At 38.0% G+C, this 60,948-nt stretch overlaps 1 protein-coding gene across 1 annotated transcript; it reads right to left on the bottom strand.

Moving 5' to 3' along the window:
* Nucleotides 1–51,898: 51,898 nt before the first annotated feature.
* LOC139120557 (calcium-activated chloride channel regulator 1-like) lies at nt 51,899–60,528 on the bottom strand. Its single transcript, XM_070685035.1, has 11 exons — nt 60,361–60,528; nt 59,529–59,709; nt 58,930–59,051; nt 57,875–58,046; nt 57,313–57,569; nt 56,838–57,015; nt 56,099–56,271; nt 53,920–54,106; nt 53,233–53,361; nt 52,749–52,913; nt 51,899–52,207 (listed from the first exon to the last, which is right to left on the bottom strand). Exons 1-11 carry the CDS (start codon nt 60,418–60,420, stop codon nt 52,035–52,037), a joined length of 1,797 nt encoding a protein of 598 aa, XP_070541136.1. The 5' UTR covers nt 60,421–60,528; the 3' UTR covers nt 51,899–52,034.
* Between the last annotated feature and the right edge of the window lie 420 nt (nt 60,529–60,948).

Below are 60,948 nucleotides of genomic sequence, written 5' to 3' on the forward strand. Positions count from 1 at the left end.
TTCAGGTCACATGCCTGGCTCTAATACATGAAATTCTAAATACTGGTTTTTACATGGTGTGATGACGGCTTTTCAGGTCACATGCCTGGCTCTAGTACATTAAATTCTAATACTGGTTTTTACATGGCGTGATGACGGCTTTTCAGGTCACATGCCCAGCTCTAATACATGAAATTCCAAATACTGCTTTTTACATTGTGTGATGACGGCTTTTTAGGTCACATGCCTGGCTCTAATACATGAAATTGTAAATACTGGTTTTTACATGGCGTGATGATGGCTTTTCAGGTGACACATGCCTGGCTGTAATACACGAAATTCTAAATACTGGTTTTTACATGGCGTGATTACGGCTTTTCAGGTCACATGCCTGGCTCTAATACATGAATTCTAAATACGGGGTTTTTTTTACATGGCATGATGACAGCTTTTCAGGTCACATGCCTGGCTCTAATACATGAAATTTTAAATACTGGTTTTTACATGGTGTGATGACGGCTTTCAGGTCACATGCCTGGCTCTAGTACATTAAATTCTAAATACTGGTTTTTACATGGTGTGATGACAGCTTTTTAGGTCACATGCCTGGCTGTAATACATGAAATTCTAAATACTGGTTTTTACATGGCGTGATGACAGCTTTTCAGGTGACATGCCTGGCTCTAATACATGAAATTCTAAATACTGGTTTTTACATGGCGTGATGACAGCTTTTCAGGTCACATGCCTGGCTGTAATACATGAAATTCTAAATACTGGTTTTTACATGGCGTGATGACGGCTTTTCAGGTAACATGCCTGGCTCTAATACATGAAATTCTAAATACTGGTTTTTACATTGCGTGATGACAGCTTTTCAGGTCACATGCCTGGCTCTAATACATGAAATTCTAAATACTGGTTTTTACATTGCGTGATGACAGCTTTTCAGGTCACATGCCTGGCTGTAATACATGAAATTCTAAATACTGGTTTTTACATGGCGTGATGATGGCTTTTCAGGTCACATGCCTGGCTCTAATACATGAAATTCTAAATACTGGTTTTTACATGGTGTGATGACGGCTTTTCAGGTCACATGCCTGGCTCTAGTACATTAAATTCTAAATACTGTTTTTACATGGTGTGATGACGGCTTTTCAGGTCACATGCCCAGCTCTAATACATGAAATTCCAAATACTGCTTTTTACATTGTGTGATGACGGCTTTTTAGGTCACATGCCTGGCTCTAATACATGAAATTGTAAATACTGGTTTTTACATGGCGTGATGATGGCTTTTCAGGTGACATGCCTGGCTGTAATACACGAAATTCTAAATACTGGTTTTTACATGGCGTGATTACGGCTTTTCAGGTCACATGCCTGGCTCTAATACATGAAATTCTAAATACTGGGTTTTTTTACATGGCATGATGACAGCTTTTCAGGTCACATGCCTGGCTCTAATACATGAAATTTTAAATACTGGTTTTTACATGGTGTGATGACGGCTTTTCAGGTCACATGCCTGGCTCTAGTACTTAAATTCTAAATACTGGTTTTTACATGGTGTGATGACAGCTTTTTAGGTCACATGCCTGGCTGTAATACATGAAATTCTAAATACTGGTTTTTACATGGCGTGATGACAGCTTTTCAGGTGACATGCCTGGCTCTAATACATGAAATTCTAATACTGGTTTTTACATTGCGTGATGACAGCTTTCAGGTCACATGCCTGGCTGTAATACATGAAATTCTAAAAACTGGTTTTTACATGGCGTGATGACGGCTTTTCAGGTAACATGCCTGGCTCTAATACATGAAATTCTAAATACTGGTTTTTACATTGCGTGATGACAGCTTTTCAGGTCACATGCCTGGCTCTAATACATGAAATTCTAAATACTGGTTTTTACATTGCGTGATGACAGCTTTTCAGGTCACATGCCTGGCTGTAATACATGAAATTCTAAATACTGGTTTTTACATGGCGTGATGATGGCTTTTCAGGTCACATGCCTGGCTCTAATACATGAAATTCTAAATACTTGTTAGCTCACATTTGGTATACCAATGTAGGTTATCATTAAGCTGAATCAGTTCATTTGCATCTGATTTGCATGTCTGTATATGTCTGTATATTTGTGGGTATGTGCGGATGTATGTCTGTCACACACAAAGGCTCCCATACCGCCAAAGCTACCATCTCAGTATTTGGTGTACAGGTAGATGCAGGGGTTGAGATGTGAATTTGTTCAAATGAACACATCAGTGTCAAAAAATGTGCAAATGAGGTAAGAAAAAGTGAAATCCTGCAAATGTGCAGGAGGCATGCCAGTGAGAACAGGCCAACTCCACTGATCTTGACTCATTACTGTCATTGTTATGAACTGTTACATATTAACAGACCAGCTGAAACCATAGACAGAAGATGGGGGAAGACCGTCTATACTAAACTAAGAGGGGCTTGTTTCTGCTATGCATGTTGCTAAAGTTGACCTCAAGTACCTTAAGTTAGACCTTAATTACTTTGTCATTCTTGTTTTTCTGGTTTAAATATTTCTTGTTTTTTGGTTGTACTGTGCAGAAATCATTGTCATAACATCAACGTAGAATTTTCCTCCACTGAACAGATAGAAACAATATTTATTGTTGATCATTGGTAACCAATACTGGTATATACCAATTCTGATCAAATTTGAGCGACACCGTATAATTGCGGTATTTTTTTTTACATGGCGTGCTGACAGCTTTTTAAGTCACATGCCTTGACTGCAATACATGAAATTCTAAATACTGGTTTTACATGGCGTGATGACAGCTTTTCAGGTCACATGCCTGGCTGTAATACATGAAATTCTAAATACTGGTTTTTATATGGTGTGTGATGACAGCTTTTTAGGTAACATGCCTGGCTCTAATACATGAAATTTTAAATACTGGTTTTTACATGGCATGATGACTGCTTTTTAGGTCACATTCCTTGACTGCAATACATGAAATTGTAAATACTGGTTTTTACATGGCGTGATGACAGCTTTTTAGGTCACATGCCTGGCTGTAATACATGAAATTCTAAATACTGTTTTTTACATGGCGTGATGACAGCTTTTCAGGTCACATGCCTGGCTGTGACTAGGTACAGTCACCCAGTTGTATGTGCATGACAAGCCTATGTCAACTTTGCGGAGATTGCACCCAGAACGTAAATGTTCGGGCGATAAACAGCCAAGTATCAAGTAATTCTCTGATAAACAGATCAAAAAAACTCTCAGTGAAAAATCTGCCGATGAACCTGCCAGTGTGTCAGTGCAAGTCCTACTCCGGAAATCGCAACCAAAACAACCGAGTCGAATTCCCACATGGCTGTGCAATGCCAGCCGTGTTCCAGTATTATCAAACAACTGAATGTGAACCATGTTCAAGTGAAACTGGTGAAACAAGTGAAAGTTTCGCTACTAGAGATGTCAATTCATCAGGTTGTGAATCAAACAACAATGTACAGTACGTGTTATCTCAGAGCGACGGTGAGAAAGAAATTCTAGCTGTGTTTAGCAATGTATTCGATGGCAACAATGAGCGAAAAATCAGACTCCATAATTTCTGATTGTGCAGCAAAAGCTGCTGTTCTTCAATTCCGATGTACGACAAATATGGGGACAATTCTACAAGTAAATTTAAAGTTTTTCACCCGTGTCTATTGAACAGAAAATTGACTTTGACGAAGTTACCAGTTTATGGTGGCCAGTGTACATCGAAAAAAAGAGAATATACAAATCATAAATGTTAAATGTTCACAAATAAAATACCTGAAGAGAGATCACCTGAATGTCCATACCTTGTAACATCGTACATAATGTAAAAGTGTGCAAGATTTGACAAAAATTTATAAATGGGTCCAGGAGAGCCATTCTGGAGACTTCAGAATAAAAAAAAATCCCAACCATGGGAGGGGGACACCCCTCCCACACCCAGGACCTCTTCAGGGTCACATTATGGACATTTCCAGCTATCAACCATAATTTTCCTGCTGTGACAAAAATTTCTACATCCCTGAAATACCAAGCCATGTTGATGAAATACTTCATGTTTTGGCTGAGCAATGCCACTTTTTCACTGACTTTGCTGATGGGAATTGATACTGTCTGGCAGGAAAAGGGATACAGGACTAAATGTTAATGTGAATAACGAAATTAAATTTGCATATTCCCCACGAATCTAATGACAATAATTTTTAGGTATGAGAAAGAGAAAAAAAGAAGCAGTGAAAGACGCAGTAAGCTTAGGAGACAAAGAAAGAGAAGACTTTGAAAGTCACCAGGAAATTGCAGTCTACTTCAACATTGGAACCACCCCAGTTTGATTGAACATCGAACCACCCCAGTTTATCTCAACATCGCAACCACCCCAGTTGATTCTTCATCAGAACCACCCCAGTTTGATTCATCAGAAGAACAATCTCAGAGTGATTCTCCGAACTTGTAAACAAGGAAATTTGCACAAAGGACTTTAATTACATCATTGACAGAGACCCACTTCATACCAATTTTCTTAAGTGGAGAAATTGAAGCGCCAACTTTCATATATAGAGAAAACTTGTCAGAATTGTTTCTAGGTAAGCATGCAAACACAAGTGTTTTCTAGTTATCAAATTATTGAAATTGTTACGTCATTGCACTGTGAGTGCATCATCAGGTTGTCAGTGTTGTATTATTGATATAATTCATCTTGACTCATTCAAACCCTCGCTGTCTTACGGATGTTTTGTGCGTTATAACCTTGCTGCATAAATGGATTCTCATGGGCATTGTAACATCTATAACAGTTCATCATTGGATTCAGTTTTTAGCTGATGTCACTGTGGCGTTCGTGGCTTGTCAATGTGCAACTACATTTGCAAGGCAGATGTAGGAACACATGGAAAGCAAATGACACTATTATACAAAGTGGAAATATAGATTTTGGAAAATTCAAGTGGTGACTGTTCAACACATCTATTACACAATCAACAAAGTTTCAATGTTTGGCTGTAAAAATCTTGATTTGCATGGTTTTAGTCAGCATGAATATAATTCATCAAAGTCGGCAAGCTTTACAGGTTTGTTTGGCATACACAATCACCCATGGCTTATCCATGAGTGATTGTGTAAACCAGACTGCTAACAACTTATGCAGTCACACTCATAAAAAACATAAACATGTTCATTTCCCATGATATCTTGAATTGAGAGAAATACACCATAATTAAGCCCACTGACTAAGGGTTAGTCAATATGCCTCAACTAGTTTAAGATTAAACATGGCACAATGACGTTTTCATTCTCTGGTAGACTGATTTTGCTGCAAGCTGTCATTCACATAAATTTGTTCTACAGTAGGATCCAAAAGGTCAATATGACAGCTTAGTAGTGTTTTTTTCATGTCGAGAGCCGTTACTTTGGCAAAAAGAAAAATAAAGCAATAATTTGTCGGTATTTGAGAATGCCTGATGAAATCAATAATATAGCAGCACATTATTGCTAATATCAAATAGCACTGCACTACCACTCATTTGTTTGACACTTGTCTCTGATCTCCATGTATTTCAAAGTACAAATTAACAAGTGGCGACTGCGTCATCTTTGGTGACTTGTGCTTGCCAAATTTGAGATTTTGATGAAATACAGTCATATATTGAGTGAAAACACAATGCGCATGAATAGTATTACATGATATCCTTATTGTTTTATCACTTTTCCAGACAATGGCAGCTTACAGATCCAACCTGAGAAGTTGAGCAGGCAATGAAAAAGAGACTGCTGAACAAGTTGCAAGATCTTTTATTAGGAAACAAATGTATCGATCTGGATGGTTTTGTGTGAAGCAAACAGAAACTAAAGGTTTGTGCTGGTGTATTAAGTCCCCTATATACAGGTTATCCACAGGGTCTGTGGTGTACTTGTTTCTTTCATTGTATCTTGTAATTCACATGGTGAAATTAACCGTGAAAAAGGTAATGTAATAATTTCAGAGTATAACTGACAAAGTAAGTACATTATTGTACATCATTCATTGATGAAGGTGATTCATGATAGTATGTAAAATGATAGGGGGTGCTTATAAACAGATATACCCTGAAATAGAAACATTGACACTCACTTAAAGCAAATTATGTAAACTATTCAAGTAAGAATTGTTCCATTTCAAACAACACCTAACACAATTTTGACTGCCTTGTCAGATAGAATAGTTAAGTCACAAAAATAAAGGTGGATAACATCACTAATCTTGTCTTAATATTGTATTTAAATTTTAACAAAGGTGATAAGGAAAAGGTCAAACAGTAAATTTTGTTTCAAATGTAATATTCATTCACTACATGTACAGTACACTTGCCCGCATATACAACAAGAAATTATATCATTTCTGAAATCAATAAAATAATTCAGGGGAGGGAGAGGCGGTTGTATCTTATACATGAGCAGGGTCTTATTGGATGAGTGACATTCACTTGTACAAGTGTGGTATTTGAATATGTAAATCATTAATATCACTCTGCTGATAAGTATGACATCATGATCTACAAATCAAATACATCATTACAGATTTTTTAATTGACACATAACATAGGGTGCACAGAATGGAACTCTGCCTCGACAAACACACCCATGCAAGAAGAGGATGATTTGTGATGGCAGATGTAAACAGTGGGGGGGGTCAGTCCAAGGGGATGGTGAGGTTCTTTATACATCTGTTTATTTTGTTCTATTTTATTTGTTAACTGTTTTATCTATTTCAACTGACTGTGGTGTTGACTTGATCAATATTAAAGGTGAGTAGCAAGTTTGCAGAGCAATCGAAGAGATTGGAACCGGTAGATAATAAAGAAAACAGTCAGTTTGGAGTCAAAATTTGTATTGAAATATCACTGAAAAAATAATAAATATTATGAAATTATAAAGAATAAAATAAATAGTTTCGTGAAGACCCCACCCCTTCCACTCCACCCAGGAACTGACCTGTCTCCTGTAATGTGTCATGTGAACTTGTTTATGTTCCAAAGTGAAGTCATTAAATCATGCACTCAGTTTGTTGTAAGTAAACTGGTTTTCATAGCAAAGTGAAGGTTTCAACGATAACACAGCTGGTTTTCTTTAGAAAACTGGTTTACATATCAAAGTGAAGACATTAACTGGTTGACATTGTGTTAGTGTCTTTGTGTAAACTGGTTTATGCTACAAAGTGAAGGCATAAAATTTGTACATTTATGTGCTCAGTATTGCAAATGGATTGATGTACAAAGAAGATTTAAGGCAGCAAGGCATATTAGTTTGGCTGTAGCATACTATTATTTTGTACCTCTGCCAGATGATAGGTAGATCGACCGGAATTCAACCCATGTGTATTCATTGAATCTTAATCAAAGGATTTTTCAAGAAAATTATCACTAGGTATATTCCCTCTTATTTCATGAAATGATTTTAGTTGAAAATGAAAATTATAGTGTGATTCTACAGGTATTTTACAGTGCTTAGTGCAGTAGACAGAAATGGCGGTTCGCGGGTCCCTTGAAACTATCCACGGTGAATGTGCAGAGGCTTTACAGAAACATGCATGTTGGGATACCTCGAACCTGCCGGATAACGATGCCGGCCATTACATGTTTTCAGCAACAGCAAATTTCTGTTTTTCTCAATGGCAGATGTATAAGAAGTACCAATAATCGCAATCATACCAATCCATAATCCAATAATACCAGGTCAAAATTTGTAAGACAATAGTTGTAAACATAGACACAAAACAGCACAGAACAGACAGTAAATAGACAGTACACAAAAAAGTCAAAATTCATGAAAGAAAGATATATGGACCTCAGGCCAAAAGACCAAGAAGTGATGTCAGGTATTTCCAAAATAGTAAGCGCATCCTGTCCCACATGTGGCACCCGCCATATATCAATCTGTAAGTCAGATAGGTAGTGGTCACCAACTAAGGCCCCATGTCACTGATGCCATCAGTGATCATTTGTCGAAGAGAGATATTGTATTTATCTACCAGCTTGCGATACCTGCCAAAAAAGCATTTGAATGTAGAGACAAGTCTTGCTCTGGTGTAACCTTGATTTAACAGTTTGTAAGAGAGATGGCCATGTCTCTCTACAAAATCACCATATGAACTGCATGCTCTTGCATATCGAATAAGCTGGGAAATGTATATCCCATAAGCAGGTGAGAGTGGAATATTACTGATGAGGTGTGGAAAATTGATTATACTAAAGTTGAAATCATCTCTCTTGTCATATAGCCTAGTAGAAAGGTGACCATTAGAGTCAAATTCAAGTAAAATGTCCAGATATGAAGCAGAAGAGGCCGTTTCTGTAGTGTCTTTAATCTCCAATTCTGGAGGATAAATCATAGCGAGATATTTACTGAATTCAGGGTTATTCAATGAATAACATCGTCTATGTATCTAAATGTAAGGTTGAAAGTACGAGCTACAGAGACCTTTTTCTGCTTGATAAGGTTCTGGATAAATTCTGCCTCGTATGAGAACGGAAATATTCATTTTAAAAATGTTAAATTCTTATACAATTTCTTAAGTTAGCAGTCTTTATGAGAAATCCAATTATAAGAAAAACAAAAATCTGACAAAAAATCAATGTCCAAGATTACATTCTACATATAGCCAATCATTTCCGTGTTCAAATCCCTGAGGAATGATGAAGTGTCAAGTATTTTACTTGTCAAAACAGCCTATGGATGTGTAATGATCATTGCTATTGTTTACAAACAAATTCTTGTCAATTAGCCTTGAATTCAATTTTCAACAACAACAATGCTGACTACCGGTATGTAGGCTGTGTTGATAAGCTGAACATTGAGCATTTCACCATGATTCAGGGATTTGAAATTGAAACTGTACTTTGATACAAAGACAACTAAACAGTTGACTTATGTTTAAATGTCAAGTCTTGCCAGCCTGATTCACCAAAATATGGCCTACCTGTGCTTTGAGAGGGCGTTCAATCCAACGCCGTCTCAAGCAGGGTCAGCCAAGGGTCAGTCAGAATTACCCATTGTACCTTGCCTACATGTGCTTTGAGATGAACGCCATCTCAAACAGGGTAAGGCTTATTCATCCACACATTTCCTAGTATCTAAGGTTTGAGATGGCGTTCAATTGAACGCCCTCTCAAGCAGGGTCAGCCAGGGGTCAGCCAGAATTACCCATTGTACCTTGCCTACATGTGCTTTGAGATGGCGTTCAATTGAACGCCGTCTCAAGCAGGGTCAGGTTGAATCGCCAACATGTGGCCCTGTATCTTGAGGTTTGAGATGGCGTTCAATTGTACGCCGTCTCAAGCAGGGTCAGCCAGGGGTCAGCCAGAATTATCCAACATACCTGGCCTACATGTGCTTTGAGATGGCGTTCAATTGAACGCCGTCTCAAGCAGGGTCAGGTTGAATCGCCAACATGTGGCCCTGTATCTTGAGGTTTGAGATGGCGTTCAATTGTACGCAGTCTCAAGCAGGGTCAGCCAGGGGTCAGCCAGAATTACCCAACATACCTGGCCTACATGTGCTTTGAGATGGCGTTCTATTGAACGCCGTCTCAAGCAGGGTCAAGTTGATTTGCCAACATATGGCCTTGTATCTGAGGTTTGAGATGGCGTTCAAATGAACGCCATCTCAAGCAGGGTCAGGCTTATTGGCCCACACATACCCGAGTATCTAAGGTTTGAGATGGCGTTCAGTTGAACGCCGTCTCAAACTCAGTCAGCCAGAATTACCCAAAACATAGCCTACCTGTGCTTTGAGATGGCGTTCAATTGTACGCCGTCTCAAAGCAAGGCCAGTCTGATTCACATACAAATGGGCTATTGTAGCCATGGTTTGCCAGCAAGGTTCATCTGTACATTTTATCCTTCTAAAAATTGTTAATATTTTTATGACATAGTTAATGGTTCCAGATTGATCTCAATGTGCTGTGCAAAATCCAACAATGACCTAATTTTGAGAAAGCTCGTACAAAGTTACTGATTTGCCTGTAAAATATCTGAGTTTAAGTTTCTTATTGTAAATCTGTAATATTTTATTCATTAATTGTTGAATAAAAATTTCAGTCAATAAAAATGCGTTTTTGTACAGTCATTTATCAAGTTTCACTTCAGCAAATATGTATTACTTCTGAATTTATTGTATGAAAATAGTAGTAAAGAAATATTGGATATGATGTCGAATAACAAATTTTTAACCATTTTATTCGAAAATAACTACAGGGAATCCCCTCTTACACGCATGCGTGGAAGAGGGGAATTCCCACTGAGTCAGATGGGCGCGTTTGCGCATGCTAGGGTGGAGGGAATTTCCCCTGAGTCACTACTAATTACATATGCACAACATGTATAAACACGTTCCGAAATTCCATGTGCAGTCTATATAAAGAAGCGATGGCCCCGTTCCGGCAGAAAACTCATGTTGTCATTCCGGCCGGCCGATGGAGTCCAGCTGATGTGACTGCATGACTGAGGTCTGAACGACTCTCGTTCCTATCGGTACGAACTAAAATTCTAAAGAATTTAATCTACTATTCACAATGGAGACATGAGCATCACTGATAACATAAACATGAGCAAATATATTATCATCGCGAGCGTCGTCGACACCTTTAACTGAAGTATCTTTCTTCAAGATTTCAAGCTGTATTCCGTCCTTTGTGTTCATTACTTTTAAACCATTTCCATGAAATTCAATATCTTTAAAGCTACGCAGATCGATAAACAGACAGAATTTATTCTTCAAATAATCGACTTCATCTATATCAATTTCACACCAATCTTTATCTTCAGCAAAATACCGTCGTGCCTCTCGCCAAAATTGTCTTGGCAACATCTTCTGAGCGTATATTTTGTTTGCAATACCCTCAATCATTACAGACACAGATTCAATCGACGGATTAAAGAAAAGTTCACTGTTCAGTTCTGTCTGATTCTGTTTTTTAGTGAATAGTAATAAGATACCTCTAATGCTACGTCGTGGTACATTTATATTTTCATTGATAACCGTGGTTGATTCTTTCATCGGGATTGTTCTAAAATAATGTATATGCTCGTAAAGGTAACTTTTTCCACCGTTGTAATAACCAGCAGTATCTCTCGCGAGTACGGGATCAGAAATTGTTTCGTATTCCATTTGAATGTTTTTTAATTTATAATTGGGTGTAACAGCACTAGGATTACTAACAAGCAATTGGGAGGCGGGTGCCAACGTAATTTCCCATTCAATATGACTCCCTAACTCTTTTGGATATGCAACCCCATGACCTGTTATGAGGGGATGAGTCAAACGAATAGCATATTTTGTTTTATACGTGTCGAAAAGTAAAAGATCGTCCCATTTTGAAAGCCTGTCATATTTTGCATCGGCCGCGCCACTTCTCAATTTTCTTAGATTTTCATTCTGATTCCGTACAGTGTCATGTTCGTTCTCTCCTTTTTATGTTTGAAGAGATCACGATAACATTCAATAAGGTTATATTTATTCAAATTGAGAAGTTCCTGCCCCTCAAATTTTAGAACCATACGCTCCACCAAATTTTTTGCAACATTTTGCACTACTCGGTTATCTTCGTGACCCGTTACTTCGAGCTCAAAAACCAGGTCGAAAGTATCTGGAACTAGTACTACTCCGCTTTCTAACTTTGGACATCGTATGATAAGTGTCTGGCCTGGATCTGCCTCACTTGGATTATGAGCAATCACATGATGAGTTCTTTCTGACTTCATTCCCTTCGGTATTCGGTTGGTGAAATTCGGCATTAATGAACTATCGTACCCCATTTTCGTGTAATGTATATAGTAGAAGAAAAAGAAAATAAATCACATCTTCACATAAATATTTCCGTCTGCCTGAAATATAAATCGATTACCTGTGTCGCGAATCAATCGAAGGACCCAATATTCTTGGAGATGATGAGCCTCTTGGTCATCCTAACATCCTGGAATACAGCTATGAATTCTAGGCGCTTAAAGAAGTTAGTCTTTTGACATTCCTTGATGAAAGCTAAAATGTTATGATACAGATTATCATCCTTTAGTCTCACACCTGGATTTGCCCGAAGGATATGTCGATTTACCCGCCGAAGTTTGCACCATTCCAATTCGACAGAGAAACCAAACAGGTCTTTATTTATAGAAAGAAACTTTGTAATATTCTTTTCACCAAACATGCCGACTCCGTAAGACCATATATTAATACATAATTTTATTTATAATGACTAATGTTAATCCAGTTAAAAATATCCATAGCTGTTCTCCAACAAATCCAACCACCGATCCCGCTGTTTTTAATAGAAAACTGACAAGTGAACCGATTAAACCTGGTATTGCAGCAGCACTTTTTGCGGCCAAGGTTTTTAACCATTCGCCAAATTGCTTTACAATTTCTTTCGCTTTTGTGTATACTTTGGGCGGACCTGAACCCCCTGTGTTTGCTCCAGTTCCTCCTCCTCCTTTAGTCACAGCCAGGGCAATTGTTGATATTGTCATTCCAAGGGCAGTCAGTATTGCAGCTATTGTAATACCATTCCGTTTAAATAACTCAGTCAGCTTCAGCCTGAGTGATAATTCTGGATCGGAAATTACATCACGAAGAGACCTAGTAGTAGCGAGACTTTCACGTGCCTCACTAATCTTATCATGTTCATATTCAATTCGATCAACAATTTTAGCTTCTCTTGTTATGAGTTCAGCTAGTAGTTTCTCGGCTTTTTCTTTTCCTTGGGTGCTCGTTTCAGGATCCTTTAACTGTTTTTCAACTTCTTTTTTCTCTAGCGTTATTTTCTTTTTTTCATTGTTAAGATCGTCAAGACGCATATTCGCAATCCTTAATTCATCATTAATAGCTCTATATTCGGGGTTTAGATTGTTCCATTCATCGATTTTATTTTCAAAAGCTTGTATTTTGTGTGCATTACCGGAAGCATCTTGTCGTAAGAATGTCAGTTCATCTTTGTATATACCCATGTCTTCTGGTGTCATCTTCTCAGCCGGTATTTTATCGTTTTTCACATCTTCAGAATACAATGTTGAACTAACAAATTCGGGCTCTGCGCTAGAGTGATATTCGACTCCACTCCAACTGTATACTTTACTTACAAATTCATATCCTCCTTCTTCTCTTTTTACTGTCTCGAGCGATCTAAATCCACGTCCTGTAGTTTTTGATAGCCTGAGGTTTTTATAATACAGCTTTCCACTCCTAATCTCAGCATTTAAAAATAATTCGTTTCGTGCTGCCTGATTTTTAATTTTATTCTCGTTTAAGAATTGTTCAACCATACCTTTTGTAAGTGATACTCTCTGTTTAATTAAATTATCCACCATTGGGCTTTGCACTAAAGGATCGATGTTTGTAAAAGCATCATCGGTAAAAGATGTTTCAGCAGTAGCAGCATCATCATCATCCAAATTTGTTTCACCTAAATTCTCGAATTCTATATCTTCTCCTCCTGTTGCCATATTGTCTTTCTATATTACTACAATTATTTTTTATCATCCCTTACATATACAGTAAAAAAAATGCACGTCTCAGTTGTTGAAAGTGTTGAACAATTGGCCGACTATATCGAAAGAACTAGTGCTGCATATCGCCGCAGTTATAAATTAATGGGTCGAATTGATATGGCTCTTAATGTGACTAAGGGAATTCTTGTAAGTTCTGCTGTCATAGCAGCAATTCCGACAGTTCCAGTTCTTTTAGCTTTAACTCCTATACCAGGTGTTATTATTGATGTAATACAAGGAAAAACAGGAGTATCAAAAAGAAGAGAGAAGTATAAACATTATTACGTTCAATATAAACAGCTGCTTACACAAATACAAGAAAAAGGCGCAACAACAGAGGCCCCCGCCTCAGACCTTATTCAGGACATTTTCAAGCAGGCACTAGAAATTCAAAAACAAGAAGGATTTAGTCCGCCGCTGGAACGATACATGCGACATTATGGATTAAATGGATATGAAAGTTAACTCCGTTTCTATTCCGAAGGGGAACTTCGTCCTATCGGCCATGTTTCTGCCAGCCATTCGCCCGTGTCTAGATTATATAGCTGCACACGTTTGATATCATTGGCCGCCATCATGATTTTATTACAGTCTTCGCTCCTAATCTCACCGGCTTTCCGCACAAATTGTGTAAATTGTGCCGGCTCCGGCTTCTTCCCAGTTTCAAACAGATCCTTATAATCTTCAAAGTTCAAATGTTTTCTAACACAAACATCTTTCACCCCTTTATTTTTTTTCGTCTCCGAAGTTGGAGTCCGAAAAGCATACACTTTCGAGCGTATGCCGACAAAATCAAGAATAGGTTCACCATTCAACTCATCTTTAAATTTACCTATCACCTTTTTATTAATCTTCGGAAAATCGGGGCCGCTCATCCCACTAGTATCATATATAGACTCATTACCATTCTTTTCGACATCTTCTCGGACTATATCATTGAAAGTTACGTCTGGGGAAGGAAGAGGCACACTGTAAACAAAACTGTCAGTATCTATGTAGGCTAATCGTATTCCAGGGAACTGCTTTCGAAAGTAATTGTAATGCGTCTCATACATAAGCAGCTTAGAAAGTTCGAGCACTGCCGCGCCAATGAAAACTGGCTTTTTATATTCATATTGATCCCTTTTCAGTTCCAGTAGGGCACTGTCGCAGGAATCGCCATCCTCTTTCCTAGATATATAAGTTCTATACTTCATATTTGGTATATACTTTTGGTATTTATCAGGGCTGCCCGAAACAAATTTAAAATTTCTATACTTTCGAACATCTTCTATTGTCTTACCGAACATCGCATTATTCATAAGCTTATAGAAATTCTTTTCAAAATCTGTCTTTCCCTTTGCCCTCATTTTAGTGTTAAAGTCAATGTAGTCGGCGAGACACGGTGCCTCTTCGAAGGCAAGCGCCCGATACACCTTTTTCAGTCGCATTCCCATCCCAAGATAGAATTCAAGCAACTTGTAGTGTAAGACGTATCTCTCTCTGTCCATAAGACTTGTAATCAGTTGACTCCCTGCCTAGGAAATTCGTAGTGATGCGGCGCGAGAGGTAGATCAGAATATTCTTCATGTAATTCGGTCGAATATTCTAAGTCTACTTCTAGAAAACTTGGCGGAAAGGTGGCACCGGGTCCCCACCAGCCTGCTCCGCCATTCTGATCAGACCATTCCACCCACTCTTCCCTCGTCATCCAATGAAGTCCGCCCGTGGGCATTGCCTGACTCATTGCCCAGCCGTAGAGATTATTAGCATTGAGATATTTTATTTCGGACAGCGGCTTCTCCGGATCGTAATCCCCGCCAGTGGCGGCCGGATGATTTGTCTGTAAATAATGAATATTACACTGGCTGATACCACCTCTAATTCCCCGTTGTACGAAATTCATCTGCTCAGCATCTTGAATGAGTTTAAACTTATTACCTGTATAAAGTAACATAGCATCCCATGTCAAACCTGGCGCTGACATATAGTGGGCTGGATCCAGCTTATATATGTCTAAACATGTGTTCGGAAATTTTCGAATATATTTGCAAGAAGGAGAACGTCCGTCTCACAATAGAATTCCATATAATCACGAATCGTCTGACATCCCACTTCATCCACACCTTCAATGCATGTTCGTAATCAGACTCAGAAATCCCCTCTTCCTTTAGTTTGCTATAAAATTTGTGTCTCTCCGGGAGCTCCCCCTCTTCTAGTCTGTCAACCGAGTCTAAATATTCATAGGGAAGAACCTTTCGCCCGCTGAATGTGTGGGTGCGGAAGTGGTATCATCCATCCATCCTCTGGTACTGTCTTTGCCAACTTATCCAACGGATCTTTCATTAGTTGTAAACTATCCATAAACTTTATCGAAAAGAAACGTTTCACTGTCTTCCTCTTTCGGTTCGGCCACTCTCCGCCGACAACAATTGAAGCACTAAAGATAAATGTTTTCATAAGACCCATGATTCCATTGGCAGTTTTAGCTATTATTTTCGGCTCTGGGCCGCCGGCGTCAGCATCGAATTCGTGTAACTTTTTTATAATAAAACTGCTATCATACCCCTTGAAGTTGTGAAAGTAGATAGGAATGGTTCTCGACGGGCGGCACTTTTCACAATAAAAAGTCGTAGGATCCTTCACTACTCGGTATCCGGCGGGCGCCGCACACGCAACACAGTCTGGATTGTTGTAATTAGAAGGATCTTTCATCGGTTTTATTTTACAATAATATATTCTCGAATAATACTCAGCCATTTCCTTCATTTCCTTGAGAAATTCTGTAACACAGGCGGGACCTGTGAATGTTCTTTTATCAAAAATTTTCGGCTCGCCTTCGCGGCCCGGCCATCGTTCCACCATAACATACGAAAGACAAATTGGAATGTGCAGGCCGGTCCCCTTCTCAATAATTGCCTCAGTATCTGCATACACGACGTAGGGGCACACCACCTTCTTCTTATGTCCTTCAAATTGACACACTTCCTGAGGAAAAACTGCCTTAGCCATGTCTGTTCCACAATACATCTGGTGTATTCAAATTCTTCTTTCGCTGCAAAAACTTTTCCACAACTTATACAAATACACTTCCGTCTGTGCTCATTCTTACAATCATTACGAGAATTAAGAAGACGAGTTACTGAAGTAATTGGCACGAAGTGACCGTCTCCGCCCGCTTCACTTACTATTAGTAAGATATTGGCTATTTGCGCCTTTTCGGAACATGCATCATTGTTACCATGATATATGATTGGTATGTCGCACGATTCAGTATCATTTTCGTGAATCAACCATACTTGTAACTTAACTCTTGGATTTTGCCGCTCGAACTTCTCGAATATGGTCACATCTTCTATAGGTGTAGGAAATGGAATACCATCCCAACAGTAATCAGTAATAAACTTGGTGTAGGTATTCCAGTTATTTCTTACCTGACCTCCCTTCTTCTTGCAAAACGCGGGGTCACTTAACTTTATACTTGCTACAACTGAGTATTGGAAGCAGCGGCCGGTGTCAATACCATCAGGGCCATAAGGAAGAATCAGATTACTGACACAATGCTTATTTTTTAACCATTCAGGCAGTTGAATCGGGCTATCGCGTGTCGAAGGGATGCCCGCGCCCAGTCGAAGTTTTAACAGAATTACTCTAAAATTAAGGATCTTATCGAAAACTAGACCAGAACCTCAACATCAATATATTCAAGCATATCTTTGTCATTAACTATTAATTCTTGTTTCATCTTAGTCTCCCGTCCGCCGTATTTTGTGTATATATCTTTTAAGTTAACAGGCAATTTACGAATTTGTGGCTTTCTTTTCTCGTCTTTGGGATCTAATAAACTGACTTCCATCATTGTTAAAACTCGATACATCTTTCCCTTCTCAGCCATACCTTCGATATCAATCTTAGCGATGTCCTTGACTCGCTCGACTTCAGGAAAATCTTTTTCTAAATCTCCCTTGTCAAATGCTACACGTAAGCGGTGCTGCTTTTTATGATAATAGGTTGTAAGCTTCCGAAGAAAATCGGAATGGTCCCCTTCGGCCTTCCATTTCTTTATTAATATGTCTCTGATACCATTGAAATCTATCCTCTGTTCTCCATCAAAGGGATCTTCCATAAGGAAAATGTTTCCCGCCGAATCTGTTATCTCTGATCGATACATAGTGTATAGGTAATTCTGAGTATCTAGCCCTCTATTTAAATCGAGTTTAAGTATATCGGCCAATTGGCTTATCTTATATTCGTTCACGACTGGATCCATTGTAACTGTCCTATATCTTAGAATTTTTTTTTCTTAAAAAGAAAAATAATTATTCTACGATGGGATCATCAAAATCCACTATAATATTTTTGGCAGCATTTATTTGTTTATATATCTCGCCTAATCTTTCTAAGTCGACTAGTTCTTCCGCATCTTGAATTTCTGGTTTATTAGCCGTGGCACAAAATAACCTCTCAACAGTGAAAGAAAGGGCACGCTTATTTAAGCGCGGTTTAAATGCTAAGAATTCTATCTTACTACCTTTCCGGATATTACGAGGTACAATAGCAGGATTTTCTCTGGCTGGCAATGGGCTCACTGCTTTAAAACCGCAGTCAATTTCTTGAACCATATCAATACATGTAGCGAAATCAGAAGTGTTTCCTCCTCTTTTAAACCGAAATTTAAAATACTTTGTCTGCGCCCCGCTCCCTCGCTTCTGATACACTTTAGATGGATTGTAAAATCCGGTAGTATTCCTTCGGTTCCGATAGGATTCTGATACACTTTAGATGGATTGTAAAATAATCCGCAGGAATTATTCTTGGAGTGAGCGGCCAGGCTTGCAGCATAACTTTTAGCAGTGTTTGCATCGAAACTTTCACCTAAGGTACGGAATACTATCAGATCGGTAAACTTTTGAAGACTTTGTTGCCAACGGACACACATTTCATCACATGTAGCAGGATCTTTAGAACCATATTTAGGTCCGATGTTGAAAACCACTTCTAGCTCACTGTCTACGTATATGAAAGGATCTACCAAAGATTCACCAAATATGAGTTTGCCGTCACTGATTTGGACGTCTTCTCCACTTTCAAGTATTTTTATTGCATCTGAAATAGAAAGGATTGCCATTGTCTTATCGTATATATCTTAATAAAAAATAATTTTAAAAAATTTTTCTATGATATAGTATCCCAAAATGTCATACATATTCATAAATGGACCAACTGGAAGTGGTAAGAGTTACGATGCAGTAAATTTGGCTGCGTCTCACGTACCAGAATTTGACACTAGTTTTTCTAGCAACATTGCCGACTTTTATAATGGGCGTGTCATTTCGATTGCCGATTTTCAGAATCAGTTTATAGAACATACTCTTAGTTTACAATGTCAGGCTGGGGGGCGTCCCCCCTTCGGAACGCTACATTATTTGTGACTCTTCCATAATTCAACATCTAACTTTTTCTAGAATCCGGGGCGTTTCCGTGGCAGCGGAAGAAAAAAAGATTGTTTCAAAGGCATTTGACCATTTACATAGTTTCATTATCATATTCAAAGATATGCCTTTTGATTATTGCAGGCGGAATATTCTGACTCGAGCAAGACAATATGAAATAGCCGCCTTAGAAGAACTAGAAGAGATTCACGATAAGTTCAAACAGACTTTCTTAGAAATTTGTAATGACTACAGGCTTCCATGTTTGGTAATTCATCAATCTCTTACGCCTGCCCTTCTCAAGAATATACTTAATCCAACAATTGATACCGAGACAGTCGGGCCAGTAGAATCTCCACGAGCTTTTGACTTTGGAATTGCATGGAGCGGCGGCAGCCAGGGATTTTTAATAGACGGTTTCAGCAAGGAGGAACTTGAAAAAGCTTACTATCCACCTAATCAAGAACAACTAGAACAACCTCGAGTCTCACTCAAGAACCTACACAAACTTCTTAATGCTTGTGAAACAGTGTGTGCTTACGTTGCTCAGTTTGACTTACAGGCACTTGATATGATGAAGCGTTCCGTAAGGGACTTTGAAGTTACTTGTCTATGGCTAATGACAGTTGTGTACATTATACTTCAGCCAGAACTTATAGATAAAGCTGAAAAAGGGGGGCTCGAAAGAACACCTTGTGGCAACATGAGAAGTCGCTTTGAAGATCTTGCAAACTTAATATGTTCAGGATCCTCCCCTGTACCACCTCATCCACATACTGCCGAAAAAGATGCAATAAGTGAACATTACTTACAACAGTACATGATAAATACTTGGCCAGGTGGTTGGAAGCAGGGTGGTAAACTGACACTTTCGGCTTTCAAGAAATTAAGACTTTTTCCATGGTACTTATTGAATAACTTTCGTAATTACTTACGTTAGTACTTACGTTAGTACTTGACAAGTACCAGCACAGGAACTTACGAAGTTCTAATAACATTTTCCTCTGGCTCCCAACTATTGAAACTTTCCGGATAACCTTTCCATTTTATCAGATAATATTTCTTTCCTCTAATTTTTTTCGTCTTCAAAATTCGTTCTACTCTGTACAGCTCGTCGGCACGTTCCGAAAGGGCACTCTGCAGTTCATCAGAATAGAAAGTGCCGAGTATTTCCTCTCCATTCAGATCTTTTATTTTGTAAACTGGCGGCGTTCCCAAGCCAGCTGCGTACACAACTTTTGAAACTATGAAAATCTCCTCTGTCCAATTTGGTAAATATCCTTTCCTGAAAGTGGTCTTGTATTTTGTAATTCGAACCCGTTCTCCCGGCTTGAATTCAGGGTTAACTCCCATGGCTGCCAACTCAGGGTAAAGTGTATAAAATGCCTGCCAATCGTTCTCCTCTGTTACGTCGACGGGTTTCATTTTGATACTTCCGTGAATGGTGTTATTGTAATTCTCGAGAAGTTCTGGTAGAATGGGGAGCCAGGAACGTGTCTGTCTGTATGTAAAGTATTTCCACATCATCGTCTTGAGGGTCCGATTAAAACGTTCAACAACGCTAGTTTTTTTTTGTCACTGTAGGTGTGAAACCAGTGAATTCCCACCTCCTCCAACCACCCCTGCATTTTTCGGTTAGTAAATTCCCGCCCCTCATCTGTCTGAAGTTTGTCGGGTTGCCTCCCGGATTTCTTAATTATGTCTTGTAGCGCCTGTAACGTATCATCAGCCGTTTTTGACTGTATCGGCCTGGCCCATGCATATTTGCTTAGCACATCGATTACTGTTAGCATGTATCGAATGTTGTTATTCTCTTTTGCAAACGGTGGAGGGAATTCCACGAGGTCAGCCTGCCAAAACTCGTCCACCGATGTTACGAAAACGCGCCGGCCACCACGAGTGCGAGGTACCGGTTTATGTAGATTATAAGTTAGCTGAGTTTTTAACCACTCCTGTACCTCTTTCTTAGTAACGTGGAGTCCGCTGGCGCGTGCTGCGTCATATAATTTTTGTACACCTCCAAAACCAGTTTTCGGGTTGTAATATAATTCTCTAATAGTACCTTCGGTGTTGTCGCCTTCCATGATTAGCTATATTATACGAAAAATTTTATGTCATACGGATGCCGTAAATGAAATACTAGTTTACTGAATGGTCTCCTTTTCAATTGCTTGATTAGGGAACCCACCTCCCGTTCTGACACCTCCATTCCATATTCTTTTATAATAGTTTTGTTGTCTGTCTTGCTCGGTGTGTAAAATAGTACTAACATCTGTATGTTTTCCCTAAATGGTTTACTAATACTAGTATATTGTTGAGTCAGAACCCAGACAGATAATCCGTCGTGTCTTGCGCTGAAACCAAGTTTGACTAAAACGTCACTGCGCTTCTTCATATCTTTGGATGAGGCGCAGTCATCGAGGATTATTAAAGTGTTCGTGCCAGCCCATTCCTTATGTACGAAGGCTAGTGTATCATCCACAGCATCGAGTCCGACCGGAAACACAAATACGTTGTCATCCGTGAAAATGAATTTTTTATTATACGTTTTATTGTTCATGAATGTCGGACAAATGAATACCACATATTCAAATTTCCTTAAGTACGGGCCGGTGAGGAGACCCATCACATATTCTGTTTTGCCAGAATTTGTCGGTCCAGTTACAATCATGTTGAATGGTACAGTTGCATACATCGGATCTATATACTGTACATAAATGTAATGAATATTGCTAAAGATAACAAACCAATTTTGCCATATTCGTGAATAGGGTCTGCGCCGGCGGTGAGTGTTGCAGATGCTGCCCTTTCCGAAGGCGATAGGGAGGGCCCCCGACTCGTGTCATTGTTAGGTGGCTCGCCCTGCCACTTCACGGGATCCCCCTCCCCTTCCATCTCATGTATAGCACTTTCTCGTACTTCCGTGTTTATATCTCCATTCACCCCGAAGGTCATAGATTCAGTTGCGTATTGCAATTCATTATTATAACCCGAGATTGAAGGGCCCGAAAGAATGACCATTTCAGACGGTAAGAGAAGTAAATTGGGCGAAACTGCCATATCAAGTTTGACACCAGTATTCATTATTGTGTCTTGATATCGCCTATAACTAATTACTTTGTCAGTATTACGAATTTCATCTTCGAGGAGAACGCCGAATTCTTTTCTTACTTGCTGTGCACTGCCAGTATCGCCCACTATGGTACTACGAATATTTGCTTGTGCGCCGAGTATGCAATATACGTAGGCTTCAAGGCTTTCATTGAGGCGGGCTAGGCCAGCCTTTGTCAATCCTGAGTCTCCCTTCAGAGGAATGAAACTATTGTATTGTCCCTCCGATCCATCATTTCTAAAGAAATAATAGTGTGGCCTGTCTTTGGCGGGCAGTACATGTTTTTTCTTTCCAAAAATGGTATCTGTATAGAAAACGCCTCCATCGGCGGAGAGGAAAGTCATGACCATTGTATATTGCTTTTGGCTGTCGAACGGGGCCACGATTAGTGTAATATTCATAACCATAGCCAAGACCTGAGTTTTGGCCTTTTCGATAACGAAAGTCAGACTTCGTTGGGCTTATATTTCCAAATTCTGTACATAGAAGTTCATATTGGACGAGATTGTATGGATTGTCGCCGGCTTTGAAGGTGGGGGTATCGTCTGGAAGTGCAACACCCATTTCATGAAGGATCCTACGTATTGTAAAGTATACATGAAAACGACAGAATGAACGTATTTGCGGCGGAAATTTACCTTCGGAACCGAAGAGATGGTCAAATGATATACCACAACCAGTAGTGCTGCACCATACAGCGAAATTTAATTGCTGGTCCCAGTATTTCATGTGCGGGCCGCCAGCCAGACATTACTTTCTTTAGCTGTTCGATGAGTGATTACGTTATCTTTAAATATATCCCGTGGATGAAAAGTAAATTTATCTGTCGGCGTTACATATATTTCCATGTAAGTCCATGAGAATAGGTTTTACTCCCCCATTCGGTTTGGAGGAATATCAGCATGCTGTACTGTCGGTATGCTCATCTTATTCAATTGAAAAGCAACTGGGAATGCGTCTGTACTCATGATTTGTGTTCCTATATACAGATAGATTTTAATGGAGGAGAATTTTCATACTTCGGAATCGGAATCGTTCCGTTAGGGGTACTAACATTCCAGACCATGTTAATATTATATTTCGGATTCAGGTTTAAACGAATTTTTTATTTTTTACTAAGAATAGATAACATACTGCAAACAATGGAGAATTTAATAAAGACATCGGCAGCGGCAAATACGCGTTCCGAAGGGGCACTACCTTCTGTGCCTTCGGACGCTCGATCCATAATAGAGACTAAACGTGAAAAAATACTCTGTGTCATCGCAAGTGGCCAAAGTAAGTTTTTTTTTGGTAGGGAGATTTCAGTTGCTGGCGTAGAAAAATGGAAGATGAAATGGTAATAAAGTCCTTCAAATATATGAAGCGAAATACAGTTCTCTTATAAGTGATAATATCACTCAAAGTTTCATAGATCTAGGAGCCCGTGCAATAAGTCAGGTAGTTCCAATCGATGATCGAGATAACTATGCCACTGATCTTAAAAAGGATTTTATTCTAAACAGTGAAATAAAACGATTATCAGGGCGGATAGCCTACACATGGGGGCCCGTGATTGCTCTAATTTCCACCGGTTTAATTACGGGTAAACATTTAAATTTTAAAAAAATCGGGCTTAATATAATACCCGAAATAAATGGATTCAACTTCGCAAGCACCGACTCAGCAACGCTCCGCCAGGGACTCCGTCAGGGGCCTCACCGACTCCGTCACCTCCGACGACACAGCGCAACATAGAGAAAATTACATTACCGACGAAGCATCCAGGGAGAGTTGCTGCGGGCAAGAAGATTAGCGGAATGGAACAGGCAAAACAAGGAGAAGAAACGCCAAGCAATGATTAAGGATAGCGATGCGGTAGCGAGCCCCTTTCGGGACCCCTGCGGACAGGGTTCCGATAGAGTACCACAGAACAGTGTGATAGCTGGTATAATAAATGTTATCTTGTTTTAGGAATTGTGGGAGTTTCATTGACTGCATTAGGACTATATTGGGGGCGTGCTCGGCATATTTGTCCCCTCCGGAAAGATGACCGCTTCAGAAAGCGAAAAAAACAGAGCCCGTAGCGGCTCCCTCCAGAACAGTTCCGACAGGGGTTCCGGGGGGAGGGGAGGGGGGTACCCAGCTCCTCTACATTGCATGAGATGGAGTAATACATAATTTTATTATGACTAATGTTAAACCTGTTCTCCAAATCCTGTTAGGTCCGATTCCGTAATTATTTTATTTTTCTATTTTATATACGTGTCAGCAATCATGGATACTAAAACAGTTGTAAACACAATGTACGATGGTATTGTAATCGCAGGACTTGCGATGGGATATCTTATGATCTCCAGCAAATTTCTGAAAATAGAGGTATGGCGATCCAAGTCGACCAAATTTAACTCGATTGGCAAAATTAGGCGGTGCGACTGCTGCCGCGGTTGCGACCAAAGATCTCCTTGAACAGAAAAATATTATTCCTGCAGAACCTTATACTTTGTAATGTATATACAACGTACAACAATGATCATTTGGATTGTAAGCAAAACAGGCAAACCGGTTACTGTCAATTTTAACCCTTGTATTGACATATCACAGTTTACGAAGATAAGACTGCTCGAGTGTTCACTTTTTAATCATGGTATAACATAACGGGGACGAATATATATTAAAATATCAAGAAGAAAACCAATCAAAGAAGACCAAATCAATACGTCCAGGTAACTACAATATCGATAGGTTAAATAAAGCAATCGGGTTGAAACAGAAAATTAATTTTGAAAAAGATCTGTCGACAGGCCGCGTTCTTCTAACTTTGGCTAAAGATGTTAAAGTATTTTTTAATGCCACAGGTAACTTCGCTAACCTCGTCGGCTTTTCAGATAAACCTGAGGACAACCCTGTGATAAAAAGTACTATGAGTCCAGGTCTAGCGGATTTCTTAACAGTCACTGAATATATAGTTCATTCAGATGTCGTTGATGTTACTGGAAATTATGTTTCATCTGGCTCGGATGAATACATACAGGGGAAAGTATCGGACTGTTTACAAATACTTCCCATTCAGGATACAAAAGAAATAAGTGAAAAGGTCACCTATGATTTTAAAAACGGGAGCGCCATGCCATTGAGAAAGGGCTCAGATTACATGAGTTCAATGCGTATTTGGATAACAGATCAGGATGGAAACATAGTTAATTTCAATAACAGGCCAACTAGATTTTGTATTGAATTATTGTAGTCGTTCCGAAGGACCCTACCGGTGTAACATAAACCATCCCACGACCAATCCTCCAGCAATATAAATCATTTCATATTTCTTTTGCTCAGGACTGGGCTGATAATAATCTGAGAATTGTGCTAACGCTTCGGAACGGTCTGACGTAGAGTTGGCTTGTGCCACTGCTTCTTCCAGGATTTCTGCATCTGTATCTCTTAATTCAGCCGCAGCATGCGCATCTTTAGCCTGATTTTCTCTTTCCCAGTCAGCCTGGAGTAATCTTTTTTCCAACCAGACGTTGCGATCATGTTCAAATTTTTCTAATGCCTTATCATGTCGGACTTTCTCTGCTTGCAGAGCGTCACCATTCCCGGAAAGCTTTTGTCCGATAATATTTCCTCCTGTGAATGCCGTTGCATTTAATACAGCACCGAGAATTGTCATTCCTATAGCTGAAGCCATGGTTGTATATTATTATAAGGTATTATTTATTTTTTACTGTATATAGGATAATTATGTCTGGTCCAAGTGACTTCGGTCTGGGTACAATTCGTGTACAAAATCTTGAGCTTGAAGTTTTAAGTGATGTTAAAGTGAACAATAATACTAAGATAGCAGGTAATCATAATAAGGATTACGTCCTTCGTTATAAGGACCGCGAGAAACAATTCGTGTTATCGCCAGCGACAGCACAGAAACACGAACATGCTGTAGAATTTTCCGAACTTAAAGACGTCGATGAGTCCATAATAGACGCTACAAAGGCTTCAAATGATCCTACTCCTTTTGCTCTGACGTGGGATGGGGATAGTCAGAAATTCATGCCTTATAATGTACCGCGTAACATCTTAGATATATTGGATAGTGAAATTGTAGGTGGAGTTGATGAACCACCAGGAACTCCGAATGTGATTTATTTTGATAGCAATGTAAACAAATATAAATTGTCCGATTTTCGCCTTTATCTTAAGCCTAATAACCCCCACATTACACTACTCGGTATACCGGTTCACCTTAAAATTAGTCCTCTTAATACGATAATGAAGGCAGATAATACACTGCGAAGGTGGATAAATAATGGGGAGAATTATTGTTCATATACAGCTAGCAGGGTTCCAGTAAGATTATTTTGGGACACCACTTTAAAGAAACTGGGTCTGAAAAGTGTGGGGGAGGGGACAGCTGAATTAACTTTACAGACTGCAAATCAACAGATGACTGATAATATGAAAATAATTGAGCATGGTACAGTTGTTATCAAATGTATAAAATTGGGTACAGGAGACGAGTTTGATGATTTAGTTGGAAATATTGCTATAAAAACAGATTCAAGAACGCCTTGCACTATTTTCATAACTATTGATAAAGATCGAAAAGATTTAGATATTTTTACTCATACTCAGGAAGAAAGTAGTTCCAACAACATTTCATTTGTTAAAAAAGATACAACTACTTACACTTTAGATATCAGTACCATTTATCTAAAACGTCTCATATTGTTTGAAGTAATGGTCTTCCGACATATTTTAAGTTCAGAGGAAAATTCTAAAATTTTATCTATCGTGTGAGAAAGTTCGTACCGATAGGAACGAGAGTCGTTCAGACCACAGTTATGCAGTCACATCAGCTGGACTCCATCGGCCGGCCGGACTGACAACATGAGGTTCCTGCCGGAACGGGGCCACCGCTTCTTTATATAGACTGCACATGGAACTTCGGAACGTGTTTATACATGTTGTGCATCTGTAAATAGTAGTGACTCAGGGGCCTCTTCCACGCATGCGCAAACGCGTAAGGGCCCCTTCGGGGATTACCCATCTGACTCAGTGGGAATTCCCTCTTCCACGCATGCGTGTAAGAGGGATTCCCTGTAGTTATTTTCGAATAAAATGGTTAAAAATTTGTTATTCGACATCATATCCAATATTTCCTTACTACTGAAATTGTGATTTATATAGACGTATATAAAAGAGAGATTTTTTATTTTCCAATTTTAACATATATTACATGGACCAAATGGAAAATTTGAATTTCGATTTTTATATCAGTCATTATGAAGACCCTTCAAGTAGCAGAATTTGACTTTGACAAAGTCAACAATGAGCGCGCCAGCAAGTCCTTCTGTTACACCTTGCTGGTGCGTTCGTTGTTGACTATCAAAGTGAATCTGGTGTAATCTGGTGACAGCGTCCACAGATTAGTAATTTACCCTGCTTTCTTTGGCTAATTAGGCACTCAAACACATCAGATAATAGACTAAATTACTACCATAGGCGGGTAGCCTGTGTGCCCGTCCCAAGGGGTGGGTAGGTATTTTGTTGTATTGCCAATAAAGGTTTATTCTGCCAAACTTTGTGTTTTGGTTTTACACTGCCTTGACAATCTTGCGCAAACGTATTATCAGCATGCTGCATCTATTATCTGACCAGTTTTATTGCCTAATTCGCCAAGCAAGCAAGGTAGTTATTTAGTCTATTTTCTGATGAGTTTGAGGCCCAATTGCCAAAGTAAGCAAGGGTAAATTACTAATCTGTGGACGGTGTCACCAGATTATCACTGGATTAACTTGACAAAGTCAACAACGAGCGCACCAGCAAGGTATAACTGCCTTGCTTGTACGTTCGTTGTTGACTTTGTCAAATTTAATCCGGTGATAATCTGGTGACTAGCGTACACAGATTAGTAATTTACCTTGCTTACTTTGGCAAACTCATCAGATAATAGACTAAATTACTACCTTGCTTGCTTTGGCGAATTAGGCAAACAACTGGTCATATAATAGATTGTGGGTACCGGTTCCGGGTGACTTAGCATATCTCTTGCAATTTGCGCCATTGTGAAAGGGACTTATCATAATTTAAATTCTATATAAAACTGTATTGACAAATTTTTTCCTGCCATTAAAGGGCAAACATGTATTTTAGTACTGTATTTTACCACCCGCTAAGATTGCTATAGTTTATAAACCAGATGCATCATTTTGATAATAAAGGAGACTGACGATTCTACCTTGCTAGGTATAGTCAGAACGAAGATGTGATACAATTTCCGTTTTTCAAGATTTAAAAGTAACACCTTCTGATCTAATTTGGGATTTTCTAATCTTGAGGTTCATGTAATATATTTTAAAATTTGGAAGATAACAAATCTTTGTTTGTATAGTTTTAGTATAGGCATCATTTTAACCTATTTGAATCAATCCAATCTACACCTATACACTTTTAACAATTTGAAATTGACAACATGAAATGAAGTTTCTTTTCCATGTTGGCAAATTGACTATGCTCTTGGACATGTGCAAGTTGGACATGTGCAAGTTGAAGTTTGTATACGATCATATGGTGCACTTTTCCCTTCTAACAAAGTATTCGTTGTGCAAAATATCCAGTATTATTTTTATATTTACATCTAACCTGAATGTGTCATTAATACCTTCATTTGACATAGAAAGAGTCCGTTGGTTGGTTTATTGGGATCGACATAGCGGTTATATGCATCTTGGAAAGGAAAGTTTTCAAAATTTGCTCAAACTTTCCCTTTTCTTTCATAATCAACTATAGAAATCAGTGTTCGGGGCGCCAATGATATCAGATATAAAATTGTTGCATTTCTTTGTACCGAAATAAACGGTTTACAGGACGTTGTATCCGGCTATGAACAAAGAGAAAGGATCCGGGCACTTGGGAACAAGGGCAATCCAGGTATGCAAGTATTATGCAAGTATTGTTCTTTCTCACAACGAACAGGTGTTTCTCAAAGAAGGCGCCGTACCCATATTTTACATTAGGTTGCCATGGAACCAAAGCCTCACTCTGCGACTAAAACACCACAAAGTCACGATAAAATCGGACGTTTGGTGTCGACTTAAGAAATTTACTTATGTAAGATAAGAGATAGAAAAAAATGCTTTCTAACATATCTTTTGAACATTTTGGACCAGATGGCGAGCACTTTTCATGGACTCCAGCTTTTAGTCAAAATATTGATAAAAATATGAAAAAAAAGTTTGGCAGTGAAAAAGTATTTAATTTTCATTTCCAGTCAAAGTATAAATATATAACATTCATTTATCTTCACTTCTAGACGAACATTTGTTCGTTTTCCACTCTTCGATCCTGGATTTGAATCGGGCGGATTGTAAAAAATAAGAAAAAATTATCATCGTAAGCGATGACTTCATCGGTAGTGCATTTTAAGTCAGTTGTGTTATTGAGTTACGATACGATTAATAATTACTGTGGCTATTAATAAAAAAAGTAAACCTTATAAATAAATTCATATACAGGAAATCAGAAGCCGCATGAAGTAAAGATAAAGAGTAAAACGGAACTCGTATTTAGAAATAACCGCTTAGAGTCTGTGTCGAGCTATTTCCGCTGTGCCCCAGAAAGCATAGCGCAATCGGCGATGAACTAAAACAGATAACAAACAACTTTAAGCTTTAAGATGATGAGTTTTATCCGATGAGAGCGGTTTATCAAGTCTTATGCGGTGCTGTCTGTATAGTTCCCGTTAATGCTTTTGATAGTTTTGGCTCTCAATAAGAAGGTCCATCCGTGTCGTGTTTCAGCAATCTGAGGTCAGATAAGATTAAGTCAGGAAGGATAATAGCGCCAAATCGGTCCTTTCATTCTTCAGTGTACCTTACTCTATCCGTAGGGCTTCGGTTGAACAGACAAAGCTCAATGACTTAGCGAGCTGATATAGTTCTATTGTAAGACATAGGAAAAGCTGTCAGCTAAATACGGGTATAGTAGCAGGACTTTATATCGGCAACTTCAATAAAAGTTTTTTTCTTTGTCACAAAGAAAAGGGAGATGCTGAAAAAGGCGCGGCGTATCCTTATTTCACAATAGTTTTACGATTGAACCAATGTCACTCCACGCCTAAAACACATCATGATAACGATAACGTCGAGTATTCGATGTTAAATTTAAAACATTGCTTCTCTCAGATAAGGAATAGAAAAAATTGCTTTTCAACAAACCTGTTCGACGAGAGATAAATTTAAAGTCCAAAGAGGTCATAAAGTATTGTCATTTGAATTTTATTTACATAAGCGCATGTTAAGTCACATTTTCATGTGTTTGTTTCAAAAAAGGACGTTTTTACAACAAACCAACTCGTGAACAGAAATCTCTCCCCGCCATATTGCAGAATCCCCTGCCGACAAAGAGACGTCAGACCAACATATTCTATATTTAGAAGAAAACAGAAACGGTTCAACGTAGAAGTTGCAGAGTTGTTGATGACCAAACTCCATCGGTCATCAACCCTGAACAATCAATTATAGTCGTAAATTAAGTCGTAAAATTGACATCTCATCAGAACTGTTACTGTGCAACCAAGTGTGAAAGTACGATTAAGAAGTACTACCTTTTTCACTACGACAAGCCTGATGCCGATCGCAGTGAACAGTGATACTTGTTTTTATTTGGGCTGGGCTGTAAGCTGTGGGGTAGTCATAGGACGAAGCAACTTCATAGTTAACCATAGTTGGTTTCAACCTTCCATCATTCCCCATCCTCCTTCCCTCCCTATCCCACTGGTTGCTTACCTTCCTTCCTTGTCGTCTTTAGAATATGTAATTTGATACGCCTATGGTGGCGGAATTTGGCTGATAGCTGGTCATCGTTGTAATATTGATCTTGACCATGACCAACCACTTGTGTCTATCTGTGTCAGTATAGTGTCAGTATAGGCATCATTTACACATATTTGAATCAATCCAATCTAAACCTAGACACGTTTAATAATTTGAAATGTACAACATGAAATGCAGTTTCGTTTCAATGTTGACAAATTGACAATGCCTTTGGACATGTGCAAGTTGAAGTTTGTATACGATCATATGGTGCACTTTTCCCTTCTAACAAAGTATTCGTTGTGCAAAATATCCAGTATTATTTTTATATTTACATCTAACCTGAATGTGTCATTAATACCTTCATTTGACATAGAAAGAGTCCGTTGGTTGGTTTATTGGGATCGACATAGCGGTTATATGCATCTTGGAAAGGAAAGTCTTAAGCATTTGCTCAAACTTTCCGTTTTCTTTCATGTCTAACCATAGAAATCAGCGTTCAAGGCGCCGATGATATGTGATATTAAATAGTTGCATTACTTTGTACTGAAATAAACTGTGTCACGGATAGTTGTATCCGGCTATGAACAAAGAGAAAAGATGCGGGCACTGGGGAACTGAGCAATGCAGGAGTTTTGACTTACACAACATTCAAAGGGACAAAAAGTTTATTTCTCTGAATGGTAGTCCATTGCCCAGCTGGTTTTCATTGATCGCATGCTAATGAAAAGAGCGGTGATAAAATGTCTCGTCGTCATGAAAAGTGGCGTAGGGCGGCTGAGAAGGCGGATATCCTTCTATCTAACAGGAAGCTAAATCTCGAATGAAAACCTTCAAACGATGGAATTTAGTCTTGCAATTCTTGCTGCTCTAGTTTTGTCACCGCCAACGCTCTCGAATAATCCATGGATTCAGAAATGCCCTGAGGTTCTGTTCACACTCTAACACTGACGGAGATGTAACTTCCCTACAGTGCTGTACAAGTAATTATCTCCCTGAAAAGATTAGATTAGATTATACTTTATTGTCCTTTAGCGGAAATTTTTCTTTCGCTTCACCTACATATATACAATAAGACACACAAATAGAATCACATAGAAAACACAATAAAAGCTTACAAACGTAAACGTTAAAAATTGATACAGACTTATAAAAATAAAGACATCATGTAATGTGTAATCTAAAATGGGTGGAAGCTTACAAATTACAGACTGGAATTGAGTATGCTTATTGCACTTGGTATAAAAGTTTTCTTTAAAATATTCTTACGAGTTATGGGCACTCGATAGCGTCTCCCTGAAGGCAACAGATCAAACTGAGAATACAATGGATGTGAGGCATCACTTACAATAGCCTTGGCTTTCCTATATACAGATTGTCTATACAAATTACAGAGCTGGCATTGTTTCTTGCCAATAATTTTTCCGGCCATATTCACTACTCTTTCCAACTTATTCCTGTTGATAACACTCAAGTTACCATACCACACTGTGATATTGAAAGTTATCACACTTTCTATGAGACTCTTGTATACCTTCTCTAAAACATCTTGACTGACGTTAAAACCTCGAAGCCGTCTCAGTAAAAACATGCGCTGCATGGCCTTTTTGACAATACAATTGATGTTTTCATTAAATTCAGCTTCTGATCTAACTGCAAACCTAGATATTTAAAACACGTGACAATTTCAACAGATTCACTATTCAGTGTAACAGGCTCAACAGTGTCGGCACATCTATACCTATCTATCACAAGTTCCTTGGTGGCAACATTCATTTCCAGAAACTGCGTTTACACCAGTCTTGTAAGTTTGCAACATGATCAAAATACATGCGTTCATTCAAGCATTTGAAAAAACGGAAATTGTATTACATCCTCGTTCTGACTACACCTAGCAAGGTAGAATGATCAGTCTCCCAAATTATTAAAATGACACATCTGGTTAATAAAATGTGGTCTTGCATTCGTCCGTTGGAAGTCGGTCAATTTTACAATGACGTAATCAAAGGATAAGCCACGGTACATAGCGGGCGCTGTTTTTTAGCCTCGATACAATCAATAGTAGGTACGGATAAAGGGCCTTTATTGGCTTATTATTTACGAAGTAACACAGCGTCAGAAAGCTTGTACGCTACCAATCATGACATGTTCTATCATCGACATCAACTGTAAATATCGCAGTAACCAATGCAACATCACACGTTAAATGGCAAATGCGAATTACTCTCCCTGAATATCGCCAAATTTCTGATTCACATTTGTTCGTTCTCAGCTCTTCGATCCTGGACTTGAAACGGGCGGATTGTTAAAAATAAGAAAAATTCATCATCGTAAGCGATGACTTCATTGGTTGTGCATTTTAAGTCAGTTGTGTTATTGTAGTTACGATACGATTAATAATTACAGTGGCTATTAATAAAAAGAGTAAACCTTATAAATTTAATTCATATACAGGAACTCAGAAGCCGCATGAAGTACAAGATAAAGAGTAAAAACGGAACTCTAATTTAGAAATAACCGCTTAGAGTCTGTGTCGAGCTATTTTCGCTGTGCCCCGGAAAGCATAGCGCAATCAGCGATGAACTAAAACAGATGACAAACAACTTTAAGTTTTAAGACGATGAGTTTTATCCGACGGCCCATTTATGTTGTGCTGTCTGTATTGTTCCCATTGACGCTTTTCATAGTTTTGGCTCTCAATAAGAAGGTGCATCCGTGTCCTGAGTTCACCTGTCAAAGGTCAGATAAGGTTAGGTCTGGAAGGATAATAGCGTCAACATAGTTCCTTTCATTCTTACGTGTACCTTACTCTATCCGTAAGGTTTTGGTTGAACAGAAAAGAACAATAGCCCAAGGAGTCGAGATAGTTCTATTGTAAGACATGGGTAAAACTCTCAGGTAAATACGGGTATAGTAGCAGAACCTTAGGTCGGCAACTTCAAGAAAAGTTTTTTTCTTTGTCACAACGAAGAGGGAGATCTTAGAAAAGGCGCGGCGTATCCGTATTTCACAATAGTTTTACGATTGAACCAACGTCACTCCACGCCTAAAACACCTCACTGTTACGATAACGTCGAGAGTTCGCTGTTGATTTTAAAAATTACTTCTGTAAAATAAAGGATAGAAAAATTCTTTTCGGCAATTCTGTTCAACGAAAGAGGAATTCAAAGTCCAAAGAGGTCATAAAGGTATTGTCGTTAGAATTCCACTTACATAAGCGTTTTCATGTGTTTGTTTCAAAAACGGAAGTTTGTACAATAAACCAATACGTTGACAGAAACCTCTCCCCGCCATATTGCGGACAAAGAAGTCAGACCAACATATATATATTTAGTACAAAGTAGAAACGGTTCAAAATAGAAGTTGCAGAGTTGATGACCAAATTTCATCGGTCATCAGGCCTGAACGATCGAGTATAGCGTAGTACTCATAGTACGACCTCTAAAATGGCTAAGCCATTGGCTTGCTCTATTTCTTTGTAGGCGGGACTTCGCTTGGATAAAGCCTGGAGGTCTTTCGTGATATGGTGTCACCATATGGTTAAAGTCGCAAAGTTGACATCTCACAAGAGCTGTTAGTGTACAACAAAGTGTGAAACTACGATCGAGAAGTGCTATCTTTTTTCACTATGACAAGCCTGATGTCAATTGCAGTGAATAATGATACCTGTTTTTATTGCAGGTTAGATGGGCCGGGTTGTAAGCTGGGAGGAGGCGGTCATGGGACGAAGCCACCTCATAGTTAAACATAGTTGGTTTCAACCTTCCATCATTCCCCATCCTCCTTCCCTATCCCACTAGTTGCTTATCTTCCTTCCGTCTTTAGAATATGTAATTTGATACGCCTATGGTGGCGAAACTTGGCTTATAGCATGTCAACGTTGTAATATAGTTCTTGACCATACCCATCACGTATATCTACCTGTATTAGTATAGTGTCAGCAGTAGGCATAGTGTAAGGATATTTAATGAATCCAATCTAGACCTATACACTGCTTATAATTTAAAATATAAAACATGAAATGCAGTTTCTTGCCAATGTTGGCAAATTGACAGTGCTCTTGGATAGACAGGGGCTGAAGGGAGTTTGTATATGACAAAATGATGCACTCTTCTCTTCAAACAATGTATTTGTTGTGTAAAATATCTAACATTATTTTTATATTGATATCCAACCTGAATGTGTCATTATTACTTTCATTTGACATAGACAGAGTCCGTTTGTTTGTTCGTCATATGCCGATTACGGTTTTAAGCATCTCGGAACGGAAACTTATAAACTTTCGCTCAAAATTTCTATTCTGTTTCATATTCCAACCATAAAAATCATCGTTGAAGGCGCGAATTATAATCGATGTCAAATTGTTGCGTCATTTTGTACCGAAATAAATACTTTCAGGGATCCTTTTCTCCAGGTAATAAAGCGAATGAAGTGCGGACATAGGAAGACACGGGGATTCAGAATCTTCGACTTCAACAAAATTTAAGGGGACGAAAGAGTTATGACTCTTAATACTCGTCCATTGCCCAGCTGGTACAGTCGCCTTCGCATAAACGGGATCCTGATAAACGGAATTTAAGTTATGATAAGTGGCATTATACTGTCGGCTCCCGGGAATGCGGAATCCGATATACTTCTATCTAGCAGGATAGTAAATCTCGTATGAAACCTGCACACCATGGGATTCAGTCGTGCAACGCCAACGCTCGCGAATGATCAACGGATTCAGAAATGCCCTGAGGTCTTGTTCACAGTCTAACACTCTGATGGAGATATGACTTCCCTATACACTGTACGAGTAATTCTCTCCACAATTAAAGTAGAGTGCGGACTTCCAGGTCAAATGGTCACATAAGGTGTTTGTTAATACTTCTCCCATCATTGAAATTATTTATGGTGAAAATGGTTCCGCATAATGTTTATCTCAGCTTCAAGTCATAGACATATAGTGGACATTTGACTATTTCCATCTCTGTACGTCAATTTCTATTCATCAACTTCTGCTGTTGTTGAAATATTGATGTTTAGCTAATGGACCATGTGTGTGTATCAATAATCAATAGAAGAAAGATACACTGAGGAAAATCTTTACCGCTCGTCACTAACAAGAAAATAATCTACAAAAAAATGGTATCCAATCGGTCATTCGCGGAATAAGTTCCAACATATATAGGCCGCGGGTATGGGCACTTTATAAGGAAGAAAAATTCTGATGTGGATTTGCATTCGACGATTACAACAGCCTGCCGTACAAAGAGCTAATTTTTAAATAATATACTGACCACAAAATATAATTTGGAATTTAGTAATTTCTCTCTATGGAATCAGGTTATAGGGCATAGAGGCTTTGTACTTATAAACGGGACCATAAGGCGGTCAAAATTTATATCAGTGCATCCTTATCCTAAATTCAGCAATCGGAGGTCAGATAAGGTCAGGTCAGGAAGGATAATAGCGTCAACATCGGTCCTTTTATTCTTAAGTGTACCTTACCTTATTCTTAAGGCTTCGATTGAAAAGAAAGGAACAATGACTTAAAGAGTTGAGATTGTTCTGTTGTAAGACATGGGTCAGGCAAAAACGGGTACAGTAGCAGGGCCTTACGTGCAAAATTTCGAGAAAAGTATTTTTCTTTGTCACAAGATGCTTCGCAGAACCCTCCTGAATGAAATAGGTGCCAATTCAATATGTTGTGTAAGAGCTTTGTGCGCTACCAAAATGATTGGTCTAGCAAAGCGTCAGAGCCAAAATTGCTGAAGTGCCTTGACATGATGAAATTCGTCGACAACATAGATATCCAAAAAATGCACATACTTTCACAGTTTTCAGTTTTTAAATTGTAAAGTCAGTTCGCGAGTCATTTTTATCAGCAACATATCTCACTAAATGTTATCCCGCCTGAAATATAAAGTAAGTTGACTACAAATTTGCATATGGTATAACGATATTAAAACAGTTTTACTGAATTTCCTTGGAGACCATGACATGATTAGGTTACATGTAAGCCACTAAGGCCCATGATTGCTGTGTATTTTGTCTCTAATTTACAGAAATAGAATAAATTCGGATTGGAGAGTCACAGTCACGTGTGATCTATTTCGCTCTCGGACTATGCGCCCATAGATTTTTCTCAGGCATATGTACACACGTCTATGGGCGCATAGTCCGAGAGCGGAATAGATCACACGTGACTGTGGGTGAGTAAAAAAACGATTCAGTACTTTCGATAGGATTTTCTGACTCGATGTGCGGTGTTAGATGTTCGTTGTCTGCTCGAAAAGTGATTCTTTTTCACCCTGGAGTGCGGCGACAAAACGTTATGGGATGCCACACTGTTTGATTGACAATCTTGTGAGACGAAAGTTGCAATTTGTGAACCACTCACAGACCTTGTTGTTGATGAACTTCCCCCCACGTGGTATAAAATTGAGACAATATTCGGAAAGGGCCAATCATGGCGCAAGTTTTAGAGAAGACAATCAACCCGAGGGATACATGGGATATGGGAGGGCTTTATTTTTAAAATATCATCCAATGATAGTTTGGATTTATTTTATAGACATCCTGAAGGAAAGTCATTCATTGATGCCAAGTCGCAACTTTGAACAAAGCGAGAGCCCGGGGATGTTTGAGTACGATCACCCGGCCTCGACAATATTTACCCAGAGACCGGCGTTGGCGTTGATACTACAATCTCGCATTACTTTTTTGCGGATATTTTGTAAATTACTCATTTCCAATCGCGTAAATAATAAACTTAGGCTCCATTCACTGAGAATAAACCAAGGGACGGACTACGGACCGGTGTCGATCAGTCCACGGTCGGACTGGATGTGTTTAATCACGGCAATTTGACAGCAATACTTGAAAAGAAATACACTACATCCCTACTCATTGTAAAACTTTATCTTTCTGACATTATTATCCAAACATCCTTTCACAAACTCCTTACTTTGCGCGATATGCACAATTATACGTTTTCCCAGGCCAAGGAGATACGGCGCGCCTTTCATCGGCTTGTAACATACATAGGAGTTCGTTGACCTCATTGTACGTCTGGGCGACCGACTGAGCGACGCGCGCGAAATCGAAATATCTTTTAAAAATTGGAAGTTTTGAATAGTTCATGTTGTTTGAAGGTTATAATTTTTAAAAGATCATGGCTCCTATCATATTCCTATCTATTGATCTAAATCTACGCCTCTTTTACGAGCGTATACCGTTTCGGTCACAGGTTCATGTTTGTTTGCACAGGCAAAACATGGTCGGGGGGTGCGACTCCGCGGCTTGTCCGGAGTGTTCGTTTGATGTCGCTAAGACGGGACGAGTAAACAAAGGTATGGCTGGAGTAAATTAACATGTTTCGGGACATTATACGCGTAAAGATACTTGAAATTAGCGGTTTTCGTTTGTGCTGAATTTGTTCCGTTATAATATAGGGTAAGCGACGGGGGTCACGTATAGCGGTCGGGCGCACTAACAAAAAGTCGGTCGCGAGCCCCCTACCGGAGACGGGATATTATAATTATTAATCGCAAACACGGAGATAATTTAAGCAAACAAATTAAACCAGGTGAATGTCAGAATAATCCGCAAGAACTTACCAAAATGTACCTCATTAAATGCGATTGTGTTTGTTTATATTTGCCTTTATTATAATTTCTCGCGCGGGGGCACCGTCAATTGTTAGGGTATGCGAGAGTACACGGGATTTGCGAGAGATTTTGAAAAATCGCATTTTTTTAATCAAAATTATGAATTTTTATCAACATATTTCTGTACACCGTGTTCCTGAATGAGAAAAGAACGTGTGGCCACAAAACAGGGTCTCTTTACGATCTGTGCTTGGAGAACGGGGTGAAAAAATGATCCGGGCGTAAATAGGTCAACCTGAATTCTTTTTACTATATTATAGTATTAACAACATTAACGAAGAGTGGTCTCTCGAAGAAGGTGCCGTACCAATATTTAACAACAGTTTGCCGAAAACCCACGTTACTCCACGTCTAAAACACCTCACAGTTACGATAGAATCGAAAGTTTGGTGTCGACACAGGAAATTTACTTCTCTGAGATAAGACTGAAATAGAAAAAAATACTTTTCAATAAACCGGTTTAACGATAGAGAGATTCGAAGTTGAGAGGTCATAAAGGTATTCTCGTTTGAATTGCATTGACGTAAGCGCACGCTTAGTCAAGTTTTCATGTGTTTATTTAAAAAAACGGAAGCTTTTACAACAAACAAACTCGCGAACAAAAGTCTCTCCGCGGTCTCTCTTTCGATTGAACAAAAAGCAACAATGGCTTAGCGAGTTGTTATAGTTCTATTGTAAGACATGAGTAAAATTGTCACAGGTAAATTACTGGTACAATGGCAGGACCTTATGTCGGAAACTTTAGGCAAAGATGTCTTCTTTGTCACAAGCATTATATTCTCCAAGAAGTCGCCGCACCCTCAGTTCACAATTTTGCCCATGGAACCTACGTTACTCTAAGCCTAAAACACCACACTGCACACAGTCACGATAAAATCGGAAGTGTGGTGTAGACTTGACAAATGTACCTCTCTCAGAAAAGAGATAAAAACATTGCTACTTTACAAACCTCTTGAACGATAGAGAAATGTAAAGTCAAAAGAGGTTATGAAGGTATTCTCGTTTGAATTTCAATGACATAAGCGTATGCTCAGTCACAGTGTTTGTTAAGTTTCAAAAAGGGGAAGCTTTAAACCAACTCGCGAACAAAAGTCTCTCCGCGACGTATTGCAAAATGACCAATGGACGATGAAGTCCGACAAACATACTCTATAATTAAAACAAAGCGGAATCGGTCCCTGTTCAAAAACTTGATTTATTGCAGTTTAAATGGGCCGGATTCAAAGCTGTGAGAGGGATGGCCCTTGCAAAAGGCCACCTCATAGTTAACTCTAATTGACTTCAGCTATTATATTACTACTCACCGTCTCCCTTCGGGAAATAGCCAGCCAGAGGATGTTAGGACACAGTAACAGCGTAGAGGCTCAAAGTCCTCAAAGATAAAATCGTTTATTTCTTATACAAAGATGTTACATACTGCAAGGTGTTGTACCTTCTCTTAATAGCTTGGGTTCGTAAAGACACCTCCTACATCCAATATGTACAGTGGTTATTTACATACATTTATCATCCCATCATTAGTATCTCTCCCTAGTAATGACGTATTTGTTGCCACGGTTTGTATCAATAACCAACACCAACAACACCAGAACAATTATTTATTTGTTTGATTTCTCACAGTCCGTATCGCTATCGTACATCTTTCATAATTCTGAACCTGATCATTGACCTTTATGAAGAATTGATGTCAAAGTGAACAACCCCTGTAACATTTCCCTCTTCTCTATGAATATGTCCTGCACGAAAATTAATTTCGAAATCAACCCTGAAATCAAAAGCATATAACCACTAATATCTAGAAAATAAGTAAAAACTACATGACTCAAAGAAAACACGGTATACTGTTCTACACAACACAATTGAAGGTATAGGTAGTGATTAATATGGCGTTTTTCTTGGAGTAAAAAAATACAACACAGGTGTAATTTATCGAAGTAGTGAGTGCCGCACTGCTAATCTTTCATCCTTACAAATTCGTTTATTTCTTATCACTTCATTACTAAAATACATCTTTCTTTTGTTTCATCTTCAACACTTCGTTTTACAGCGTACTACAGAACCATCATGAATACTTATTTTTCGATACTTACATTTCGTTTTTAACATTATAATATCATACCATGTACAACTTCAGTCACCATAAACCGCAGTTTGCTTTGTACCAGTCGCATCCACCAATTGCTTACTACAATTTTGTTTGTAGTTAATGGGAAGAGTTGCTGACATCGAACCACATTACTAATTACGTTCCGAGCTGCTTACATCGTGCTGTACGTATTTCGCTCGGAGTTGACGTTTCCAACCAGAGCGTGCTCTGTATACCCGGATTCTCCACCATGTATTACTGCTCACTGTCTCCCTTCCGGGAATAGGTAACGAGAGGATGTTGTGATGCAGAAACAGTGTAGAGACTCATAGTCACCAAATGCGGCTAGTTTTCAATTGGGTTCGAGCTCACAACTTACGGCATCCGATCGCCTAGTGGAGAGGCGATAGATAGAACCGCTCGGCAAAATCCCCATTCTTTAAAAAGAGAGGTTCAATAACCGAGCTGCGACCGCTCCACACGTAGTAGAGTTCATGAAGCACTCACGCTCGTACACTCACTATCACATATAGCACACACAAACTTTATCGAAGCAATGAATACATCGCTTAAACCGTTTATTTCTTATACGAAGATGTTACATCTTTGCAGGTATTGTCCCTTCTCTTGAATGCTTGTGTTCGTAAAGACACCTCTTACATATTGTCTCTATATGGCGCTATATTGTTACGTCATACGCCTTCCATATGGTTTAGACTGGTCTGGCGGACATGTTGAATTTTTCCTTTGCGATGATTCAAGCATAGCGACCATGCGTGATCGTTCCAGAGCTTAGATATTGTGACGTTTCGGAGAGCGATCGCATTATGAAGATGGGTTTTATAACTTTATTATAAGTTTTGCCGAAGATATTTGTATACATATACGAGGCTTTCTTTGTTGATTGTCCGGACCTGAGTGGGTAGCCATGTTGCCTCGGTTTTCAAATTCAACTGCCTAGGTCCGATGTCTCCCCTCGTCTGACATACATTTTCGTGCGTTGTCGCCCCCGTATGTATCTGTTACGATTTTTACCGTACATGTAGGCATTTGTAATCTGTTTACTGGACTGCCTTGCTTTTAGTTGTATTCTGTTGTTACCGCTATGTATGGTCGCGTACTTAGTGCAATGATTGTAGCGAGAGGTCGCTTGCTGAATTTTACGTTGAACGCGAACCCTACCCAAAGTAGGCGATCGCACTGTTGATCCCTGGTTTTGTGGCGAAACCAAATGGTTTTGGGAAAATTGATTGACCAATCACCCATGGCATAGGCCTTGTAGCGCAGCGTAGGGTTCGCGTCTACCAACTCTCCCATCTACAATACCCATATCATACATACATACTACAGTTACCATGTTGCACTGCTCTACGAACTTCAGCCCTCACTATAGGTACGTGCATGCATATTAAAATCCCAAGAACTCTTTCATTCTGCACCAATCTTCGTCACACATTCTTTTTCTTCCGTTGCTCTGGTCTCTGGAACTTCGCTTTTCTTGCAAATGCTTTCTAGTTGATATTAATTTTTGCGTCTTTTTCTACTGAAGTAAATACTTTAACAGATCATTTTCTCTAGCTATGAATAAAGCGAATGAAGTGCGTGCATAGGAAAACAGGGGAATTCAGGAGCTTGACATCCTCAAAATTTGAGGGGACGAAAAGGTTTATCATACTGAATACTCGTCCATACTCTGTAAGATCCATTAATTGGTCGCATCCTCGTGAAAACAGTGGTGATAAAAATGTCTCGTCGTTATGAAAAGTGGTGTAATGCTGTTTTGCGGCTAGGAATGCGGATATCCTTATATCTAACAGGATGTCAAATCTCGTATGAAACCTTCAAACAATGGGATTTAGTCGTGCACTTCTTCTTCTGTTTTGTCACCGCCAACGCTCTCGAATAATCAATAGAAATGTACCTGTTCTGTTCACACTTTAACACACTGACGGAGATTTAACTTCCCTTTAGTGCTGTACAAGTAATTTTCTCCAACATTAAAGCTCCATAAGCTGTATCTTTTTTTTCAGAACTTTTTTTGTGGTTTCCCTACACTTTTTGCATTGAATCGCTAAACTGTAATTTAATACCAAGTATTTAAATAAGCATATCAACACAACCTCTAGTATAATTTACATTGATATTGTTGAAAATAGTATTCAAGTACGGATTTAATTTCAAGTACGGACTTAAATTCATTTGTAAACAACAAACAATGATCACTACGAAGATACAAGCTGTGTTGACAAAAAGAATACTCGAAATTTTAGCATGGCAAGCGGATTAGGGTCAGACATGGTAGTTGATATACAGAAGCAGAATACTGAAAAACTTGCTACAGCTTATGTCCCTTTAAAAAAAGAGTGCGGATACAAAGGTCGCATGATTACCTGACTTATTTGTTAGTACCATCTGCCATCATTGAAATTTACTGATGGTAAACATGCTGTTTAGTAATATTTATCTTAGTTTCCAGTCATGGACAAATGGTGGACATTTTCTATTTCCATCTCCGTGTGTCAAATTTTATTCATAAATTACTGCCATTATTGAAAAAGCAGCTCTCAGAGTTCCGATAAGGTCAGGTCACGAAGTATAATGTTCTGTTTATTTGTAGTGTATCTTACTGTATATGTAAGGCTTCGGTTGAACAGAAATGAACAATGGTAGAGGTGATGCAGTTCTATTGAAAGACGTGAGTAAAATTGTCAGATAAATACAGGTATAATGGCAGTACTTTATGTCTGAAACTTCAAGAAAAGTTTTTTTTTTCACCTAAAAGAAGAGGGATTTCGCAAAGAAGGCACGGTACCCATATTTTACAACAGTTGCCGATTGAACCTACAGTAATCTACGTCTACAAAGCTAGGTCTATCGCAGGGTCTTCAAAATGTTGAACAACAGAGCTATCGAAAATACTTACTTCTGTTCTTTGTACCGTTAAACGGGGAATTCAAGCATACTGTGATGTTGTCTTTTCTCGGAGTGGTATAAATCAAATGTGGATATTAAAAAATTCGAAGGAACTCTTGGGAAATTTGAAATCAAGATCTGTTTCAAAAATAACATATATTAAAACTTTCGATTTTTCCACATTGTACACCAACAAACGCATGATAAATTGAAAGAACGCTTGAAAAACATCATCAACAAGCATTTTTCTACAAAAACGGTTCAAGCGTATCATTGTATTAATAAATCTACTGTTATACCGAGGAAGACATTATCAATATGCTTGATTTCCTCATCGACAACATATTGGTTGAATTTGGAGGACACATTTTCCAACAGTGTATAGGAATTCCTATGGGTACTAAATGTGCTCCTTTGCTTGCAGACTTATTTCTGTGTCTTACGAGGCAAATTTATCCAGAACTCAATAAAACAGAAAAAGGTCTCTGTAGCTCGAACTTTCAACTTTACATTTAGATCCATAGATGATGTCATTTCAATAAATAACTTCAAATTCAGTAAATATCTCGCTATGATTTATCCTCCAGAATTGGAGATTAAAGAAACTACAGAAACGGACTCTTCTGCTTCATATTTGGACATTTTCTTGAATTTGACTCTAATGGTCACCTCCCTACTAGGCTAAATGACAAGCGAGATGATTTCAACTTTAGTATAATCAATTTCCCACACCTCATCAGTAATATTCCACTCTCACCTGCTTATGGGGTATACATTTCCCAGCGTATTCGATATGCAAGAGCATGCAGTTCATATGGTGATTTGTAGAGAGACATGGCCATCTCTCTTTACAAACTGTTAAATCAAAGTTACACGAGAGAAAGACTTGTCTATAAATTCAAACGCTTTTTTGGCAGGTATCACAGGCTGGTCGATAAATACAGCATCTCTCTTCGACAAATGATCGCTGAAGGCATCAGTGACATTGGACCTTAGTTGGTGACCACTACCTATTGACTTACAGATTGATATATTGTGGGTGTCACGTGTGGGGCAGGATGCGCTTACTAATTTCGAAACACCTGACATCACTTCTTGGCCTTTTGGTCAGAGGTCCATCTTTCTCTCATGAATTGACTTTGTTGTGTGTAACGGTGCTTTACTGTCTGTTCTGTGCTGTTTGTGTCTATGTTTATAACTATTGTATTACGAATTCTGACCTAATGTCATTGGATTATGGATTGGTATGATTGCTATTATTATACGAACAGTTACTATAAAATCGAAAGTGTTGGTGCTCTTAAAAATTTGACTTCTCTTAGATAAGAGATAGAACAAACCTGTTTAACGATAGAGAAAATTAAAGTCAAAAGAGGTCATAAAGGTATTCTCGTTTGAATTGCACTGATGTAAGCGCATGGAAGTCACATTTTTTGCATTCATTTAAAAAGGGAGGCTTCAACGACAAACTAACTCGCGAACAAAAGTCTCGTATTACAAAATTCGCAGTGGACAAAGAAGTCAGACAAACACAGTCTATATTTAAAACAAAGCGGAAGCGGTCAGGAGTAATAGTTGCATAGTTGGTGACCGAATTTCATCGGTCATCAGGCCTGAACGTTCAAGTAGAGCCGGTACTAATACTTAGACATGAAACATGGCTTATCCATTGGCTTTGCTCTTTTCTTTGTAAAAAAGAGGCGATTCACTTGGAGAAGCTCTGGAGGTCTTCATTGATATGAGGTCAAATATGGTAAATGACGCAAAAACTGACATCTTACCAGAATGTTACTGTGCAACAAAGTGTAAACCAACGATGAAGAAGTGCTATCATTTTCAATACGACAAACCTGGTGCCGATTGAAAGAACAATAATATAAGGTTATTCCCAAAATACCGGGATTAATGTCCGAGTTAAATCGTGCAACGGAGGTATTGTCCGAGACGCGTAGCGTCGAGGACTATACCGAAGCGTACGATGTCGGTATTTGGGAATAACGTTATTATTATACACCTTTTTAGTCCAACTTTACAAGAAAAAAGTCGAATTAAGCTTTTTTTTGGATGCTCGTGGCTCACTGTACTGAGCGATCGCGAGTAGACTGGGAACGCGTTGAGCGTGTCCGCTAAGCGCGCAGAACGAAATTTCAACCCGCGCTGCGCAGTGCACACGGTAGAAATTGTACGTCAGCAGCATAATTTCACTCGAATTCACAGGTTTTGGACTGACCACGATTTGATTTGGGAAGTACTGAATGCTAATAAGTATATATTTTTGTAAAAAATGGTGTAAAAATTTTCTCGTCTTTTTTCTCCTTGTTGACGTAAAGTTGTTTTGAGGTTAAAGGTCAAATAGCGCCCAATAACCCTACAGTTATTGTACTCCGCGTCAAAGTTATTGGACTCCGCGTCTTCTGATACCAAAACTTACTGTATGAAGAAACCCCATAGGTTACAGACGCAGGTGTATAATAATTCTTGTTTCATTGCAGTTTAGATGGCCCGGGTTCAAACACTGTAAGGGATGGTCCTTGTACAAGGCGACGTCACGTTTAACCACAATTGGCTTCAACCTTCAAGCGTTCCCCATCCTCTCTCCCTAGGCCGATCCCACTAGCTCCTGATTTTCTTTCTTTTGTTGTCTTTAGAGTCTGTAATTTGTTACGTCTATGGTGGAGGAATTCGGCTTATCGCGGTCAACGTTGTAACATGGTTGTTGACCATATTGTTATATTTACATCAAACCTGAATATGCCATCATTACCTTCATTTGACATAGAAAGAGACCGTTGGTTGGTTCATCATATACCGATTAAGGATAATCGCATCTTGGAAGGGAAACATATAGTCTCTCAAACTGTCCATTCTCTTTCATATACGACCATAGAAATCAGCGTTCAAGGCAAAAAATTATAATTGGTATTAATTTTTGCGTCTTTTTCTACTGAAGTGAATACTTTTACAGATCATTTACTCCGGCTATGAATAAAGGAATGAAGTTTGTGCATAGGAAAACAGGGGATTCATGAGCTCTGATTTCTACAAAGCTCAGGGGGACGAAAACGTTTCTTACTCTGAATACTCGTCCATGCCCAGCTGGTACTTTGCAAGATTCATTAATTTATCGCATGTGTGTTACCCAAAGAAATGTTATGTAATGCTTTATCACATTGACAAATCAGGTGTTAGGTCGAAACCACATGGATTCAACGTGTCAAAAATTATTGTCTTTATGCAATTTTACAAGACGTGTGGGATCGACAAGAAGTCGTAGATGAGAAGAGCTTTATGAATACTTTTATTGAAAATTTTAAGCGTTATTTGTTTTGTAAATGGCAGAGTGAGATTTGTTCTCTTGACAAACTTTTTTGTTACCGAGAATTTAAGTCCTCTCTCGAAACAGAAAAAATATCTTTCTGTTGTTTAAAATCAATATTCACATGAAGATTTGGCTCGTCTACGTTGCTCCTCCCATTGTTTAAGAACGAGATAGGTAGAAGACAAAATATCGATAGAATAGAACGAATTTGTATACTGTGTGAGAGAAATGAGATTGAAAATGAGTATCATTTTGTCCTACTTTGCCCCTTTTTTGGACAACATAAGAAATAAATACATTCCACCGTTTTACTTCAATCCACCATCTGAAAGAAAATTTTTATCTTTTAATGTCTTCAGAGGACACTTCTACACTACAGCGTTTAGCAGCATTTGTATTTCATGCGATGACATTAAGAAAAGAGATATATGATAGCTAAATTATTAAGTACTTTGTCAGATTGTTTTTTCCTGTCAGTTTTTGTAGAGTTTAATTGATTGTGAAGTGTATTGGGCCGATGGCCTAGAATCACATAATAAAGACCACCATATATGTAATTTATCGCATGCTCGTGAAAACAGTGGTGATAAAAATGTCTCGTCGCCATGAAAAGTGGTGTTATACGGTTTGGCGGCTAGGAATGCGGATATCCTTATATCTAATAGGATGTCAAATCTCGTATGAAACCCTCAGACAATTGAATTCAGTCGTGCAATTTTTGTTGTGTTTTGTCACCGCCAACGCTCTCGAATAATCAATAGATTCAGAAATGTACCTTTTTTGTCCTCACTCCACGGAGATGTTAACTTCCCTACAGTGCTGTACAAGTAATTTTCTCCACCATTAAAGCTCCATAAGCTGTATCTTTTTTTCAGAACTTTTTTTGTGGTTTCCCTACACTTTTTGCATTAAATCGCTAAACTGTAATTTAATACCAAGTATTTAGCATATCAACACAACCTCTATGAGTATAATCTACATTGATATTGTTGAAAATAGTATTCAAGTACGGACTTAAATTCATTTGTAAACAACAAACAATGATCACTACGAAGATACAAGCTGTGTTGACAAAAAGAATACTCGAAATTTTAGCATGGCAAGCGGATTAGGGTCAGACATGGTAGTTGATATACAGAAGCAGAATACTGAAAAACTTGCTACAGCTTATGTCCCTTTAAAAAAAGAGTGCGGATAAAGGGTCGCATGATCACCTGACTTATTTGTTAATACCATCTGCCATCATTGAAATTTACTGATGGCAAACATACTGTTGAGTAATATTTATCTTAGTTTCCAGTCATAGACAAATGGTGGACATTTTCTATTTCCATCTCCGTGTGTCAAATTTTATTCATAAATTACTGTTGTATATTGAAATATTGATATGTTGACATAATAAACCGTGTGTAGTTATGAACAAAGAAATGCAAGAAACATACATCGAGAAGAAATCATTACCGCTGGTCATCACCAATTTGATACGAGAAATTGGTAAGCGAAACAGTATACGCTGTGTTTTCTTTAAAGAGTACTTTTAAAACTTGAAAAACAGATAGAACTCGTACGTCCTCGTCCTGATCACACTCAGCAAATAATGATTGTCTGTCTCCTAAATTATCGAATTGAGACATCTGATTTATAAACGATAGCATCTAAACTATGATATGTACCTATCACAATTGTCGTCAATATCAAGATATTCTATAGTAAATTAAATATATTACGTCGCCAGGAACAGATTCTCCACGATTCTTCGCGGCCTTAAAATGATTCCATAAGGTATTTTACCTTTTGAGATGCTAACAAGTTATGTGGTCAGGGCGATAAGCCTCGGTGTTGGTGATCGGTAGAACGAAGTAATGAAGGGGATATGGGAGAGTAATTAACAGACATGGACTGTTTTCTTTGAAATACTATACAGAGATGGCAAGGATAAAATAATAGGCACACACATGACACAGGTAAGGCCTGTATAATGAAAATATTTAATGCATGACACTTATTTATCATAACTTCTAGACGAATATTTTTGGCAATAACATGTGTTGTCACAGTTTCGTATAGATGACGTGGGACCTTTCTGCATGGAGCAGCTATACATATTGTTTCAACTGGACCAATAGGTCACGGTGGAAACTGTCTTAAATTAGCGCCTACGAAGTCGGTGACTTTTATAATGACGAAATCAAAAGGTAGGTCACGGTACATATCGCCTCTCTGCTCTTCATTGTTGATGCTTTATTTATTTTGGGTCTAGATTGTGTTGATAACTGAATCATAGTTTAGATTAGAATTTATTTGCCAACAATAATATTGTGAATTGCAAACACATCTGTTGCGTATTGAAGACTTGCCATTTCATTATTATGTTGGAAAACCGACAAAACATAAACATGACTGGCATAAGTTATATCTACTATGCGTTTAAATTAACCATATCAAATATACTAACTGAAACAAATCTGCATGGAGTAACGAGAATTTAAGAGTACCAGCTTACGTGATTTAATAAAGTCTTAAACATTACATAAGAGACCGGACAGAAATGACAGGGGGTCGCTATTTTCCGCGCAAGCATTTTTATAGGTCATGAATTTTTAGGCATGCCTTTTGGGGAGGGTCATCATTTCTTACACAACTATCGCCATTGTAAGAAGGCCAGATGAGGTCGATACAGTGCTTCACCCAAATATATACCAAATCATAATGCATTGGAATCTATTGGGCAAACTATTAACAAAGTTCCCTACAAAACAAGCTATATCTGTACATTAAGACATGTTTGATAATTTATGTAAATGTGCTTTTTTGAAGTGGGAGGTAAAAAGCACATTTGTGTACAAGAAATTTGACTTTGTAATTTCACCGAATGTTGTTTCACTGTACATTGTTGTCTATGAGGAAACTGTGGATAATTTTTTACAGTACAAAAGTAGCTAAATCTGCGCTTTTATAAATGTAATAAACTTGATGTAAATGTACGTAATTAGAATAGGTTATTTAAAAGAGCATATGTGAACAAAGAATATTGGAATTTCATCCAATTATTTGTAAAGGCTAAAAAAGTATTTATTTTAAACTTCAAGGCTAAAATGAGAAATTATGCAATAATTAAGATATTATCGATACGAAGAGTGACACAAAGGGGATGGTAACTGGTTTTTGCGCATGAAAATGGGAAGATCACTAATTTCCTGCAAACAGTTTTGAAGGGTCATTTTTTTTGCGCAGGATCATTTTGAAAAACACAACCTCCTTCAATTTCTGCCCACTCCCTTAATTAAGGTAATTAATTAATGATCCTACACGTCTGCTTATTAACATACAAAGAACAATTCCGTCATAACTTGGTCGAACAATGCTTTCTCCCCAGGTTGTATGTGTGAAAGTTTTACAAATTAAAAGTTACTCTACAAAAAATTGACTAACTTTTCTGATTTATACTTTACCCATTTATGCTAGAATGTGATGAAATCCAGCAAATAGATCGTACATTAAATAGGCAATAGGTCATCTTGAGTTGTACGAACAGATATTTGAATTCTAGCCTCTTCAATTTTATAGATTTCGCACATATCTGTGGTTCAAAAATTTTCCAGTTCATTCAAAATGTGTAGTAAGAAAAAAAGAGAGCCTAACATTACTTAATCAACAACACTAATTTGAAAGCGCTTCATGGTGTACTCAGAGAATAATTGCCGGACTTCACTAATCAATATACATGTGTATAAATCACATCGAGTTAGGGGTTAAAATGGCTCCAGGACTGAGAAAGAGACAAATAAACATTTGATACTTAAAGGTATACTGTCACCTGTTCCAATTTTGCCACAGTTGTCATGGAACGAGAAAATCTAACCAATCACAGATTTTGCGAGGTGGCCGCTTTTTAAAAACAGCGCCCTCACATGGGCATTTTCAATACCATGGAATGCCCCTTTGACCATATATGGGCATATTTAGATTACAGGTGACTGTATACCTTTAACGACTGATTTACATATCATAGCGTAGGCTGGTCGAACGATAAAATACATCTTGACTTCCGAGTTCCATTTTCACACTATACCATGATGGCACATCTGAAATGTCCCAGTATAAATAAACAGCCTTCCTAACTAAATATTCATAATCGACATAATTGAAAAATATGAATGTACAGTAAAACCTTCTAAACCGAACCCTACAGGGACTGAGAAAATTGTTCGGGTTGGAGGGGTCTTCGGTTTTATAGAGGTGCTTTCCACATAGTTTTCTATTGGAATGGGACTGGGAAAGGGGCGCAGTTTAGACAGGTTTCAAGTTTAGACAGGGTTCGGTTTAGATAGGTTTCACTGTACTGCTAAACTGCATTGTCCTGAACAGGTCTAATTTCCGCCGTTCAATGTATATCAATGGTTTTCTAATCTAACTTTTCACTTATACTTCCCAAGCGGCAATGTAGAATGTTAAATTGATTGTTCGTTCAGTTATTCTCATCTGCTACCCACTGATTTAGTTTATAATTTTTAATTTTAATTAGTTCAGATGCCATATTGTTGTACATTTCAACAGAACTTCGCTTCAAGAGCAGAGAAGGGCGTGCTCCCATCTGAAAACCAGGGGGATAAAAGTTAAAAGGCCTATGCGCTTCAACTCTTTCTATCTGTTCCATTTATTCTAAACAATAAACATTCGAGAAGCGGCATATTAAGCACAGTTTGAACCATTTATGATCCCGTACTCTTTCTGTGAATATTCCAATGTGTATACGCATCATGTACATGAGTTTGTGCATGGTTGGATTTAGGCGGCCGTGTTGGAATGGAATACCCATTTATTGCTTATTTTTTCAAACACCCACGCAGTTCCATTCATTACTTAATAACTCTTGCATACATTCTCTCGGATAATTCATCACATGAGCTAAATATATTGACGAAGTCAAATCATGAAAGTAGTACAATAAATGTTCAGGGACCTTTCAGAATGAAGTAAATTGGAACAAGTATTAGTTAGAATGTTTAACTGTTGTGTATTTTCATATGGATGAAACATGCTTGGAGTATGTTGATATCATTTAGTCGCTGAGCTTTGATCATAGTATGGTCAATAAATCACTGAATTATGTTCTATAAGTTGTTCGCCGAATAGTCTCATTTTGCCCTGTCTTGTTACATACTATGGCAGAAGGATAGGATAAGTAACATACTATATCGATGGCGAGATAACACAAAGATTACATCGTCAGCCAGAGGATGGCGGTTGCTACCATAATGACAGTGTTGACTGATGGTGCCGCGGAGCTTGCTGTCACCTGATCAACGAAGGCAGCGGTCACAATGTTCGACTGAGGAGACTTCTTATCGGAATCGTCGACAGCGATCATTGAAAAAACAAGGACGGCGTCATCTACAAATAAATAGAACCAAATCACAGGTTGCCGCACTGCTTTTACAAGAACAAATAAAGAATTATCAAAAATTGATATGTGCGTTTTAATTATCAGGACACTACGGAATATGACATTAAAATAAAAGTCAATTCGCTAGCACTAAACATCAAAACACATTCCAAGGGCGTTCGAAAAATTGCGCGAAAAAATATTAACTGACATTAATAATTGTCATATATAAATGCACAAATGCGTACATGTAAACATACATACATACATACATACATACATACATACATACATACATACATACATACATACATACATACATACATACATACATACATACATACATACATACATACATACATACATACATACATACATACATACATACATACATACATACATACATACATACATACATACATACATACATACATACATACATACATACATACATACATACATATGTGCGTACGTAAATACTTGCTTACGCACACACTTACGACACATGCACATAACCATTATGTTTCCGTAGGTCTACGATAAACTCACCGTATTCAGGAACCGTCTGTATTGTTATCAATTCAGTACTCCCAGCTGGTTTTGGTTGCGATAGATCACCTTGGACCACCATGTCTTGAGTGACCATCATCATAGCACTCATGTCTTCCATCATGTCAGTGAAGTTAACGCCCATTCTGATCTCATATCTACTCGCTAAATGAAATCAGACATTATCAAAAATTTACATACGATCCCTTTGAAATTCATCAACACACATCCCACAAATTGGACACTCAGTACGATACATTAATATTGAAAAACAATGTTTCGCTATTCAGGAGAAGTTGGTCAATGAGCAGTGGACGATGTCGCATTGATTATTTGTTATGATTTAGTGGTTTTGTACCTATTCTACTTAATATAGTGAAGAATGCTCGTGTAGCGAACAGAAAGTATCGACAAACCAATCGGCTATTGCCATGGACAGATAACATTTTCAGTTTCATGTCGGCCAAGGCCGAAGGAAACATACCTTGTCCCTGGTCCATATCATCCCCTGGCGCTGTAAACTGGAGTGTTACTTGTTTCTTCTCGAATGATACGTCGTGTACGCTCAGGTCAGTAATTCTTGAAGGACTATACATATCTGTATCCTGTGACACTGGATGCAGAAACATACGTTCAAACAAATATCTAGCTTCGGTATTCAGCATCGCAGTTCGCATGAAAATCTTGTGAGCTAAGCGTCTGCACTTACTGAGAGCTTTGTTTCGGAGCATTTCAGTATAAAGTATACCATTTCCGAAAATCTGCAGAAACTCATGGGGTTGTTTACATATGCTAACACACTACACTTTTTGATCGATATAATATCACTGTTGAAAGATAAATTTCAACAAAAGTCAGATGTCGATGACATTAGCCAACACATGTTTAAACGTTGCATCGACCAGCTAAATACTTAACATTTGGATGACAATCTTAAATGGAATATGAAGTATAACACAAAAGGACAAAAAAACAGAGATTTGCATCAAATATTATATGTGCCGGATATTTAATCAAATGTTTTAATTCAAATTTCTTTACTTTTAACAGACTCTGATACAATATTTAAATGTTAAAGTTACTCGATGTCTGAATTAAATCATATCATCGCATTAACCAAAACCAATAGGCTTCATTTGTTTAAATATACAGTTGCTATGGCGATACGTACTTTGGCAATCATCGCCCTCACACATCAAACTACCGCTATTTGCACTTCTCTGGAAAACACCCGTAGACTCGTCAGCTGGTAACTCGATATTGTCCTCGTTTTCGGAATTTGGAACATTGATAGCGCCATAACCAGTTCTCTTGCTCAGGCTAACAACAGTTTTATCTCCATCGTTAACAACAAAGATCTATAAAAGACATAAATTAAAACCAAGTTCAAACAAACGAGATATGTATTATGAAATTTTATTCAATATTAGTACATGTCACTTTTTACTCTCATTTTTGTAAAATGTATATATATATATATATATATATATATATATATATATATATATATATATATATATACATATATATATACAAGTTATACCTTGGATTGAAATTTGACAAGTAAACTTTTACTTGTCGAATTTCAATTCGACCCATCACACCAAATGGTTTGACCAACCTGATACTTATATGTAAGCACCTGAAAATAGACATCAAATCAGGTCCAATAATCGTTATCATTAAAAAATAATACAATATCATACAATAAAATCTAACAAATCTGACGATCGCGTGTATGCGTGAAACTCGAGTAATAGGTTCCAAACATACTTGATGTGTTCTCATATTTATTGTATATAATGAATATATAATAATTATATATATATATATATATATATATATATATATATATGTATAATATATGTATATATATAAAACCACACATCAATTTAATAGCGATTGATAATTTATGTGTATATATATATATATATATATATATATATATATATATATATATATATATATATATATATATATATATATATATATATAACACATATCAATTGAACAGAATCGGTATAAACCTTTATGATAAAGTTAATGGAGTACGATTTAAGGTACAAAGTTCGTGGTCGTTTTGAGGCAACATAAAGGTTGCAAATGAATCAATATATTTATTTTCCAGATGTATTGATATCGACAAAAATTCATGGTTAGACACAAGATAATAGGAAACCGAGGTAATTCTTGAACACTTAAAAAGATAACTTGTTGTAGAGCCTGACTCCGTTAGTACTAAGAACAATCGATTACTTCCATCCACAACTTTTACATAAAATCAAGGCGTTTCTATCAACTATTTGCACAAATCTGCTACACTGCGAAAATTATGCAGGTGTAGTTCATGTAACATAATTTTGAGAGAAGACAATAAGGCACTCTAACTTATTTCAGCAAAATATTGTGTAAACCGTTCAAGGTTTATACAGTGCACACCGACGACTTTGTTTCAAGCTATTGACTGTTTCATCATATTGTTACGTCCTAAAAATGGGACTTGACCTGTGAATCTTACAGAGCAAAACGTGTCAATGGATGTATTTTAAAGTGGCAAAATTAAAATGAAAAGTAGCATGATAAAATGGAGATTCCTACTTTTGTATGACTATAACAGTGAGTAGCTTTTGTGTTCTGTAAGTTATTCTGCCCCATGACCAGTCTAATTTGTCCATCATAGTCTAAAACATTCTGAGGGTCATATTTATTACAAGTGAAGATATTTTAGAGCCGTAAACATATATCAATGTGAAGCCTAAAACTTTCTGATCTTTAAACATATATCAATGTGAAGCCTAAAACTTTCTGATCTTTGGACGGTTTCATTTCATTTTAATAAGGGTCAGTACGATAGACTTAAGACATTGTGATTTTGATGTCAGGGTTGACTTCAAGACTTTCATTATGGATTTCGCTCTATGTACTCTGCAGGTTTAAGACCTACATCAAACCTGTAGCCACAGAAGGGCCAGCCTCACTCATCAGTGTCTGTCTCAACTCAATTCCCTGCAGACTGTAATTTACGAGTTTTGTGCAGTCCCACAGCCAAGCACTGTTATCTTTTCAGGGTTTTCTAACTTTCCCCACACTTCGTTATTCGTTTTAATAAATTTATTTTAACGTATATCGCTGACTTTAGCCCCCTTTTTGTCGTAACATCCGCGGGGAACGTGATTGGACCTTTTTTTAGTGCAGTTACAAGGGCACTACAAGTATTTGTTATAAACGTTCAATAAACGGGGAAATGTTTGCACTGTTGCAACCACTGTCCCTCAGTGTGACAGTGAAAGCGTACGCGTTTTCGTGTTACGTTTCTAAGTATGTAAAAGATCTCAATTCTCTATTCATACCTTAGCGGTGTATCGACCGGCCCCAGTGTAGGATGTGAAATACATTGAATAGATTCCGTCATCCTTTGCCATATCTGCTCCAGCTCCGTTATCAAGAAGTGTAATATCCATGGCAACACCACCAGGCCTTTCAATCTTGGCTTGAACCATTGCATTCAGCACAGGTGAGTATCCTATGAACACGGATACCCATTAATGTTTCCCTCTTTATCAACTTTATATTCAGAAGAATTAACAAGCATGTAGGCTCAGAATCAGATATTGAGGTTCGTTTTAGTCTGCTCCAGTTGGCTTCACTCTGCCAAGTTCATGATTGCATTGTCATTCTCTAATTTACCCCCTCACCCTACTTTTACGTTTGAGGTAACAGAAATGTTGAAGCAACTTGAATAAGAAGCTAAAAATTGATAACGTGTTTGTTTGATCAACTGAAGTGAATTAAAGGAAGGTAACTCCATCCAGCTACCTTTACAATACATACGACATATTTAAAGGTATACAGTCACCTGTAATCTAAATATGTCCATATATGGTCAAAAGGGCGTTCCTTGGTATTAAAAATGCCCATTTCAGGGCACTGTTTAAAAAGCGGCCACACACTTAAAATCTATGATTGGTTACATTTTCTTTTTCCATGGTAACTGTGGCAAATTTGGAACAGGTTACAGTATACCTTTAATCTGCATGTCGCAAATACTATGGATACGACGTACATAAAGGCATTATAAACGACAGTTACCTCGAGTCACTGCAACGTGGAGGACGATTTGATCTGGTGGCGTCATTTTTGATTGGCTCCACTCAGCCAAGGCTATGATTGGATAATCATCCTGTAGCTTGCCTCCGGATTTCACAGTAACCATAACAGTTTGTGCGTTTGAGAGTGGGTTATAGATTGTGACATCATATCGTCCAATCTGAGGGTGAAAAGCGATTAGGACATTTACAAACCCGTCTTTTTTTATCAATTTCAATCGTTAGAGATCAATTCTTGATAAACAGACGTTATCAAATACAGTGGTTTAAATATTGTACTAAAAGTCTTCTCCAATTAGTAATTAAATTAGAAATTACTTATTGCACTTTTTCAGCTCAGTCTCTCCCTCTCTCTCTCTCTCTCTCTCTCTCTCTCTCTCTCTCTCTCTCTCTCTCTCTCTCTCTCTCTCTCTCTCTCTCTCTCTCTCTCTCTCTCTCTCAATGGTTAATTTACCCACCTGTGCAACACCTGGGATTTTAATAGTGACTACATGAAACCGGCTGTCAATCTGGTATCCTTCACTATCTTTCTTGATTTCCCCACCGTCGGGTTTCCTCACAGTTACTTCAGCAGTGTCATTACCACCAAGACAATCAAAGGTCAGCTGAGTACCTTCGCCAATCGTTGAATCGATGTTGAAAGTGAATTCTTCACTCCCTTTGCTTTCAACGTGCAGAGCTTTACTGTACACAGTAACAGGTAAGGTCAGTACATCTGTTGGTTGAGAAAAGCACCAAGATCTAATTAGAACAGAAGTACCAAAAACATATAAAAAACAACAACCATAATAGTCAATGTGTTTTGTGTTTATGCGAAGGTTATTTCTTAAAGACATAAAATATAAGCTTATCGGTTCAGACCTGACACCAGCATAAACGTGAACGTTTGCTTCCATGTTGATACAAAACTTCACATACTGTGAATTTGAACTTTTACGAGGTGTATAAACAATTCATAAACTTCCTTAGAACATCACAGGGACTTCAACTACAATTAATATTTATTCTGGAAATACATACTCTGGCCTCTTTGAGAAATTGTGTCAAAGGCTTCATTTAGGCCGTTGGAAGATGAGTACTCCTCCGAATAGGAAAACGACATCCCATTTGTCGATTCTGCGATTGTCTCCAAGTTTTTGGAAGCATTTCCCCCTATAGCTATAAAGTCTACAGTAACATTTTTATCTTTGAGCTGAAAAAAAGAATACAGACAGTTTGGTAGATAAGTTAAAGTTGAATATAGCAAGCAGTATGTCTCTCGAGATGTCTTTAGTGTGGTACACTGTCCATGTTTAAATTACCAGTTTTAGAGGTGACATGTTATTTTTTACTTGACGTAAATTGCAATGCAAATTCTTTAAAATAATTCTATTTAGCAGTGTCTGAACTTGGTATCATAACTCTTAATAGGACAATTTTTATTACTTGTGAAAATATTTCGTTAAATTTTGTCCCTTGAAACAGCATGCAAGATGTTCAAACATGAAAATGTTAGCCTTGCCAGTCAATTATGTGTTGATATTGTTGACAATTTACTTCTAGTCCGGACTTACATTCCCTTAACTTGTCTTTAAACCGACACACACAGACTGTGTTGACAAATTTAACATACGGCTTTTCGACATGATTATGTGAGTAGAACGATATTGTAATTTGAAAAAAACCCAAAGTACTTCACAAACTACAGCTAGTGGAGCCTTAAGGTAGAATGCGCCTCGGGACAGATATTCGGACTCTCAAATTTTTTCAATTTTTTCTGATCTTCCACTTGTGGGGATTCATTTTAAAGCTATTGGTGTAAGAAACCGTTTCGCCATCTTAGTTTAACGAGAATCGAAAAAATTTAAATTGTTTCGCCATAGAGTTAACATAGGGATGGCGGCCATTTTGAATTTCACATATCGGTATATCTTGGGTTATTTGTTTCTCTAGTACCAAAATTTTCACGGTGACCCCCGACTCTTATTCTTGATTTTGAAAGAAAATGGTTAAAAGAGTCCTTAGGAAAAGTTTGAGCACAAGTTTATGGCTTTCACTTTTGAGGTGCATACTACCTTAATCTTCTTTTGACATACCATTGGCATCATTTCATCCATTTTGTCATTCTCATTTTCCTGGCCATCTGTGACTAACAAAATGACACCACCAGAAGGATTCCTACCATCTCTTTCTAACACCTCTATCCCTTTCATGACCCCTAGGTGTAAGATAAACATGACGTATAAAAATGTGTACTGTATTCATAGAAATACGCAAACTGTTTTAATTAACCATTATATACCGACAACAATATGTGACTAAAAACTCAAAACAATTCAGGAATTTTTGGCATTCATAGGAAAGGTAAAATTGCACTAGATGTGGCAAGAATGTCACTTGTTGACAGGGGTTTATCTAGCTAGAATGACAGAGAGACGTATCCAGGCATAGCCAGAGACCTGAGAGAGAGGGGTATTTTGAGTGATATAAAATCTAGTAACTTTATGAGGAAAGGAAAAATGCACTAGTTGGGGCTAAAATAACTAACTATCTCAATAGCTGACAAAGGAATGATCTGGACACGTTTTTGATTTCTGCTCTCCCACATCGTGTTTTCTACACCATGTATGACTTGGTTCGCTTATTGTCAAAAGCGATACTAAATAAATCTATAATTGCAACGGTTTCACCGTACCAGCTTCTAGATTGCTTGACCCGCCAACATCATCAGGAGTCGGTATATCCGGTAACATAGTATCTCGCATCGAATCATTCATCGCAACCATATCAGACATCATGTTCCCCTTGTCATTGAACGTCACCATGCCAACACGTTCGCCGTCTTGGACATCATCCATGATGAAGCTTCTTAAAGCCTTTGTGAAAGTGAATAAGATTTCAAATAAAAATTGGAAACTAATCACAATAGAAATGAATTTGTACTGTCAGCTTAATTTACCAACCCCATAACGAATATCATATGCAATGTTGCACTACACAATGTGGTGAGTTGTATTGGCGAGGCAAGGGGCAATATAGAAATTGATATGATATGATATGATATGATATGATATGATATGATATGATAGGTATATGATATGATATGATATGATATGATGCGATATGATACATGTCAGGTGTAATATGCTATGAGTTGACTTATGAAATCAGATTTTACATAAGACGTCGACGAAGATTTTTTGTTTATTTATGTTAATATGATCTAATGATTGATAGATAAACTACAAATGTCTAAGAGAGTTATCCTGGGAGTACTGTGTGAATGTTTATGATACAGTATATATGATTATGTGCTGAAGTTTGCTATGATATGATGTGATGTGGTGTAATTTTGTGTGGCGTGTTAAAGTGTGATACGATATAATAATTCTATCTGGTAGATATCGCTTGTTGCTCTGTTTATGTAATGATCAGACGTTTGATACAACGACAAAACAGGATAGAATATGGCGTTTCTAAGAGGTCGCGAAAGAATTCATACTAGTTATGTGTTTACATCGATTTACCTGTCCCATTTTTTGTATCCTATCGGCGGATGCCATGCTTGCTCCAACGCTCAGTACCATTACCACATTGCTCACAGTTCGTTTGACAACTCTGAACCCGGTTTAGTAGAGGCTATAGTTCTCGGAGGGTTGGCATTATTTCTGAAGTCATCATTTGTTCCTCATTACCTGATGAAAAGGAATAAGGAAATAGTGTATGGATGAATTGTTTGGCATCGTAAATTAAGGGCTTTGTGAGCTTTCTTGTTGACTGAATGGCTGAAGTTCTTTTAAAGCTCTTGGTGTAAGAAAACCTTTCACTGTCTTAACTTTACAAAAATCTGAAATTTGTATTTTTACTCCATAGAGTAACACATTGATGGCGGCCATTTTGAATTTCAAATATCGGCAATTGTAAGGTAATTTGTTTCTCTAGTGCCGAAATTTTCAGTGACCCTGATTTTTATTTATGATTTGGTGAGCATTAAGGAAAGTTTGAGCAAAAGTTTAAGTCCTTCACTTTCGAGGCGCATACTACCTTAAAGTAGAGAACCATGATCAATGGTTCGGTTGTCACCATGGGAAATGCTCTCAGTCAAAGTGTAAAAT

This window comes from Ptychodera flava, chromosome 2 (genome assembly GCF_041260155.1).
Source record: "Ptychodera flava strain L36383 chromosome 2, AS_Pfla_20210202, whole genome shotgun sequence".
NCBI classification, from domain to species: Eukaryota; Metazoa; Hemichordata; class Enteropneusta; family Ptychoderidae; genus Ptychodera; species Ptychodera flava.

What these genes read in the sequence shown, in the direction of transcription:
- LOC139120557 (XM_070685035.1), bottom strand. Translation starts at nt 60,420, where the DNA reads ATGGTACTGAGCGTTGGAGCAAGCATGGCATCCGCCGATAGGATACAA. An exon ending in GGATACAAAAAATGGGACAG is followed by an intron (nt 59,710 to 60,360) that starts GTAAATCGATGT and finishes ACTTTCACAAAG; the next exon opens with GCTTTAAGAAGCTTCATCAT. An exon ending in AATTTCTCAAAGAGGCCAGA is followed by an intron (nt 57,570 to 57,874) that starts GTATGTATTTCC and finishes CTCAACCAACAG; the next exon opens with ATGTACTGACCTTACCTGTT.